Below are 72,089 nucleotides of genomic sequence, written 5' to 3' on the forward strand. Positions count from 1 at the left end.
TGTACTCAGATGTAGGTTGCCAAGATGTGTACCTCATAAGCAAAACATATATTTGCCTTAGTCAGTAGAAACAACCTGGTGAGCTACAGAGGAAGCCTCAGCTCTAGTTATAATCTTACCTAGAAAGAAGAGAAATTCTGTTGAGTGCATCTGTTGCGGTTGAGTCTCTGTTCATTTAGATGAGCTTCATGTTGCTTCACCAGCTTCTTGCTCATGCTTCACTTTTGTGATTGGTAAAGAAGTTTTCAGCTAACACTGAAGTGTTGTTGAGTGAAGTGTATTTGACACCTATTATTCCTGAAGTAAGCCTGTATGTTCCAAATCAGGCCTTTATTTTCTTCTCTTTTAAAATGCATTTTTACTTATAGGCCAATGGGGAATTTATTTTCTATTACTCTGAGTTTTGGCGAGCCATTAGCAAAAAAACTGAACCATTTGCGGGTCCATATTTCATTCCTGAAGTATGTCAACAAAAGTACTGACCCCACTACATGCTTTTTTATTTAAAAAAAGCTTTTATTAGAAAATATACGTACAAAAAGACCATAACTCTGTGCTTATTTTATTTTCTTCGTAAAGTTGTCATCCTGCCTATAAGATCAGTTTACAACTGGAAAAGGCAGAAGTTAATGACTAATTCTGTAACCAGAAAAACATATGGTCTCCATAATCATTACATTTTTAATGATGTGGCTTGGACAGAGTCATTCATGGCTTGTAGAGCCATTCGTCCTTGAAACGGCCTTACCTTGGGGAGGTATTGCTGACAATCTCCAACATACCATTAGCATTCTTTCATAAGAAAAAAGGCCAAGTGTGTCATATTTTCTCAGATTACTACTTTCCTTATGCTGTATGTATACTTCTTTTAAGTGCTTAGAACCTGCCTATGTAATAGGGTCTGAACTTTCTTCAGGGAGGGGAAAAAAAGTCCTTGGAGAAGGTTGGTTTAGGGAGAGATTCATTATCCAGTGCTAGATATTGGCAAGTGCAGGGTGATCAAAAAAGATATGTACTTGCATCCTATTTTCCATACTGTAAACATGCCACTGCAACAAGAGTTACCAATGTAAATTAGTTTTAGTATAAATAAGAGACTTTGCTATAGACGGACTGTTCAAACAACAAGGCATTGTTTTTCTGTCTTTATCATCTCTTCTCCAAAAATAACATGACCAGTATTTTCAGTTCAGTGCTAGGTCCAACACAGTTGGTTCAGTGAGCCTTTGGTCATAGGTTCTCTTTTTCACTTGAATTTATCTAAGAGTTTGCTATGCCTTTACCTATGTAATGATAAATAATTCTTTGTTGAGAGCTCTTTAGTTAATCAAGAGCAGTAAACTTTTAATAGCAGGCTTTACCCTTTGAATATGATAATATTTTTCTAATTTAATGTGACTTAACTGAGATTTATATTAAAATTCTGAGTAAGATGAGTCCATATGTTAAATATCTTGCAAAATATGTTTTGATGCCTTTTTAGAGAGTAATATCAAGTCTAGATTCTAACAGAGGCACAACAAAACACAAGCTATTCGTAACTGGGGCAGCACACAAGTCAGGATGCTATTAGGTTTGTCATTTTAAATAATACCTCCTCTAACTTTAGAAGACTAATCTTAGGAAAAAAGAACAAGAATGAATGAACAAGAGGTAAACGGAACTGAGGGGTTTCTTTTCCTGATATAACTGCAGAGGAATAAATTTGACTGTACATCAAGAATGAACTGAAGTCACACCATGCTCATTTACCCTAGAAGCTAATTTCCAACTGAGCCCAGTTTTTGTTTCTAATATTTATATTTCTGGAGCAATTAGGGTTTTCAAAAAGCCAGGCATCCTCCTATGTTATGCATATATTGATTTAGAGCTCCCATCCAAATCACCTTTCCACTGTGTCTAGTTCCACGACCATATACAGGCTGCATGGTATTATTTACTTATGTATTCTTAACTGATTTTGATATTAACTCCTCTACATCTCTAAGTTACATTTCAGTCTGTCCTGCCACACAGTCGCCTCAGACTTGTTCTAAGTTGATACTTGCATCTCCTCAGCTGAAGCTCACAGGACCAGGAAAACATAATTGTTGGTAGGTTTGACTCCTGGGAATATTTGGTCTAGTTCATAACCTTTTACTGTCATGTCAGGGGAACAAATTTATGGGATGAACATCAGAGTTTGCTTCCTAAGGATTTTCTGCTTATGCTCTTTGCATGTTATCATGTGGCTTTATATTTCCAATGCCCTTTACCTACTAATTACTGCCAATCTTAAATTTATTTGGCAGTAACTTTGTGCATAGACTAGTAGTCAGTGGAAACCTATGGCATAACCCCCCCAGTATCATACTTCCTCAAATGAATGATAGTGACAAAATAAAGCCCAAAGGGAATCAATGAACTGATCCTGCACTCCAGGATTCAGTAAGAGGATGTTGTGACAGTAAGAAGGCAGGTAAATGTACTATCAAATAAATGAGGTTCAGATTTTCAACACATAGCACTTCTGACATACCTCTTTTAAAACTCTTTTATAGATACTCAGCAAATACAAGCACTACAGTAATGATTCATATTTTGCTGAGTTATGTCAGCTTGAAGGCAGTTTGTTTATATTTCCACCTGGATAGGAGACTTTTCCACTTGCATATTATGTAAAAATCCTTATAAAAATAGAGTCCTGGTCTTGCAAACAGCTTGGAATGCTCCTGTTACTGAATGAGACTTAATGACCATTTCAATTCTCACACCTTCCTTTTTATGCTTATAATACTTCATAATGTTCCCCTTTGGGTTTGAAAAAAACTTCTCTGTTCTTGCCCTATGTGGGGCTTTTCTTCCTGAAGTCTAAACAGAATTTCTTCTGGTTCTTTTCTGGTTTTCATCCTGATGGGGATTTCTATGTATGCTTATGTACTTAGTTTACATTAATAACAGCTTTAATTCATTAAAAACCTCTAAATAAGCTACTTAGGCACAACTTGATTTATTTCTCCACACTTCAAACAAATTGATTCTATTGATTGTCCCTTAATTAGTAAAAATTAAACAAATTAATTAGTAAAAATAAAAAATGAAGCGTAATTAAAGCAATGGGATCAAGCCATTTGCAAACAGTATATATTTTGTAAACTGCATCTATTAAATGAATCCAATTATCTGCCAGATAGCCAGTCTAACAAACCTTGAAAATAATTTCGAGTTTTCAAGCTACTGGTTTCAAATAATGTATTTAAAGGGCTGGAAGAGGTGGGTGTGTGTATATACATTGGTACATTGGTTACTTCTTTAAAAAAAAATAAAATCCCCAGGAAGACAGCTATGACAACCAAGAATGTGTGTGGTGGAAAACTGTTTTGGGACCTAATATGAAAGCAAAGAATTCCTACCACTCTTTCCTTCAAGTAACACAACCAGCCCCATGCATTACAGCACTGCTTTGGCACGTGAGGATTGTTTTTTGTTGAAGATATTGAATGATAACTACCAAGGAAAATATTTAATTTCCTATAAGTGGCAGGCTCCGCCTTACCCCCCTTTTAGCTGCCAAAATGCTTAGACAGTCTCCAAACAGTCACTGAATATTTTCACTTCTGAATGTACTTGTTTCCATCCAGCTAGCCAGCTTTTCATTTTTGTGAATGCTTTGCTGTCTGTGAAAAGTGCTGGTTAGGCAACATTTATGTTGAACCTTTTATTGGTTACACCAAGGCAGTAAGATTTTTTTTCTGGATGCTTTGCAGACCACAATATGGCCCTTGAGTCTAGTGGAGCAGGTGCTTGCACAGCTGGGAAAAAACTTCCCATCAGGGTGAAAATAAAGGTTTTCCTTTTTAGTTCAGCTCTTCTCCTTTTGTGTGTGTGTTTGTCATGCCACCAACTTACACATTCTGAAGAAGGTGGGGATTCTTAAAACTTGAAGACCAACATGGGTTACTCCAGCCAAAATCTGGTAGATGCTACACCCCACCACTAGCCACATTTCTGTCTATTAGAACCTCTCTCCAACGTTCAAATAAATGCAGTATTAACATTTTAGAAGGTATTAGGCACTAAATAACAGGGGTATGTTGATGCTGGTTTTAAATTTGTCCCCAGGAAGCTCATCTGCCTGAAGCTTACTGCTCACAAGATTTGTTGGACAGTAAAGTCATCTTACAGAATCATAGAATCATTTCAGTTAGAAAAGAACTTTAAGATCAAGTCCAACTGTTAACCCAGCAGTGCCAAGCCCACCATGCAACCATGTCCTTCAGCACCACATCTATAAGTCTTTTAACTATCTTCAGGACTGGTGATTCCACCACCTTCCCGAGCAGCCTGTTCCAATGGCTGACAACCTTTCCAGTGAAGAAGTTCATCCTAATCTCCAATCTAAACCTCTCTTGGCACAACTTGAGAATGTTTTCTCTCATCCTGTCCCTTGTTACTTAGGAGACCAACCTCCACCTCACTACAGCCTCAGTTCCCTCAGTTGCTCCTTATTTGACTTGTTCTCCAGACCCTTCCCGTCTCTGGACACACTCCAGCATCTCAGTGTCCCTATTGTAGTGGGGGGCCCAGAACTGAGCACAGCACTCAGGGCATGGCCTCACCAGGGCATAGTGGGGTGAGATGATCACTGTCCTGGTCCTGCTGGACACATGATTTCTGATACAAATCTTTACAAAAAACTCAGTCAAGGGCCACTCCATTGAAAACTATACCACAACATAAGCTCAGTTTGGCCATAGTCTCACTAAAATGACATCTTTCATATTTGGTGATGTTTACTGTAGCCTACATCTGGCATGTAAAGACCCTAGTTTGGTTGGGGATTTTTGCTTTCTCTCCTTGCTTATGTGATAAGGACATGAGGCTGTCACAATTCAAGAGGACAGACAGGATGCTCTGTAGTACACTTCTGCCCAGATCCTCATTTGGTCCTGTGATCTGAAGAGGGTTCTTAGTCAGATCTCTCTCCTCACCAAAAACTGGGAGCCTGAAGGAAGCGTTCGTTACACAGAGGAGAGAAGCAGCCACGGGAAATTATGGCTTTTTTCCACCTCTTCATGTTCAAGGCCAAAGCCCTTTCTAAAATCCATCCCTCAGTCATTACAAGGTGAGTGTGCTTGTGTCAAGAAACTAACCGAGCCTGGTTCTCTCTGGTGCATTTCACAGAGGACTAAGTACTTTATGAAACATCTCCATCAGCCCGAAACAGATCCTGGAGCTCAGTTCCCCGCAAGACGCCAGCCGCGGGTGTGCTCCCGCGGTGCGGGCGGGTGCCGAGCCGAGCCGAGCCCCGCGACGGGCAGAGTGGGCGGTGGCGGGCGGGACGGGAGGCGGGAGCGCGGCCCCCTGCTCCCGAGGAACTGCCGGGGTGCAGGGCGGGCTCGGCAGCCCGTGACGGAGCTGCTCACGCAGCTGGCGCTGGCAGCGCCCGCGGCCGTGACATCCTTCCCCGGCCTCGCCCGTGAGCGTGGGCACGGCCGCGGGCGTGCGGGCCTCGCCGCCTCTCAGGTGTGCTGCTCCGAGGGGAGCGCGGCCCATGGCGTTTGCATCCCGTCTGCTCTGCGGCAGCTGCCGGCGTCAATCAGTCTCCTCCTTGTTTACTCCAGTTATGCTAATTTAGAAGATCGAAAGCTGGTGTGGGACTGCAGCCCGGCCCCCGGACAGGAATCCTTCCCACGGTATCTCTTCTGGGCTTTCATACACAGTTCTGTGTGGACGTGTTGTAACCGTTTAGAGATCTTTTTTTCCCCTCTTTTATGGTACACGTTTGTTGTTTTGTTTCAGTTGTAAACTGAGATAATAGCATCAGGCAAATGTTCTCCTGCAGAGACTTGTTTGTGCACAAGTATACAAGTATACACAAGTATAATTCAGGCAGTATGTGTGCTGTATTTAGTCTAGAGTTACTCTTTTTCTGAAGTTTGCTGTATTTTTTGGCTTGGGCAATACTTACAAGATAGAAATCCTCAGTTCAAGCTGAGGCAAGTTGAAGCTCTTCTTCCTGCAGTTGTCTAAGTTTTTGTGGATTCATGTTAAATTCTACTGCATCCTATGTGGAACTGGTTACCTTGGGCAGTTTCTGATGCAGCAATCTGGTTTTAAGGCATGCCTAAAACTTGGTTATGATACACTAACTATACTCTTAATTTCTCTGCAGCCTCTTAACCTTGTGTGAAGTGACCATACCTTATCCAAAGTATTTCAGCTGTCTTGAGGTACTGTTGACCAGAACTGACTTTTAAGCAGCTGTGTGGGTAAAGCTAACAAACATACTGCTCATATCAGCAAATGGCCGTCTGGATGATGGCTAGTGGATTGAAGAGACTGAAGGATCCTTGAAAAAGAGAATAGTGCATGTTATCTTTTACCTGGAGAGATGGGGATGACTGACAATGTAGCCTCTGGGTGATGGGGATCCCCTTAAATCATAATTACCTGTCAGACCCTCATCATGCTGCTGAGGATTGTGAGTGAATAATGACAACATCGACAGAAAATCCATGAGCCTGAGCCTGGAACAATGGGGGACAGTGTGACCCATAGGAGCTATTGACAGTATTTGTTTTAAGCTGTGTAAATCAGAGGCCTGATAACTGCAAGCAGTTATGTGTGCTGTCTTCCACGTTCATGCAGATAACTACTTCAGACATGAGAAATGAAGAGAGTTGTGATGCAGACAATTTGTTTTGCCTTATAAGTTGATCTTTGATTTGACCATGGTTATGAGCATGGTAACTTTAGGCAAACTAGTGAGTTCTGCTTGTAGTTTAGTCTAGAATGCAATTTCAAGCATAAAAACAGAACAGGAATAAGCTAGCCTGAAAATTTTGAGGGCATGAAAGGATAAAAAGTCCTGGAGCTCTTGCTGGTAATTTAGCTTCCATTAATTTGAGATTACCACCCTACTTTTATGTAACCAAGTTTGCACAGCAGCAAACCTTTAAACAACTGTCAATTGAAAAACTACACTGAACATAATAAGAAACCCCATGACGTGTGGTTGATTCCATTAAGCATTTTCAGTCACCTCCTAGAATGAGAGATTTGTTTTCTGCAGTGGCCTGACAGTATCAGCACCAGGTATTTGTATTTGTTTTTCTTTAGCAGCAGTTTAGCTGTCTTGGACTCCATTTCTTTTTTTTGGGGGGGAGGGGGAAACATAAAGTTACATTTCTCTAGCATTTAGTATTGTGTCTTAATGTAAATATTTTGGTAAAACAGCAGTATAACATGGTATAGTTGTGCATATGATCAGGAATGGTCATTTTGTCCAGTTACACCATTGATAGAGACTAGTAAAAGAGGAAGAATTCTTTCTTCATCAAGTGGAAAAGTAGTAGTCAGGTTCTGTGCAGTGCCTTTAAGCATGCAGGGTGTTCTGGAACAGTTTTGAGTTTTTCATTGTCACTTGCAAGATCATCCTAATTACTATATATGTTCAAGTAAAGAAAAAACAATTAGAAATCAGGAATCACAGTTTTCAGACAAATCCACCCAATCTGTGATGTTTCCTTTCCTTATTGCACGCTGGAAACCGATAGAGCCATCAGACAGAGTTCAGTTAAGGGCTTGCTAGTGCTACTGGAAGTATATTTTGTTCCAGCTCTATTTGTTCTGTCATCCATTGCTCCAGGAAAGAGGAATGTGAGCAGTGGACTGCCTTTGTTGTTCCAGCAGCAAATGGTGGTTACTCTTTTCCTCTGTGCTAGTTTGGAGTGCCAGAGGCTGGTGGTCCCTGGAGTGATTGAGTGCTGCCACTGTGACCTGAGGCTGGGCAGCCTGACCATGCAGGTCTTGCTTGGTGCAGACAGGAAAGAGGGGATTCCACGTGCCAGGCACTGGCCTGGTACACTGATCCCAGGTGGGAAGGCTGTGCACCACAGTAGAAGTGACAAATGCCTTGTTGGTGTGAAATGCCCTTTTGGAGTAGTCCAGTGAAGACATGACAGGTGGTGTCTGTGGAGAACTGGACCCAGAATACCACACTGCTGATGTAAATTGGAAAAAGTCCTGCAGAAGGAGGAAGCATCTGCGGTGATGCTGTGTGTATGGGACAAAAAGTAGATTTGCAGATCTATCTAATTTGTGTATCTAAGAAGAAAAACGTCTAGAGGGCATGCTGTAGCAGATATTTTTAAGCATTGTCATCTGAGGTTTCATTTTAATAATGACACTATGCTATGACTAACTCCAGGAAAACAAGTAAACAGCCTTTTTATTGTTTACTGTTTTACAGCCTTTTTATTATTACACAATTTCTCTCGGTAGGTGGCTAACCCGAACAATTGCTTTACAGCAGGGACATAAGCAGAAGTTTAATGCAAATGCTATGGTGTATTTAAGTAGTAAATGTGTAACTTCACGACAGGAGGAATCTTTTTTGCTATCATAATTTTCACAGCTTCCTCCTGCATAACCAGCAAACTGAATTAATACTGGAGCTGGAGGGTCCGATTCTCTCCCAATGAACAGTGGTATTATGGAGGTACAAGTTAATTGATTTCAATAAATAGACATAAATGAACGAGTGGAGTATGCCTACGGTCAGAGTAATGGTAGGCAAAGTAGATTTGCATATTTTAAAAGCCACAGGTAATGACTTTTTAATATTGCAAAATATCCAGTGGTACCACTTTGTATCCTAAATATATTGAAAGCTCCTGCTGCAGCCTCAGAAGGAGATCCTCCCCTCTGCAGGATGCAGAGGCTCTTTCAGATTCTGGCTATTAGGACTGGAAGTATTTCAAGAGAGTACTTTGTGGTTAACAACAGGTTTGACTGATGACACCAAAACCTGCAGTTCTGCGAAACAGGAATACCACTGCCAGCAGTGTAGGCCTTCTCTTTGTGGCAGTTTAGGCTGCTGCCATCCATGATTCTCCCAGCAGTGTAGTGTTTAGTAAATTGTACATATTAATGGTTGTCTGTAAACAAAACCATCAGTTAATTATAAAGGCACTCATAAAGCAGTCTTGCTGAAAGTAAACACCGATGGCATAATAGTCACACGGGAGCTCTCCACTGGGGTTCTTTTTCTAGTCAGTGGAGAGGAAGAAAAAGAGTTTGGCTCATCTCATCCTAAAGCAGGTTTCTGAGAAGGTCGGCTGAATTGTGATCCAAATGTGCCTGTTAATTGGGAGTGCTGGGGATGGTGTGTCTGATGTGCAGATGCAGGTCACTAAGGCACATGTCTGACGTTAGGTACATGTACAAGCTTCTTTCATCCAAGCAAAGGCAAAAATGCCCTGGCTTACAGCCTTCCCTGCTGTAACATAGATCACATGTATCTCCCCTCAGCAGCTACCAGAAGTTTTATTATTGTTACACAGAAATGATGTCCATCAGGATTAGTTGCATCTGGGTTTTTTAGGTTGACTTTTTATTTACAAAACTTCCTGTCATGGATTCAGAAGAGATTCTACATGACATGCATTTTGTGTCAATGAGTTATCCATTACCAGGTGACAAATACCTAAACTTACCTCAGTTTCTTGCCGTAAAAAACCCCACAAGCTCTGTTTTAGTTTTCTGTTACCAATGGTGCTATGAGGAGTCTCTAAGGAGCAAGGTGAGATTTATTAATTGAATGGGAAACACTTAGAAGCCTTTTCAATCTGGCAAGGTTCACATAGGACTTCAAACTTAGTGATATTTACAAACTGAGAGACATTTACAAAGTAAAGACTTCAGTATTTTTTCCCATCCCTTATTTTCCTGTTTTGAAGAAAAATAATTGATAGATTCATATACAACATCCCAGTAGTTGTAATCCCAATGCTAAACTGAAAAAAGAGCTTTTGCTTATGTTAAACACTAAGCATGTGAATAATGCTTAAATTATTCAGCAAGACTTAAGTCTTGAGATGAGAAAATTGATGAGAAAATTGTGTACACAAGCAGTACATGAACTACTGGACAGATGGATGTAATGAATAGATGAAATACATTATGGACAAATGTTGTAATTAATTACTTGGATGGGTGTATTATGTATATCCAGTTCTCAGAGTTTCCCCTGCTCCCCTGTAGTAAACCAAAGGAAGTTACTGGTGGCTTTAAACTTCAGAAGCAAATTCTGGTTCTCGTGGTGTAGCTTTAACCAGATACTTACAGGAATACCTACTTATATTTGGTATGTGGAGGAAAGCTTCCGCATCCCCAGAGGAACTGGGAAAAGTGCTCTCTGCTTGAATTCCTTATACACTGAAGGACAGGTGGAATAAATTGATCCAATCATTTATGTTGCTCACGTGCCTTCTAGCAGTGTTTTTAAATGCAGGTGGATGTGAGTTCCATGTTTTGTGCTGGACCTATTCAGACCGTTTGTGCAATGTGTATGGAACTGACTGCAGAAACAAAAGATGGCCAAGATGATGAATCAAATTGAAGCCCTGCTAAACTAAGGGAATTCTGAATAGATGGGTCTGAATACACCCTCTGTGCCTCAAAAAATGTAGGCAGCAGATAACGTTTCTAAAGGACTAAGTAGCAGGGAGGAGAGAATCATCTTTAAGAGTGTTTTTGCTCCACCAACCCCTTCAGTAATAAACTGCTTTTCACGATGTTTTAGGAACTCCATGAAGGCATTCTCCCTCTGACGATTTCATTAAAGAACCCAAAATGTGGAGGGTAGTGGCTACCGTCCTGCTGAGGGCCAAAGTCCCCGGGGGCTGGGCACGCTCCCTGCGGCCGCTGCTGCCGGGCGGGAGGCTGCCGCTGGCCGGGGCCGCTCCGCAGCGCTGCCGGGGTGCTGCGCCGGCTGCCGGCATGAGCCCGCGGCTGCGGAAGGTGGAAGCTCTGGACGCTGGTCACTTTGTCCGTGTGGAATGGGAGGACGGGAGCGAGAGCCGCTACCCCTGCGTCTGGCTGAGGGACAACTGCCAGTGCCCTGACTGCTTCCTGCGCTCGGCCAAGGCACGCAAGCTGCTCTTTGAGGACCTGGATGTGAACATCGTGGCGAAGGAAGTCGCTCTGGCAGATAGAGAAAAGGTATCTGAAGCTTGTCTAACAATGCTCCTTAATCTGACAATTAGAGGCTGTCCCAGGGTGGGCTGTATTCACAGTTTGTTTATCCACAAACCCTTTTTTGTTGCATCCAGTGACAGGACTAGGGGCAATGGACATAAACTGGAACACAAAGAGTTCCACTTAAACATAATGAAAAGCTTTTTTACTGTGATGGTGAGGGAGCCCTGGCACAGGCTGCCCAGGGAGGGTGTGGAGGCTCCTGCTCTGGAGTTTCCAAACCTGTCTGGACATGTTCCTGTGTGACTTGATTGAGGTGGTCTTGCTTTAGCGGGGGGATTGGACTGGATGATCTCTAAGGATCCCTTCCACCCTCTACCATACTATGATTCTATGAAACCCCACTGTGTATTTGTGAAGCTTTTAGGAAAAATTGTCTGGTGTTTTACCATCCTGTGAATGAACTGAGTTGGGTGGAATACCTGCTCAACAGCCTTGAGAACTCAGCTGACGGCATGTGTTGCACCAGGCTCTTTCAGTTCATGACAAGCAAAGCCACATGCTCTCTTTTCATGGTTTTATTTTTCAAGAATTAAAGACAACACCACCTTTTTAAACTTTGAGAGAGGGAAGACTTTTTAAAGCTAGGAGAGGGATTTCTGTCCCAGCTTTTTTTTTTTTCCCCCCCCCCCCGTCTTTATGGTCCTCTTTTAACAAGCTGTCAGTGGTTTGGAAGATAATTTTGCTCTCTTCTGAGTTGTGGTGAAGCTCTCTCCCCAGTGACATGTGCCAGCTGCTGCGATTCTCCTCTTTCTGCGAAACACAGCTCCCACAGTGAAAGCAGCCCACACAAAACAGCAAATTAGGTCATGGGTTCATGTGAAAATGACCATTCATAAAAGGTATCTGAATTTGGATGATGTTCAGATTGGGTTTTCCTTACTTGCTTGCCAGGGAAAGCCTAGCTGTGGTATTATTAATCTAAATATTACCATTTCTGCAGTTTCTAAGGGTTTTTTTTTTTTTTTTGCTTGTTCTAAGTGATATTTTTCAGTGGGTTTTGGTTTTTTTTTCCTAAAATTCTCTTTTGTTTCCTGTTGGAAGATCTCCATTACATGGCCCGATGAACACATGAGCGAATATGAAGCTGAGTGGTTGAAAAAACGATGCTTCTCTGAAAAAGCCAGAGCAGAAATGCGGGAGGATTTGTTTTTACCAGGTAAGAATGAAAGCCTCACTTTTCATGCTTTTTCAAATGCAAAGGGGTTAACACTGACAGTCCCAGCCAGAGGTCCCTATGTGAGGACCAGGTCTACCCAAGCTGGCATGGTGGCAGCCACTCTTGATGCTCAGTGCCAGGCTATCCATGCACAACAGGAACTTGTGGTTAGCCTTTACCCTCTTCTAACCTCTGGAGCTGAGAGGAGTTCAACTGGTTGGGCTGAGTTTACTTTCCTAAAAGGCTTTTATTTCCAGAAAGGGTTAGTAGGTCTCAGAAATGAGCCTTGTGTGCCAGCACTGGTCTGTGTGACAATGCAAGTGTGTGCATGCTGCTTAAAAGATTTACATTTTTATTTTTAGAAAGGTTATTGAGAATTGCAAGGGGCTTGTAACTGAAATAAAAGTTTCCCCTTTCTGTGGCCTTCTGTTAAAAAGTAACTGTGTACCATAGCAGTGTCTAGTGCTGAAGTTCAGGTTGTGTTTCTGCTGCATCAGCTACTTATTGCAGTGGTTGTCTATCTGTTGCTCATGAAGCACTTTGTGTAACTGACAGTGGAACATTTACCTAGTACAAATCAGTCACCCTTTTGAGTGAATCTATAAACCCACTGGGTTTCTCATGATGATTTGTCATTCCTTTGTCAGCCTTTCAGATTGGGAGCACAAAATGTGTGAAAACCTGCAAGGTTTCAGTTGTTGCACTTGACAGTGTTCCTGTGAGATCTGCTGTTGCAGAAAGTCGTGGATCTGTATTCAGAGTTAACACAATATCCATTAACAGGATATTAATTTAGGAAAAATATACTTGAGGCAGGCTGAGGCTGTGAAATTTAGATCATGTCGGTTTCCTCAAAGCTCAGCACAAGTCAAATCCACAATTGATTCCTATTTGGGGAGTGTTTTTTATTCTTACAAGGAAAAGAAGATTTGTTTGGTGTGGGTTGTTTGTTGGATGTTTTTCACCCTGAAAGATGAGAAATTGAAAAATATGTGGCCCGTGTTCTCCTCTGTCTGAGCTTTGTTTGGCACTGTAGGAACAATTGAAGGGGCCAGATACTTTCCCAGCTTTTGCAAATCAAATATTCCTTAGCTCCTAGTACCCATTCTCTTAAACAAAAGTCAGTTCTTAAGAGTCAGCCTTTTATATCTGGCTTAAAACTCAAGTGCTGAGTGGCATTTCCATTTATTTCAGTGGATCATATAACAGACTCTTCACAGCTCAGACTGGACCTTCTTTCTCCAAGTGATATCAAAGTTCATGTCTACTTTAGCTTTGGCAAGAGTAAACTACACTGTTTGCTATTTTGGAGGCTTGGACACGTTCCCAGAATGAATGTGGTGAAGATGCAACCCTCATTCAGGGAAACCAGATTTGATTTCTCAGGTAGTATGAATTTCTGTTTGGAAAAACGATGTGGAAGCTGGTAAGATGGTTTGTAGCCTTTGAGAGGATCAGTATAAATTGAATATTGCTTTTAATTAATGTCTAGACAAATCAGTCTAGATTGCTGGTTATGTTTCTTAGCAAAGGTAGCAATAGCTGAGATTTCAGTGTTTCACATGCTACTTTTCCCCCCCATTATGAAGTCTAACTGTGTTTTTGCTTCATATGCACATATTTACACAGCGCTTACTCTCAGCATCTAAACACAATGCTCACTTTGGAGGCTAGTTCTCCTCTCTGCTACTATTCTTCTCCAGTGGGGCCATCCAGGTCAAATATATACCAAAGGTATGTTTTATTCTTTGGGCAATGCTTTTGAAAATTCTGTTTTCCATGGTAGATCTGAAGAAATATCTGTAAAAAATTACTCTAAATGAAAGGCCTTTATTTCCTATGGCTTTTTAAGCAGTGTCATTCTGCTCTTTCTCCTGTCTCATTACAATGGACAGCTTTTCCCTGCTTTTCTCACTTTTGAGCTGCTAAAAAAGACTGCAATTATAAAGCCTGTGAGTTTGCTCGCTGGCCGTTTAAGATTTGTTTCTGCTTATGTATCAGGGTGAGTTTTAGAATTCACTTCCTTCTGGTCAGTGGAGTTACACACTGCACATGACATGACCTGAAGTAGCTAATTATATCCCAGCAGTGGAGCATTACAGATGATGGTATGGAATGCCAGCCCTGCATGCTGCTTCAACAAATAGAAGAGCAAGCTCACCAGACTGCTGTAGTTAGAGGTTAACCTTCACTGCTGACGTTATCACAGCTGTGGCTTTTTTTCCCTCGTTTCCTGGAAGTACTTATTTGCTCTTCATGTTGCTTTTATGATGATTTTAATCATAATTTCTGATTCAAAAAACCTAATTGTCAGGCTTTTGTCAAACCCAAAAAGAAGAGTAGGTCAGGATTTCACTGCATGATGGAAGTGACTATAAATAGCTCTCTGGCAATATGTCAAGGTTCCCTTTTTAAAACACTGCCAGATTCTGTCTGTGTAGTATGTAGATCCACTATTTCTGTATATCAAGGCTCATTTCAGCCTAGCTTACAAGATGCTTCCAAAGAAGCAGCAAAAGTACCATCTTCTGCTTCTCCAGCTCAAATGTCTTAAATATACTCTTTTTTTTTTTTTTTCCTCCTGTTTACTTGTGTTCTCCCCAGCAAGCTTCAAAGGAGTGACTTACCACCTCAAGCAACCTCTCTAACTCTGATTTTGTGTGTGGTGGAATAATCTGGTGGGAGACACTGAGAGTGCTGAGTGTTTTCCAGTATCCAGCCTCTCATTGCATTGCATTTTATTTACTGAGGCTCATTTTCCAAGACACTGAAATCCCAACAACAGGATGTGCAGGTGAAAAAAAAAGTAAACATCACAGTTATATTTTCCTGTTGAGTGGAGGAGAGGAAGATTAGGAGGAGAGGTAGTACCTGGTGCTGTCTTTTTAAGCTTAGGTTAAGGCTTTAACCTGAAGGTTTAAAGGTTTCAGGTGATGATTGTGCTTTAAAGTATGGTCATTTGAATTTGTTGTGTAGTAATCATTTCTAAGAGCTGCCTCCATGAGTTAGGCTGCCATATACATAATTCACAATACAGCAAAAATATTGTTTGATATTCACAAAACATTAAAAAACTAATTGTAGACAACATTTTAGTTGAAGTAAGTTAATCTATGACGTCTTGACTTTGTTTCCCACATGACTGCAATATAGAAGGTTTTGACCAGCACTGTCCCAACCTACATAGTAAATGTTGAACAATTCCAAGTGTATGTTGATGCATGCACACTGACTGCAGGGACTGGGCAAAGGCCATCTTCTCATTTTGGACACACTCCTATGTAGGTGGCTTTTTATGACTGATCTGGTATCATTAAGAAATGAGATTCTTTTTTCCTCTCCTCCCTGGCAAATGATTGTTCTTAAATTGAAAGAGGCAATGACTTAATCCTTTCCAAAGAATTTTATTCTCGTTTTGAAAAGCACATAGATCTGGGGGTTTATTAGTCATGGTGTAAACAGTCAATAAAGACACAAAATAATTCTACAAGACTTTTGTTTTTATCTCTTACAAATTGTTCAGCAACATTTGTAAGCATAAAGATTTCATTTGTCAACTGCAACTGTGCTGTGCAAGTGAGGCCTAAGGCTGCCCAGGTAGTAATGGCTCATTCCTATCTTTCTTACCACTTCAGCTTTCAGAGGATTTTTGTTAAATCTCTACTGTAGTACAATTGCAACTTTATTAACTGAGATTACACAGTGGGGAAAAAAAAAAAGTGCTATGCTGACATGATTAAATAATGAAGAATATGAGTGGGATCAATTACCACTAGGAAATACTGGCAAAAAGCAGGGTCCCTGTTCAGTGCTGTTCTTGGTAGATTTTCATGCTGAAAGGGTTTTGTAGATAAAAATGGGAATAAAGTTCTTGTTGTTCAGTATATGAGAAGATAACATGCCCTGAGAGGCACAGAGTTTTTAAAGACTTTTGTACAGACTTTTTATTTTAACTGTTGGTGGATGAAAGAACTTAAAGATCTTCATATCACAGCATCTTGGTTGTTTTGCTTTTATGATGTGTGCTTTCCTGTCTCTTTTCCAAAGAATTCTGGACTTGATAATTTGTTACATTGTAAATATTGGACAGCACATAAAATTTTTGTCTGGGACTGAGAAGAAGGAAATCTTTATAAATCCTATTTATTTTAGGGTAGGTGTTTTATTTGTCTTTCTCTTACAATTGTTGTACTTATCTGGTTGTGATGGTCTCTGGGACCAGTCAGGAGAACAAGTCCTTCACTGCCTTCCATGAGGTGTTTAAAAGTCATTCATGCATATGTCAGACATAAGTGTTAGAAATGAGACCTCAGATGTATCTAAAAGAATTACAACTGGCGTTTTGAAGTAAGCTCTAAGATGTCTCTGAAAACAAAACCCACACAATTTACTAATATGTGAAGCATAAAGATTAAAGATGCTGTAGGAAGCTCTGTGCTAAAATGATGAGGAAGTCACCATATTATCTACTCTCTATGGGTTTCTATATGCACCTGGAATAAGTAATGATCTGATAGTCAGCTGCAGAAAAACCATATGATTGTCAACTAATTTCCTCTTTGGTAATAGTAAAAACCTTTGTTATACATTCAGCCTTGCTCTGGTATGTAAATGCAGCAAGTTTCTCTCCATTTTGCATGGCTTTGTTGCTGCAGATGAATCAGTTTTAGTCATGGCTCTCATTTTTTTCTCTGCTTCTTTCTGTTCACGGAGATTATGCCTGTGTAATGTTTTGAAAGGTTTATGCACTGCAGTAAAGACAGTGCTTTGGCTTGTGCTTGGTGTATGCAAATGTGTTCTTACATTGTTTGTCCTCATTTTCTTTGGCATATTTATTATTAAAGGAAGAAATCACATTTGTGTGATCTTGGTATAAAGCATTTGACCCTGTTGCACATGAAATTTTCATGACTCTGCTGAGGAAATGTGTTGTCCTTAAAAAATAGTCAAAGAGTAGCTGAAATGGTTTCCCATGAAGATAACCTTTGTGAAGGTCTGTGCTCTATGCAGTGCTGTTCCTTATTTTCATCCGTCACTGATAGAAAGGAATAGTCACATCAAATTTGAAAATGACACCAAGCAAGGCTCAACTGGAAATGTGTTGAAGTACCAAGGTTACAATTCCAAAGGACCTTGACAAATAGGATTAAAAGTGCTTTAATGGGTCAGATGACTAGTTCATCTACTCTAATACTCAGTCTCCACCAGCAATGTAGTAAATGAATGTGAGCCAAGCCACTCTCTGCAGTCCATTTCCTTCATATTTCTTCAGCATCCACAGTCATTGCACCAGGGTTTCCTGTAAGATGTTGCAGCTCAGCAGCTGTTCAAGGGTAAGGTAGGCAAATAACTCCTAGGTTGGGACTGATCACAGGGTGAATGTGTGCCTATGCTGGCAGACTGGTCTGAGATAGAAGCAAACATTGCTTTCAACTGAGTCTAAAGAGAAGACTGTCCTGCAAGAAGAGATGAAGTAGTGGTTCTGCTCCATTTGATGGAGAAAGGGTTCCATAGGATGTATCAATTTTGGGCACCGTACATCAAGAAAGGCTACAAAGTGCCCACTAGGAAATATACACGATTAGTGATGTAGAAACATTGAATGAATCAAGTGCAGAGTGAGTGAATACTATACAAATACACATGTACATTGGTGACCAGATTTTCTTAATGCTGTTCAAAATAGGCAAAAATTCAAGCTCAGGCAAACTACAAGAAGTTTCAAATGAAAAGGAAGGGTTTAAGACAAAAATGAGGGTATGATTTTAGTAGCAAAGCAGTAACTTTAGAGGCTGTACTGGATTTTTTTTTCCCTCCTGGACACCAACTGCTGCTATGTTCCATACATTTCCCAACATTAGTAATACTTGGAGCTGTACACATTTCAACTTTTGGCTTATTTACCACAGTGTCATTACAGAGTAGACTGGCAAATGTCGAGGGGGAAAGATTACTCCTGCAGTAGCTCAAGGACTAAGCTCTTGGCTGCATCAGGATGCCACAGAAGGGCTGGGAACTTGGAGCCTTTCTTCTCTGAGGCATGAGGTAGGATTTATAAACATTTGTATACAAGCCTGCACGTTTTAAAAGAAAAACATACTCAAACCCCTAAGAATGCTGGCTGCACTTGTTGCTGGAAGTGAACCCATGTGAGACAGCTGGAACTTCAAGGACAAAGTTTATAGCTTTGCCAGGCAAGGTTTAACTCTATTTCCCACTTTCTGTCTTTGTTTAGATTGGATTGTTGGTTTATTGTTTGGGGTTTTTTTTAAATACAAAGTAGCAAAATATTGGGAAAAAAAACCCTCTAAGAATCTGCTTTGCTTGAATCTTCCTCTCCCAGTTTTGATAGATGCTTGGGGAGTATCAGTGAGCAGTTCCCTTCCCTTGGAATTTTGCAATTTCCACATCATAAGGGTACTGTAAAGATTAAACATCTCTTCAGTTAGTAGGCAGTGGTGACTCCTGAAAACAATGCAGAGTCTGGGAAAGAATAAACTCCCAGAACCTTAGCAGGATTCATATCACTGATACTTTTTACATAGAAGAAAAAGATCGCTCTTGCAGGTTACTTAAAGGAATATTTTGAATGTTGGCTGCAGAGGGAACATCCTTGGAGCTGTAGTTATATTCCAGGTGTATATATTTATTTCCCAGAATGGGGGAAACTGCTGGTCTGTTCCTTGAAATATTAATATTCCTCTACTTCTTGTTTTATATAGGAAAATGTTTATTAGCAAGGCAACAAAACAAACTAGAAAGAAGAAGTTGAAACTTAACACATTGCATTACTCTTCACATGGTTATTTACCTGCACCAGCACCGAAGCTTAAAGTTGTTTTTCAAAGGATATTCTTGTCAGATCACATAGAATGCCTTCATAACTTTGGAGAGAGTAAAATGGAAAACATTGATATTTTATTTTCTTCCCCATCTTTCAAGTGTGTGAAGGATTTATATTGAGCTAAACACACTGGGAGCAGTGAGTAGCAAGCCATGGAGTGGTCTCAAAAAGCAATTTAATGAGGTGAGATGATATCTCTCCTCAAGGATTGCTCTTTTTTCTATTTCTGAGCATGTTGTGAAATTCAACAGCTTGTCAGTCATACTACAGGTTCTTTGAAACACGGAGTATAAAAGGTGGTCTATGTGGATAGCTTATATTTGGGTATGTGCGTTGTGTTTCTTGGACAGTCTCTGAAGTAGCCTTAGCCAAAGGAGAGAGGAATCCTGATGGCTGGAAATTTGCAGACTTTGCAACTGTTGAAAAGTGTAACTGTACAGTGTCTGGATTGCCTTTTTTAATGAGCATGTTGCGTTTTGTACTTTCTCCCTATACTGGGGAAGGGGGAAACCTCAAACCTGGTCCTTTACATCTCTTTGAAGCATAACACGCCCCTCCATCACCAGGTGAAATCCCCCAGAGCTCCCATTCTGAAAGCTGCTTGGAGTATGTAATCATTTTTATTGGTCCTGTCTGTTGAAGGGATGTTGGAATAAAGAGAGGTGTGAGTATTTTATAAATGATGTTTTCATGTTTCGAGTGCTTGTGGTCTCATTTCTAGTGTGCAATCTCTATGATAGATGATTGGACAAGTTAACTGGATATTGACTAAAACAAGTAAGCTAAATGTGATTTAAACAAAATAATCATCCTATGAAATAGATAAAACCTTTTCACTCTTTATTGTGCCCTCCCTTAAGGATAAGCAGCTTCAGATTGAATGTATTAAAACAAGGGAAATGAGTTGTGTCTTTACTGCAAGAATAAGAGCTGTGATTCAACATTTGATAGAATACTTGGCTTCAAACATTACTGTTTTGAGCTTTGAAAAAAAAAACCCCTAGAATTAATGCAAATTTATGTAAAAGAAAGAAGTAGCATCTTTGTCCAGTTTCCTCATTACTGTGCAACCTCTTTGGTTTGAATATATGTGTATGTGTTTGTTTGTGCATATAAACCAACAAACTTCTGAGTGGAGAACTGTGGCAAGAGAGTGAGAAGGTAGGCAGTGTTGTATTTAGGGAGAGTAAATCTAAAATAGGTCTTTTGTAAAGGGGATAAAGTAATTACCCCACATCTATTTGTGTGCCCTACAGAAACTTCAAAGGACACATGTATCTGACCAAAGTGTCGATTGTATCTGCCACCAGCATTGTTTTTCAGATAGAGTGAGCAGACCACAACTCACTTCATCAATCTGCCAGTTAACATGTGCCATTATTAATACCCCACAAAAAGCTTGAACTATGTAAGACCCGAAGTTGCTACCGAAAAGCCTGGGAAACTGCAGTCCCCAGGGTTACTTTACTTCTGAAGTCAGTTGGCAGCTCTGAGATCAGCAGTCACACACTGCCCCTTTGTGGTGCTGCAGCCAGCGTGCTCAAAATCACTGGAAGGGACAGAGAGCTGTCCTGCTGGGGTTTATAAAAGCTTACGTGCACTCTCTTCAATGATAAAATGGGTTTTTCTTACCTGTGAAATAGAACTGAAGGTACTGTGTGAATGTTTTGGGCAGCAGCAGGCGAGGTGTGGGGCGGCAGCAGGGCAGAAGTACATCCAGCGCAGGTGCTGGGGGTATGGTAGTGCAGAGCTTGGCAGCTGGTGGCCCTCTGGGCCTGAGCCATCCCTCCCCTCAGCACATTCTGCTCTAATCACCCCCCAGGAAATAAATTACACTGCTCCTGTGATCACCCCAGAGGTGCCATGAAAGGGGTCACTGATCATGTCTCAATGCAAGGCACGTGCTGGAAGTTTCTGACTCTTTATTCAAAAGGGATAAAAAAGGATCTGCAGTCTGGTAATTCCATTGGGAGAGCCTCAGTGTTTTCTGGAGTGCTATCACTTTGCTTTCAGTTCCTAGCACCAGGCTGTTATCACTAAACTGTTAACTCATGTTGCCAAGTGGGAACTCCAGTTCCCTCTGCAGCCAGCAGCAGTTTTTAGTCATTCTACAGACTCATCTTCTTTCTACCACCCAGTCCCCATTGTGTTTTCCCTGAGTTTTTTCCCCAGGTAATGCATCTCTTTCTCCTCCCTAACAGCTGTTCCCACCCTTCAGTTCACATTCTTCCTCCTCTGAGGTCTGGGAAAGAGACTTTAACTTAGTTCAGGAGAACAGCTTAGCCCATCTTTCCTTCTCATCTCTCCCCAGATGGCTGTATCCTTGGGCAGCTAAACAGTGGAGACCCTTTCAGATGTAGGAAGGTCTGTTGTCAAATCTCCTCATGGATTTGTACCTCAGCAAGCTTAGGAGGGGAGAGGGATTCACCAAAACATACTTCTGACATTGTCTCAGTCATTAAAATTAGAGCATTTACAACCTTTGCTGGATTTTTTTCCTATGTGAGCAAAAACTACTCTTGTGCTCAGTTTTGTTTGAAGATATAGACAATTGTATTGATTGTTCTCCTCATGAATTCAATATAAGGGAAGCTTTGGCATTAAAAAACCAACCAAACAAGTTAGCCCAAAGGATTCAATTTTGCTGAAGTTACAAGCACTAAAAACAGAGTTTTATAGTAGAAAAACCAATTTCTGAGGAAGCCTTACTACCAGTTATTATTAACAACTCTCTAAATATTATAGTTCTTGGTATGTGTAGTGTATATATGTGTTATAAATACACACTGACTATGGTAGTGCAAATACAAGGGAGAAAACAATTACTAGTGATGTTTTCTAGCAAGGCAGCTTAATAAAAGTTGTGTCTTGACCTAAGATTCATTTACACCAGTAAACTTGTAGTTGCTTCAATTGTGATACACTAAGAATGCTTACAGATGTGATTGGTAACAGTAAAATCACTACTACATCCCTGTAGCAGCTTCCTTTCAGGTGCACAGGCAACCATTTCACTTGGCTTTCAACCCTGTACTCTTTGAAAATCCCCTTGAATAAACCAATAAACAAAAGCCCAGGATGGGTTCAGTGGTCCAGGGACACACATTTTAGGATGTTCTTTTCTGTAATTCTTTCAGCTGCAGAAGAAAATCACTGTTAGTTGTATATTACCAAAGGTGACTCACACCAGTGGCTCCCAGTGTCTTCTGCCAGTAGCATAAACAACTTGAATTCAAGTCCACTGCGTTAACTGGCAGGCTCCAGAAAGTATCCTGGGGAGAAGCTGTGCTTTGGGCTCCCTGATTCATTTCCTGCCTTTTCACTGCCTGTGTTACCAATCCCTTGAGTTCTTGGCTGAATGTAGTGGAGCCACTAAAACTTAGGTGATAGCTGTTTCTGTGTTGTCTAGCAAAATTGGTCCTGGCAGGGGGAAGAAAAAAAGGGGGAAAAAAACTAATCTTGATTATTTTAACTAAACGATCTTGGTTTGTGAATATTGAGGCCAAAATAGAGCATCACAGACCTTAGTTTTTATTATGTGGTTTATTATGTATTTCATTACAGCCCTGCTGAAGGGCTACAATGCTGCCTCTTATGGAAGGAAATGAATCTGATTTTGCAAATGCCTCTGAAAAAATATACCTGAGTGGAGTTAACAGATGGCTAACAAAGAGATTCTTCCTGCAGTATCCTGATTTCTCCTCGCTTCTCCACATGGACAAGTGGGGTTTTTTATAAATCTCTGGTATGCTACTGGTATGACATGGATGTGATTTGATGATGTGTGGAACAACACTTGAATCTTGAGCTGATGCTCAGCCTGGGAAGCCAATGATGTGTCCCATCACTTGAGGAAGGACCATTATACTATTAGTGTATCTCTTTTCAGACTTCAGGATGTTCTGAAATCGACAGGCAAGAGAAGCCCCCAGGTCCCAAGAAGTCCCCAGGTGTTTTGAGATTACAACGGCACAGGTTTTGAAGCATGCAGATGGTGCCATATTTGGCCTTGTTTCCCACGAGTGTGCTCATTTTACATGGCAGTTCTTTTCTTCATCTGTGCTTTGCAGTGATCCTGCTCTGTCTCTCACACAGGCTCTGGAGCATACTTAGTGTGAAGGGAATATTTGGATAATTTTCATTGCCAAACTGAAAAAGAAAAGTCTGTGGAGCATCTTCAGGATGGTATTTTTCCAAAGCTGAAAGCATTGGCCAAACTTGATGGTTTTCACAGGAATGGCAAACGTACAATCTTAACACGTGAACAGCTTATTTGCCAAAGTTGACATTTGAAGGAATGCAAGCACTAAAACTTCTCTGCTAAGCTAATGTACAAATGTTGACTTGGCTACACTACTCATTTGTTCCTGATCTAGGCTTTTGATCTGTTTTCTTTCTTGTTGAAGCTCTCCCAGAATTACTTTTGAGAGATACTGTGATGGAAAACCTCAGTCCAGATGGTTTTTAGTAAAGTCTCAAGCAAGTGAAAGAGTCCTAGAGAGAGGTGTGAAGCATTTTCAGAGGTAGAGAACTCGTCCAGCTGTGCTCTGGGCTGAAGAACGTTTCATGGAAACAGGCAAGGGAGACTGAACCCACCAGCCTCTGGTTAGAGAGCAAGCTTCTTCACAAGAACTCTACTAGTTGTTTTAATTGTACAATATTTTCCTCTAAGAAATTATCCCCTAAAATTGATACATTTTTCTTTTAACCCTTGAGGGTAAGAGACAGGATCTTGTTATAGAAAGATAGAAGAGGAAACAGCCATAGTTGTCTACCAGGGAAGACCTGGCAACTTCAAATGGATGACAATCCCAGAGACAATCATGTGTCAGAGAGCTACAGCCTGCAGATGTCTCTGGATACTGGGCCATCAATATAAAATGGCTTTGGTTTCAGATGGATCAGACTTTCGATAGGAGTTCAAAAATCACTTTGAGCAGGGAAAAAAATTGCACATGATTCACAGCTTTCATGGAAAATTATTGTGATTATTTAAAATAAATATAAATTCCAATTAATTATTATTCAAAGGCCTCTCTTTGGCTTCATATCTGTACAATTTTTAAGCTTTTCTAGCACTGTTCTACTCTTCACTAAGGAAATTACATAGGTTAACTGGCAGACCACAAGTAACCCCAGCATGGTACCCAACATGGAAAGTTGACCTCAACTAACCCCACAGGCTAAATGCTTGACCTCAAGTAACGCCAGCATGGTCCCCAGAGTGGAAAGTTGACCTCAAGTAACCCCACAGCCTCAATATTTGACCTCAAGTAACCCCATCATGGTCCCCAGAGTGGAAAGTTGACCTCAAGTAACCCCATAGGCTCAATATTTGACCTCAAATAACCCCAGCAAGGTCCCCAGAGTGGAAAGTTGACCTCAAATAACCCCACAGGATCAATATTTGACCTAAAGTAACCTCAGCACGGTTCCCAGAGCGGAGAGTTGACCTCAAGTAAGCCCACAGGCTGAATATTGGACCTTAAATAACCCCAGCATGGTTCCCAGAGTGGAAAGTTGACCTCAAGTAACTCCACAGGTTGAATATTTGACCTCAAATAACACCAGCATAGGCCCCAGAGTGAAAAGTTGACCTCAGATAACCCCACAGGCTCAATATTTGACCAAGTAACCCCACAGACCCAATATTTGACCTAAAGTAACCCCAGCATGGTTGTTAGAATTGAAGGGTACTTGAGGTCAACTTTCCACTCTGGGGACCATGCTGGGGTTACTTGTCATCGAATATTGAGCCTTTTGGATTACTTGAGGTCAAATTTCCACTTCTAGGACCATTCTGGGGTTACTTTAGGTCAAATATTGAGCCTGTGGGGTTACTTGAGGTCAACTTTCCACTCTGGGGACCATGCTGGGGTTACTTGAGGGCAAATATTGAGCCTGTGGGGTGACTTGATTCATAGCATTCATGGAAGCCAGATTGGATGAGACACTGTGCCTTCCTGCAGCATCCTGGTGGCTTCATGACCATCTGCCTGCTGTGATACATAGCAAGCCTTTCCTTTTCTAGGTGCAGCCTCCACCACTGTCATGCAGCCCAACATTTTCATTGTGTACACTTTTGTCGAATGCAGAATCCAGTAAGGCACAGTTTTAGATACTTACTGACATTGCAAGATGACATTTGTATTGTGTAGCCTTTCAGAACATGAAAAGTCTCCCCACATTTCATGATCATTTCAATTACTTTATTTTGTCACTGTATGTTTATACCTGCTCCTTCTGTAGAGGATCCTTACAAATGAATATGATGTTGTCTGACACCATGAGTACATTCTCATACATTCTCATTCTGACACCATGAGTACTTTCTTACTCAGAAAAGAACACACTGAAGAGAAAATAACAGAGTTTGTTTTCTAGTTATGATCCAGTAGTTTAGTTTTATTTCCTCTCTGTATTAGGTGGCATCTATTTGGTAACTCTCCAACTGAAGTAGAATGTGATTGCTTTAGGACAGGTTGTGAGATTTTTAAAGAGCATTCTTAAACTAAAGCCAATAACCATTAGAGAACTGTGATCCTGGAAAACAGGAATAAGAATTGGTCACACATTAAAAATACACATCTAGAGACAGAGGTGCAGATAAACTGTTACAGAAAGGTACAGATTGAGCAGTCTTTGAGCAGCTGTAAATACATAAAAGGATGAGGCTAAACAGCATTCCAATTTAAAGCTACACAGATTTTCAATACTTTTTAAGCTTTGGATGATCTGTGCAGCAGCTACTGGTTTGAGAGGAGAAAAAGGAAGGGGAGAGCAGCAAAAGTCCTGAGGGAAAGCCAGGTTCAAAAGCCTCCTGTCATGTGATCCTATAGTCAATCTTGCTGAGAACAGACATGACAAAACTTCTTGCTCATCACTCAATCTTTCCATCATTTTCTTCTGGCAGTGCTTGGATTTGTTGAACATCTTGAGCTCTCATATGCATCTTCCTGAAAGGCGATAAACACTCACCAAAAAATCTGCAGAGGAAAAGACAAGGAATGATTATACTGTCCTACAGAATTTAATGTAACAGGGATATGAGTTTATGAAGACAAATCTACAAAAGAAAATTGATTGGTCACATTAGCAATTGATGCAGTTACTCTGTTTCTAAGCTGTTATATTGATGTATGCCTTCTCCTTCATTATGATATATATGTAATACCTCTGAGAGAGATATCAGTGTGCTCCATGCTGTTTTACCCCAGATGAGGAACTTTCAAAGCAGTCTCAGTTGCAAAGTGTTCACTCTTGTGGTTCACCAGCACAGACAGAAAAAGGAATATGCACATTTCTCGAGTATTCTTAACTAAAAAGATCTCTTTCAAATTGTCCTTTATTCAGCTTCTGAGTTAAAGGGTTTTTAATTGCAGTGTTCTGTTGAAATTCATCAGAAAGACTGCTTGTTACCCATGTAAACTCAGGGACCCCATTCCAGATGGCTGACTGCAGGGGTTTGGGGTGTATTCACAAATCCATAGAAATTCCATCAACTTCATAGTACAACGATGTCCTTAGCTTTGAATGTAAAACAGCTCAGTGCTTATTTCTCTGTTTCTTCTCTTTTAGAATGCCAGCACTGGGGCTCAGACCTGCAGCTTCCCCAAATGCCTTTTGAAGAGATCATATACAATGATGAGAGTGCATACAAGTGGCTGTGCACCCTAAAGAAAGTAGGAATCGTGCTACTAACAGGAGCTGCTACTCAACAGGGGGAGTTGGTTAAGCTTGGCCACAGGATTGGGTTCTTGCGTCTCACTTTTTATGGGTAAGTTTGGTTTTTAATATCCATTCTTTGCTGGCTATGTTATCACCTCTAACACATTTCACTTCAGCTTACTGGACCTCCTTTGTGGATTAACTGATTAAAACAAGGTGAATTTTTTTCTTCTCTGCATGTTAGCAAATGTGGTGTCAATGAATGTTGTATGTGAGGGGACTGCTTTGCTATGGCAGGCACGGGATGGAACAAGCAGCAGCTATGTCACTGCTGAGAGAAGAACAAATGCTTGAAAGCACATGATGTCAAATAAATGATAATCACAAGACAGCCATACCTATCTGTAACTCAGAACAAAGCTAAAACTCCCTAATCTAGTCCCCTCTGAATAGAGGAAGTAATCTGTACCAAAACTTTTTCTTAGCCTAATTTTGAGTCATGGGAATAGGTGAGGCTTTGATGGCATTATTGTGTCTTGTATCGCTGAGAAGATGGGCAAAACACCCATTTCCCTGCCTTCAACTGAGGCTGCTCTGGAAAGGCACAACAGCCCCAGCAGGCATTTTGTAAGACTGCTTTTTTTGCAAAGGGAAGAGCTCAGCCTGCAGGAGTGCAAGCTGAAACTTGTAAATCATCCTTTTGATGCTGAGAGGTGGTAAACTGAACCTCCACCTCCTCAAGCACCTACTAGGCAAATAAAGAAATGATGGTGGTAGCTCATGTCTTGCTGAGATGAGTTAGTGACCTTCATCTAGCTAACTAAAGGATATTAGATAACATATTGCTTTGTCTATTACCCTCAGCTGAACTAGAACATTCAGGGTTTCCCATCTGAAAATGACCTTTCTCTCCCATAACAGATAATAACAATTATTCATGCATTCTCTTTCATTTAGATTTACCTCTAGGTCAGAGCATGAGCCAACAAACCATGTGGGCAAATAACCAGTGTCTTCTTCTTTGTCTAAAAAAACCAAAAAAAGCTAAAATAAATTGAAGTGAGGGAAAAAAAATTGGCCTTGGACAGAAAGGCCACATTCCCTCAAGACTGCAAGTCAGAGGAAAGGTTTTCTGCCCCTTCACACCCCTGTGAGCTCTGCTGGAATGTGCCATGCAGCTGAGGTTGGTAGAAGTGGCATTGGGATATCAGGAAAAATACATTAACTCAGAATGTTAACTGTGAGGTGAAGTGGAGGAAGGTGAACAAAAGGTCCCCTCTTCAGGCTATGATACTTACTAAGACTTATTATAACATCTTCCTTTTGCAAGTATCATTCCATCAACAGCTATGGAAAAAGATGTCATCGATGCTGCCGGTGTTTAGCTTTAGTCAACGATTTCTGAGAGGCTGAGAAACAGCTATTGTGATTTACTAGCAGTGTGTAAGTTGCTCCTGACCCAGCCTCCCTCCTTCCTTTTTGTTTCATTTATGTTGAAAGTCAGCCTATTTGTGCAGAATTTTCCCCCAAGCTTCAAATCAGAAAACTGTCTCAAGAAAACTTCTAGAAATTGGCAGCAGCTGAAGTGAACTCACGTAGAACAGTCTGTAAGAATGGCATTTTAAATCCTTTTTTCTATTGTCTTCCAAAAAAGAAGGGATGGAGAGGATAACTAACTGCTTTAAAATACCATGAATATTATGAAGCTTTGTTGTCAGTTCCAGCAGCCATGATAAATATTTGCAAAGCTTTAAATGGAATAATGTCTAAATTTAGTAGGGTAGCTAAGATAATGTATTTTCATTAAAGTGAAGTTTCCTCTTTCTGCTTACCATACCAGAAGGAAAAGTGGTTTTCAAAGTTAACTGGGATTCAGTCAGGTTAATCCTACTGAAATCAATAGGAACAGAACCCCCTGCTCAACTCAAACCTCATCCAATGCTATGAAACATTTTCTGCCATTAAAGGCATTCCTAATATCAAGGGCTTCTGTGTTTGGAAGTCTACTATGGGCTCGATTTAAAACTTGCATCATTATGAAAATCCTACAGCTGTTTCTGTTTTGCCACGATGCTAATAACAGATACAAGGACACTCTTAGAGGTATCCAAATCCTGAAAATATTTGGGGGTGTCTCACAGCTTTCCTCGGTGTCTAAAGGATGACACCTTTGTTCTGTTTGTATCCAGACAACTGCACGAGCATTTTGAGTTAGAAAGGAGTATTGTGAGCCCCAGATAACAACAAAAAATGTTGATTCTTTGCCAACTGAAAGAAAACACACAATATCTCCAAAATACCTTGGGAGAGAGGGAAAAACACCAACCTCAAAACCAAACAACAACAGGAAAAAACAAATCCATAAAACCTCAACATATACCACACATTTGTGCTTGGGTTACAACTGAACCTTGAGTTGCTTTCCTAAGCTTCAGGGATGAGGAACTGGATCTGGAAGCTCCTAGACGCTAAAACTGGAACTGATCTTTAAATCTTCTAGACTGATGTTCAGTTTCTGGGATGAGCCACTAGAAGTTTCTAGACACTAAAACTGGAAATGATCTTTAAGTCTTCTAGGCTGATGTTCTTGACATGGCAAGCCCGTTGTGTTTCACCTTTTGTCCATCAGCTGTGCCCAGCAACACGTTTTCACTAAGGCATTCCAAAGTTTTTATATTTAACTCAGCAGCCTTGTAAGATTAAAAAAATCTTACATTCTGCCTAGTACCCTGTCACAGCTCTCAGTCATCCTTGCTATTTAAAATTACTGCCAACTCTCATGTGATAGCTCTGCCAGCTATGTAAGAGAGATTGCAAAGTCCCTTACTTTAGAAACGTGCGTTAAGTGTTAGGATTTACTTCCTATGTCTTCAGTTCAGCTAACAAGAGAATCAGACTGTCCTAAGGAGAACTTGTCAGTTTATCAGTTGTGCCATCAGAATGGGGTTTTTTCCAATTAAAACTTAGCCTTGCCGCTAGCTGACTCTTCTCTGCTACTGTCATAAACAGTAATGATTATTAAATGCTTCACCTTATTGAAAGTCAGAGTGGATTGATGTTCACTCTCTCTAAAGATGGTTTCAACAACAGTAGTTTGTCAGGATGAGTTCTGAGTCTGAGATGGTTATTTTTAAAGTGTTTTCATACATCTTACAAAGAACCTCTCACCCATTATTCTTCCACATAAGATCAAGGTTGAAATGTGACCTTGGTCCACATCATTTGAGCAAGTAATTGTTAGAGCTTCTTTCACTATTTAAATCAGATTTACTATTGGTGTTGATTAGACCTTATTTTTATGTTTCCTTAATAGAGGAATGCTAAAGGCTGTAAGTCTCCTTGTTTTTCCAAAGCTTACTTGGTAATTAATGTATTTATGAGGCTGCAGAAAGAGGGTTACAGTGTTATGGAAACCTCCCAGTTGACTATAATTTCTGCATTTAAAAGAAGACATACTTAGAATATTTACTTTGGTTGAGTTTTGGTTTTTCTTTTGCTCTTTAAACACAGCTGTAGTATTTGAAAGCCTTGAAGTCTGGTTTATACCATCCCAATTGAGTCACCATGGGTAGATTTACTCTAGAGCATTTGACAGTTGCTACTTATGTTTCTGGGTATGATGTTGATTTGGGAATATTAAATTAAAATCTGAAGAGTGTAAAGTCAAAGAGAGCCTGACATCCCAAGGCCAGTTTTGCAGCCTAGTCTGGATTTCAAGTAACAAAACTCAACTCTGACACAGGGTGAGGTCAACAAGCCAATGGCCAGCTCTGAAAAAGAGCACATGCTGCAGTGCTAAAGGGATGTGGATGATACAGTGTGTATATCAGCAGAGCCAAGGCTTTTGTGAGGAGTACCAAAACTGTTGAATACATTTGCGCTTTGCAAGAAGGGACAGTAACAGTGCACAGAAAGGCAGCCTACTCTGGAGTTCAGAGCCAGTCTCAACAAGCTGATTTGGGACAAGTGTGCTATTCCTTACATCTTGGCTTTCATTTCTCTGGTTCAGAGATTAGACACTGATTAGTTGTCTCCAACATGCACTCTAAGGATACCTTTGTTAAGGCTAGACAGTAAACAGGTATACACCTATTCAAAGAGAACACTGACAGTAATACAAAGGTAAGCTGCCAGGACTCTCCAGCAAGATTATCCTGCCAAGATGAGTTTGTTACCTATACAGATGAACTCTGACCTAAAGCTTACTTGAGTCATTAGAAGGATACTGCCTGCTTAGGTCCTTGAGTTCTTTTGTCATTGAGTGAAATCTATGGGAAACACTTTAAAAGCAACTTTAAATCATCTCTTTGTGTGTGGTCTGCAAAGCTGACACAATGCTGCTGAGCATTGCCTTTTCAAGGCATTGTGAGGAGTTGTTGGCTTATTTATCTTCTATCTCTGTTTAAGAGGAGTTTCTTTAAATCACATGACTGTATATAGAAAACTGGGCTGCAAAATATTACACCTTTTCAAAAGAACTGTTCTCTATTTTGCTACACAGCTACGAACCAAGTCTCCATTCTCCTTCAGCACCTGCACACATGCAGAGGCACACGTGTGCAGGCTGACATCTCAGAAACATTTAGCTGCTCTCGTTGCCAGGCTGGTGATGTTAATGAAGGGAAGAAATTCTAAACTACTGGAAAATACAAGCAGGATAGTGCCTAAACTTTGTATTGTAACACATAGTGGTTTATGAAGTTCTCCATAAAGAGTTTGTAAAAAATTAAGTCAGAAAACTAGTTCTAAGTGGTTTAATACAGATGCACTTGAAGTGCTAACATGCTAAACTTTTCAGAACATGGTTAGAGAACTGTATTCCAACATCTTAATAAGAGTGTTTGTTCAACGTGTAATTCATCACTTGAAGCCTTGAAAAATACTTTAATGGTTCGGGCATATTTTTTGGATAATTGGGATAAGTGTTTTATAAGGAACAAAACTTCTTATTTTTCTACCACATAAAGCTGGAAAACAGCTTTAAAAGGCTACAGAGAAGAACCTACTTCTTTCCTTATAGTATCTTTTCTCCTAATTTAACCTGTTTCATTTCCCTCTATAGTTATTGTTATGCCTAGTCTTGTCGCTCTTACATATTTCTTGCCATAGCAGAAACTCCATTGAGTTTTCAGTCTTAATAACAGACTGAGAGCAGCATTTTACAGCCCATCTCTTCACCTCTAAAACAGAAGTTCATTTCTTACTGGCATCCAATTCTGAGGTGGCTTTTACAACTGTAATAAAATAATAACTTTGGGTAATTCCCTTGCTGTATCACTAGAAACCAAATACAAGGCCTACCAAATACAAATAAAAGGATAAATGTGGAATTGGTGAGCTTGCCAAATAAAACATTACCTCAACAGGGCCATGAATTCTCAACTGAAATGTAACAGCAATGAACGTAATCCTGACACATGGAAAAACAGAAGTCTTTTTCTTGTCAAGATGTCTGTTTGGTACATGCTTCCTAAAATTACCCTAGAAAGTGGAAACATTCTCTGTATCAGCCATATAACATCATCAAGGAGTTCCACATTTCAATGAATCTTCTTCTTTACATCACAAAGGCACAGCTCCATTACCAAGGTTTCCAGGCATACTGTAATTCATTTCTCCAGCTTCTCAGGCCCTAGACCCTGTGCTTCAGCCCTGGTTTGAAGCCTTGTCCTGGGCTTGGGGTGACATGAAGGGCTTCCTTCATGGCCCCAGCGCTCTCACTGAAAGAGCCAAACCATCTCCTTCAGCTTTAGCTGCAAGAGAAGGATGTGAGTCCCAAATCTCTTATGAATGAGACTTAGGTTTTTAATAAAGTGCAAGACCAGATGATTCAAGTGTGGCCTCGGTCCCCAGCACAGCAGCTTTGCAAGACTAAGGATGTAAGAGACAGGCCTGTTTTCTGCTCAAGGAAACCGAGCCCACGTTGCCACTTCATGCAAAAAATTGCTACACCTGCCTGGTGCCAATTTTCCTTCAGTCAAACAGCACAAGCAATTTATGTTGAAATCTGACCCTAATTACTAAACCATAAACTGTTCCACCCTTCTTTGCTCTCCCCAAGGGCCAAGAGCCCTCTGACATTAGCTACATTTTATTCCTTCCTCTGTGCTCTCAGGGGAGACTTTGACAAAGTTGATTTTTTTACATTCAGCACTGAATTCCCTATTAGCATCCATGACTTCAAATCAGCAAGTGGAGCTTTGACCAAAGGTCCTTGCATGGAAGGAAAGCTCCTGGAGACCAGCTCCCAGCGCTGGGGAGCAGCACTGATCCCTTCTGCAAAACCTTGCAGTGATTTTATAAAGTACTACCATTCCTACAATTATATATATTGCAAAGAAATGACACAATTACAATGTGTTAAACTGTTTTAGAACCATCAAGTGACACTAGAGCCTTTTAAATTAAAAACATAGTGAACTTAGCTACCTTCAACACTAATGGCAAGGGTGATACAATGGGGTGCATTTGGGCCATAAAGTTGGGAGCTGTGGAAGTGTGGTTGAAATTATCATACTTGAGTACTGAAGTCATGTACTGATGGATATGTGCTGTACCAAACAATAAAAACTATTTCTCCCAGGCAGTTAAAACTGGCAAATATTCAAGGGGGCTTTCCCTCTGGCAATTTCAGAAATGTACTGTTAGGATTTGGATTGCTTCTACACTAAATACCACTCCTAGAACAAAAGTGTTTGTATACAATGTGGAAATCATTTTGGTCTGCATGTTTGTTAGCCTATCTTCTTTTTAAACTATTATTAAGAAGCAGTGCTAGACACTATATGAAACATAAATCTATTTAGTCTCTAGTGTTTCATAAGGGCAAATGAGTTTCATATTTTCTTTTAAATCACTTATGCTGCTGTGATTACATGGACTTTGTTTAGCAACTTAAACTTTACCAAACGTTTGGATCTATAATATGGATCTGCTAAGGACTGTGAGGTTCTTGGTCTTAAATTCTCCTGCATTGTGTGACACTCAAAATAGATTTTGATTGTGCTGCAATGTGATGTTTTCATGTCTTTGTCCTATAACTAAGACTCTTTTTTTCCCCCATGCGGTTAGTTGTCAGTAAAATTTCTTGCTGAATTTGTCAAATTTCAAGACAGAGACTAAGTAACAAAATTAATGGGGGTTGTTCTCAGAAAGAGCTTCAGCTAAAGGGAAGAAGTTACAAAATCTTTCATCAAGACCTTTTCCTTTAACAGCAAATCTTCAAGTTAACAGAAAGATCCCTCTGCAAAGGACACTTTATCTTTTCCATTTGGGAGAAAGTTACACAGTCTTTAACAATCCATATTTTATTGATACTGTGCTCTACCTGTCAGGGAAAAATGAAAGGCTGATAAAAAGAAAAGGTCTAACTTCCCTTCTCTTCTTTGTGAAGCCTCAGTAATAAGATGACGACTTATCTGAGCAGATACCTCTGGATTAGTGCCTTCAGCTGATCTGTGAAGGAAAGCCATTCACCACGGGAAAGCAATCATTCTTTTAGATACCATCCTGGGGCCAGGTGGCTCTTGGGACACTTAAGTTTACAGTTTGAATTTAGGACTATTGAAATAAGCCCTCTTTGCTGAGGCAGGGGGACACTGCTAAATCCTTATTTCCTTCTACTTTGACACTATTTTCATGCTCCAAGATGGAATGACTTTTGTACTGCGATTTCTCAGTTTCAGTGTATGCTGTCTGACACACTGGCTGGCTGTTTTAACATGTTTTCTCTTTTCCCTCTCATTATAAAGACCAACTTGGCAAGTGCAAGACAAAGCAGGTGCCAACAATGTGGCTTACACAACCGGGAAGCTGTGTTTTCACACCGATTACCCTGTTCTGCAGCATCCACCTGGGGTAAGGTGAAGCTATTACTGACTTTGTCACAGCACAAAAGGGAAAAGGGTTCTTATAGCATGAAATCTGGTTAGCTTTCAGTGACTCTGAGTTTTGCCTTAAGAGCAAGGTAAAAATAACAATAATCTTCATATAACAGTCCATATACACATCAATATGCAATTTATGCATTATGATGTAAGCTCTGTGGGACAAGTCCATTATGTATCACATAATCGTAAAATGAGTATAGAGAATATTACCAATATGATCAAACATTAGGGTCCTGTATATTCTTTTGATCCAGCTTTCATTATATTCAAAAATTTAGGTGTCCAAATGCTATAGTCAAAGTTGTATCATTTCAAGACCTATCTGTTCACCTGGGGAGGGGAACGTGTTAGAAGAAAGATGTTTAAGATGTTATATTTTGTTTCTGTGAATTGACTGAAGTTAGACAGTTATTTGCCATTTCATAACAGACAAATAAAGGGGCATTCTGTAAAGGTGGACAACAAGAAACAGAAAATATATTCTGCCTGCTCCACATAATTCACCAGAGAAATGGAAAGTAGTAGGAATAGGAACAAAGATAACCCTGGGTTTGCATCCATAAAACTTCCTCTTCTGATGGGGAGAACTTTGTATCAGTTCTTTCTACAATTAAACAAAAAGCCAATGGGATTTATCCACGAGTAAGTACCAAATACTTTACACTAACACTACCCTTTGAAGTCATGGAGATACTGTTCATTAATGTGGAGTTAGAATGTAACAGGGTTTCATTAATAGAGAGCAGATGTGAATTAGCTCACTGTCTGGTCTGTGCCAAAGCTCACATTGTGCTATGAAACATTAGAAAAAGGCATAACCTTTTTAATTCAAACATGCTCGAAAGAAGTTAAAGTACATTGAATTGGATTTTTTGTCTTTATCCTGAATGTTCAGTTTTGTTTATTTACCTAGCAAGTACAGAGTCACAGAATTACACAGTGTCTGAAGTCTTAGGATGTATTTATTACAAATATTTGAAGAAATGTTTTTAATTGGATGGGGATTAGTTTCAGAACTGCCCCATAAAAAAGAGTTTACAATTTCCTAGCTTTTGATCTGGCAACCATTTTTTCCAGGACGTACCCTGGTTTAAAAACAAACCAACCAGCCAACCCACAATTGATTGTTAGATCTAGCAGAAACTGCAGTACTCTAGAATGCAAAACTAAATTCTAATTTGAACTAAATTCTCCTGTTCACCGTTTTCAGTTATTTACCATGAAATACATTACTGCAGCCTTCCTTAGCAATGCCAGGCTATGTCCACAAAAGAGAAGAGCCTTGTTCTGCCTTCAGTGGGAGCCCAGGATCCAACCCACAGTTTGTTGGCCAAAAGGAGCATGGCAGGAGGGTGAGAAGCTGCTTCATCAAGTGGAAAAAGTAGTTTAGATGCTTTCCAAACACATCCCACTTCTGCACTGTTGGTTAGTTCAGTTTCAACCTTCATCACCATCACAGAGGTCTGCAAGCGCAGCTGGTGAGGGAAATCTGGGACAAACCTTGTTCTCTGCTCCTCTTTCTCCTCCTGGGATTTTTTTGTTGTTTTTATTTCCTCCTACCAGTCTCAGAAATAATTCACCATCATGGAAGGGAGAGGTGGACGCTGTTACTATTGGTGTGACAGATGTATTATGTGTTGTTTGGCTGAGATGAAGGGTTACACTTTGTGTGATGTTGGACTCTCTAATGCCATGGGGAGTTTTACGGCCTGTCTCAGTAGTTCAGATTTATACTGGTGCAACAAGAGCCCAGTTCAGGCTTTTGCTCTGTTCTACGCCTTAGCAATTCCACTGTGAAATGAAACCATCTCAATCATACTTCATCATAGAGACACTGGACCTGCTGCCTTCAATGACAGCCACCTTTTCCCCTCCCTGAGCAGCAAAGTCATAGCGAATTTTGCTTCTGCAAGAGAAAGCTAATCCTCCTTGTTAAGTCTGCAACACGTTTAAAATTATATAACCTCCACAAAGAAAGACTGAAAGAAGCAAGAGCAAAGCTTTGCAGTTGCCTGACAGGTCACAGGCTGTAGAAGATATCCCAAATGAGATGGAATTATGAACATTCTACTTTCATTTTCTCCCTTTGTGATAGTGGTGGCAGAGTGCTGCAAAGCTGCAGTAATAGGAACTCAGCCTTTTGCTGGAAAAAAACCCACAACTACCAAAAAAACCCAGAACCACTGATAGAAGGGAACTGATACTAATGAACTGTTAAATATGCAAGCAATTCTTTTTGTAATGATATGTTAATTCGTTCCAGGTTCAGTTTCTCCACTGTATAAAGCAAACAGATGCAGGAGGAGAAAGTGAAGTTGTAGATGGGTTTCACGTATCCAACAAGCTGAAGAAACAAAATCCTGAGGCGTTCCAGATCCTGTCCTCTACTGCTGTAGACTATACAGATGTTGGGGTCGACTACTGTGATTTTGCTGTGCAGTGTAAACAAAGGATTATAGAGTGAGTAGTATCAAGGATATCGAAAATAACATCCCTGTTGTGGATGACAGGTCGGTAGGAGAAGGTCTGCTCCTGCCACCTTGTGGGAAAGCGATGCCTTAACTGGTCTGTAGTTATTTTTAGGGGTTGGGGTTTGGGTTTTGCCAGTGTATGATTTGTTCTGTGCTTTGTACCACCACGCCACAGTTTTCCTTACCCAATTTCGCCAGACAGTAGCCAGAAGTGGTGGTAATTAGAGCAGCTCCTGGGCAGAGACACAGGTTACCAGCAACTGGGTGTGCTGCTAAATTCCAGCTGATGTACATCTGTATTGTGCCAGAGAGGTCATAATTTGAAGCATTTAGATCAAGAGCTATATACTTTAAAGGTAATCAAATGTTATTGTTCACAGTTTCTTCTAAATTGAAAAAGCTTATGATTCTACATTTAAAGACTACAGAACAAAGATTTTTGAGCTAAGTAAGTGGCTACACTTTCTCCTGATTGTCTCTTTCCCTAGTTAGGCTTAATTATCAAAATCCAACCTAATAACAATCTGAATTTCACATTGAAATTCCAGCAGGAGAGTTCAGTTGCTGTTAAACTATCTTAAAGTGTTTCAGTAACAACCCATTCCTTTTCCTTTCCTTCTCTGTTGTACAGTGTAGATTCCAGAGGCCAAGCAGTTCGCATCAATTACAATAATGCCACAAGAGACACAGTGTTTGACATACCAGCTGAAAAAGTGAGGCCATTTTATGCAGCTCTAAAGGAATTCAATGATTTATTGAACAGCACAGAGCACAAGTTTACTTACAAGCTGAAACCAGGTCAGTAAGTCACTTCTCCTCACAATGATTTTTCACATGTTTTTCCTAACAGTCATCACACTTGAGTACTGCTAGCACTGGTGTAGAGAGGAAATTTCAGCCCTTCTCTCACCTATTTTATTTCATACTGCATCCTCACATTTTTACACTATAAAGAGAGAGAGAGAAAGCCCCAAAAGGAAGGGGGGAATAGAGTCTGTCTGTTGTTTAGTCCAGTGTATCTTTACACTACACTGAAAACCCATACCACATAGAAAATTGTAACTTATCAATAGCACCACAGATGGGAAATATCATGTGTAATATGATGTGCCTTCCCAGTTCAGCACCTATTCACTCAATGGTGCACTATCACATCCCTTTTCCTCTGCTTCATTTGATGCAGAGCGCAGACCTTAAACCAAACGATTTGCCCTTCTTTATGACACTTTTCGTTGTTACTGGAGAACTTTCCCATGGGCTGTGGGAGCTGCAGAATATCCAGAAGGTGATACAGCCACACACAATGTGCGTAACAGTGCAGGGAGATGAGCAGCTGTGGGGAATTCAGCTCTCCGCTGTGCCCAGACACCAACTGCCTGTGTAATGCTGGATGAATTACCCAAGGCCACTGCTGCTGTGCTGCTTCTTTTGAGTGGCCTATGCAAGACACCTAGAGGCAAACTTGCACAAGTGCCAAGTGCTCTGAACTTCAGCTACAGTTGCAAAGACCTGTATTTTCAGCATAAAACATGCTTTAAAAAATGCCTTTTACTCTCTCAAAGTCAGTCTGTCCATATTTAACTACTTTGGCCTTCAGCTCTGTTCTTTCATTCCCCAGCTATAAAAATAAAGATATGAATAGTCCCTCATCTCTCAAGACATGTTACAAAAGTAAATTAATTAGTGCATCTGCCTGCCTCATGCACTATCATGCTAGTGTTTCAAAATGTCTATGAGGAAATTAATCTCTCTCTGTTGGGAACATAAAATAATGTACAAGATCCCATCATAAATGGTAAAACACATTCCATTCCCTCACATTCCATTAGTACTGTTCATCCCATCAATTAATGCACCGAGATGGTGGCAGAGGGGAGAGGGAAAAGGAAAGAAAGACTATAAGGTTATTTAATTAGAGATAGATCATAATGGTGGCACACAAGGGAGAAAATTGAAAATGACATGCTAGCTTTAATTATGTGATTTCCTAACTTTCAATGGCTTGACTTAATTCTCATAAAATTCTCTTATCAGAGGTAGTAATGCAGGATGTGTATAGTACAAACAGTACTAGATTGACCAAATGAAAGTCATCCTGATAGTTTTCCCTCTTTTTACACCTTCCTGTGGATTTGCTGTACTCACCTTTCCCCTTAAGGCCTGCCTTTCTCAGCCTGGACTCCCCCACCACTCTGCTTTGTAACTCCTGCTTATACAAGAATAGCAGCAGAGGTGGAAAGGGACCTATACCCTCTCTAATTGAGAACGACACTGTGTTCGCTGCAGAACTACTAGAAATGATTGCCCCTAAGTGCTGATGTAAATATGCCCCCCATGTTACCCCTTGGAAGGGACCTGCTGCAACACACCACGTGTTAAACTTTGTGGCATCTCTTTGCAGGAGACATCGTGACGTTTGACAACTGGCGTGTCCTCCACGGCCGCCACAGTTACCCATCGGGCTCGACGGTCACCCGGCACCTGGAAGGGGCCTATGCAGACTGGGACGTGGTCATGTCCAGGCTCCGGCTCCTCAGGAAGAAGGTCCTGAACAGGGACTGAGCTTTCTCCTGACTACCACAAGCCAAACCTCGATTGTCTCACCTCAACAACAATCACATAACTGTGTTTTCTTTCCAGAAAATCACATCACGAATGTGTTTTCAAGATCCATAAGCTAAGAAACTTGCCCTTCAGAACAATTTACCCTGGTCTTTGAATCTACGAAACCTACTACTGCCTCTGTCCATTTATTAGCTTCTTTAAATCAGTGTGAAAAACGCTTTGAAAGATGATCACTTGACTGGGCTGACCAGTTATCTCAATGCCTTCCTTTGCCTCTATGAATATACCTGCCCTCCCTAGAAAGCTTAGAGGGCAGCATCAAAAGAGTGCTTAAATTATTACTTACTAGAGGTTTGTTACGAACAGCACCTTCCTCTGTTTTCAGAGAGGCATTCTTTATTGTACAAATTATAACTAGAATACCTTGCAGGGTAGAACTCCTCTTGAATTCAAGATCTTGTTCAACAGATGCTGTGTTGTATATCCTGTTGTACATGGGATAACTATCACAGCCACAGCCATTTTTCCCACTTTTCCAAGTCCATAAGCTCAGAAATGATAGAGCTGTCAGAGAACATGTATTAATCTATCTTTGCATTAGGAATACAAATAAGTCTTGATGTTGAGGTGGTAGATAGGGTCAGAAATCCCATCAGCTGCTGTGCACTGGTGTAATTAAGATCTGCAGGGCAGGCAGGCTTTTGAGCCAAGTCAGGAGCAGGAATGCTGATGCTGCTTGGCAACTAGAAACCACAAAGCACAAGAGGTGGTTACTGACCTCATACCTGACAAATAAGTGGCAACTGAGCTCTGATCCAGTTTTTGTTACCTCAAATAGAAGAGCACACCTCTGTCAGACTTGGTCTGGGGGATGTTTTCCTCCAGATTGTGTCCTGAATAAACCTTACAATGTGCAAAAGATTACTGCAGCCAAAATAGTGGGATTTTTTTCCCTAGATGCATGTGCCAAATTGAAAGAGAAAGATTTTTTAATACTGAGGTTTCTTCTCAACAATATGTCCAGTGAGTCTATAGTTCACTGTCCTTGTAGCTGCAGTTAAGAGGATGCCCTGTGCTGCAAGCCTGACAAAATCACCACACTTCCACCATCTGCTCTGCTCAACTGTTTTTTTTCAAACTATTCCTTGAAAGTCTAATAAAACCTGGTGTCTTCCTAACAGGCTGAGACAACAGAACTGTAACTGCAGAACTAAATGACTGCAAAGTTAAATTTGTTGCCACAAAAAACCTCAGTATAAGTGAGGCCCTAAACATTAGCTTGCAAACACTTCCTTAGCTTCTGTATCAGATACCACAGCTGAACAACCATATCAAACTAAATTAGGCTTTGGCTGTCACCTAGCACAGTGCAGTTCAGATCCATTCCTCTTTGGTAAATAGTGACACAGCTTTAGCATTAAGACATAACATTACAAAAAATGCCTTCTAGTGGTAATTTGATTTCTCAGTGCCTCCTTTAACAATTCATTTGGGAAACATGAGGAAAGTATTTTTTGCTTTTGCTATAAACAGGAGGGAAAGATGAGGAAAGGTTAATATCTCTCTTCTGTAAGACACCAGCAGCTCTGTGCTTTAGCTGTCATATTCTCCATGTAACAATTGACAATTGTAGTTTGTAACTTGAGAGCAGGACATCTTGGGATTTATACCAATGGTTAGTAGAGAAGAGAGATCTTCTGCTTTTATTCTATACTTTTCTAAGAACTGTTTTATTCAAATGTCTGTTTATTAAAAGCTGCTATAGAACTGATTATTGTTTGGGCTTCTTTCTAATCTCACACATGTCTTGCCAAAGATATTAAGTCATTACTCTAATTTACAAGTATGAGTAGACCTGCATCCATTCAAGTTTGTCCCATATGCTTAATGTATAGTTAAAATACAGCTAAACTCATGGCTTTGAAGAGCTGCATGTAAAACAAACATACGAACAAACAAAAACCCAAAGCTCTCAATGGATCTCATTTTGCACTGCTGGGATTTTTTGCCAGGGTCCAAAATATGTATTACAAAGTTCCCCCTGATGATAGTGGGATTAAAAAAAATGAGAAAACATTCTAGCCAACAGACTGTTCCACAGCAGCTGGAAATGCAGGTGCCAGCTGCTCCCTAATGCTCCTCAGGTATTTCGATGCAAAAAGACATTTAACAATTAGGGTACTCACAGGTCTATTTGTTGTATTCTTTTGTACTGTAAGTTGGAGTAATAGTTACACTCATTACACTAATCATCACTTTGTGACTGATTCTTCCTTACTCTAAAATACCTTCAGCTTCTAAGCAATTTGCAGAAGTTGACAGAGAGCACATGCTGCTGCTTAAAACTCACACTTTTGTAAATTCCCAGCCAATTAAATGCAGCCTCTCACCACATGTGCAATATATTACTCCTGGAAAATGTGTATTTATTCTGTACTGTGTTTTTCTCTGAGTCAAATTAGAAAAAAAAGTCCTAGCAATCTTGTCCCAAATGCTCCCTAAAGCAAATGAATTTTTTTTGTAATCTGTACATTGATAAAGCTACCTGCCAGTTTAGAGCAAGTCCAGAATTGAAAGTTCCATGCTGGAAATTTGAAATCACTTTTGATAGAGGCAAACATATACACACATTTTCAACTCACAGCAAAAGATGCCCCTCTCCTGCTCCTACTGAACCCAGTCTAGTAGTACAAAAAGAAATGGTAAAGACTGATGCAGAAAGAGCACAAAAATCCCCTACAAAAACCTCACCTAAACAAAAACATCCACCCCACGCCAAAACAAAAAGGAAAGTAAATTGCAACTGCTCCTAAGAAACCTATTTATCTACACAACGTCTCATTAAAGTCTAGGAAATTGCCAGAGCCAGGGAAATGGCTACATTCATAGTGTTTCTAACTAAAGCATGCACATGGCAGCTCTATGGGGATGTTTCTGGCTGAAATCAACCTCATTGTTAGGTACAGGATGAGATCTAAGTGAAGGGAAGGAGGGCATTTTGCAGCTGTGAAGAGCAAGGTATGGGCAGGAGGCTGCTACTACTCTTCCAGTAGGCATGAGGGAGAGAGAGGCATGTCTTCCAGTGTCCTGCAACATCCCCACAGGACGGTGCTGAGGAGCAAGATAAGCAGCTGGAGCAACACACAAGCTGCTGTTTGCCCTGGCTACTGAAAGGACCCTCAGCAGAGCCATGGCAATTCAGCAGCCCCAAGGCTGATCTGCATCGTGCCAAGGGCATCTGGTCAATCAAAGGATAGGAGATGCTTTTGGGGTGTTTTGTAGGACGTGAGCTGGTTGAGTTAGCAAAATATATTTAAAGTCCAAAGTTTTGTGTTTCTTAATTCTTTTTAATATGCAAAAGTACCCAATGACTTTAGGGCAGGCAGAGGATTTTCTTTGTTGCCAAGCCACGATGCATGGCTTTCCCCATTAGCTCAAGCAAAATAAGGCAGAAGGTCTAAACATGTGGATAGCAGAGCGTGGTTTCCCTATTGTCCTTCCTTTCCAAGCAGTCATTTAGATCGCTGACTACTCGTGTTGGTAATAATGGAGCTCTGCATCTCTTTCAAGTTATTTTTAGAAGCATTCAATGTAGCGAAGATCACAGAGAAGACACAGCAATCTTCAGAGCATGTCACAGTTTCTGAAAATCTTGGCCCACTTTGTTTTGTTTAATCAAAGAGGGATGTTGTTATGAGTATGTGCTGAGGGTCTTGTAATGTCCTTGAAAGGAGGTGGGTCAGTAGGAGCTTGGGATGAGCTGCTGATCTCCCCCAGCATGGCTGCAAAGCAGCAGCACACAACCCTCCTTTCTAACCACTCAATTCCATAGCTGCCTCCAACACCATTCACGATGAAGTCCCACACTGCTCCCTTCCAACTTTGTTTTCACTTTAACAAGTAAACACACTTGACCAGGGTAGGTAGGGGGAAAACCCTACCCATTCATTTCCCTGGCTCCTCTACAAGATTGCCAACAAAAACAAACACTACACAGCCAGACTGCAGGGATGTTTTTCCTTTTTTTGGCAACTGCAAAGACTTGGAAAGATCCCTTCCTCATGCTATAGCCTTTCCCCAACACCACGTTTCAGCAGTTCTCTTACAGGCACACCCTGCAAGAGTGGAGGCACTTTTGTGCACTGTATCTGCAGCTGCTCCTCGATTTTAATGCTCCTCTGCCCTCACAACACCATCCCCCTCTTTGCCCAGAGGTATGTAAGCTGTAGATTCTTTACCTCTGCATACTATTTACTTTTAGCCCTTGTCATTACTTCCATCATTATTGACTTTAAAAAGCATAATTTGTTTTTTTCACAAAGCTAAAAGAACCATCAAGTGTCAAGAAGGGCAAAACGTTGTTTCCTCTAAAGCACTTCACTCATCTCCAGACCTAAGGATTTGCTTCTGAAATTCTTGGGTTTTTTTCAGTCAGATTAATTAATTTTCAGTAAGAAGGTGCAGTAGAGGGTAACCTCACGTATTTCAGAGTCTGCTTCTGGTTACATCTGCTGCAGGAAGCTCTGTTTTTCTACCCTGTAAGATTGAACCAGCACAGAAGATTTCCACTTGGCTGGCTGAATTTCTTTCTCTGGACTCAGTATTTGCAACCTCATAACAGCAGTGGTATAAACATCAGCTGAAGCACAAAGCCATTTTGTCTGTATGGGAACTAAGTGAAGGCCAAAAGCTAACGTGCAGGACTCTGGGGTTAAACTGGGGCCTTGGGTATCAGGTGTTCAGTGGCTTTTATGGGAATTCAGATGAAATTTGTGGAAATATAATGAGATGAAGGTCTTCTGAGAAGTCCTCTAAGGTCCAGCAAGAACAAGCATGGCTGGTGAGATTACAGCCTTACCCTAGTCCAAGGAAGATGGTAAGTCCTGGTCTTTTTCTTTGGTTGCAACTTGCAACCCAATTCAAGTTGAACCAAGTGAAATTCCTGTAACTGAAATTTAATCTTCTTAAGGCTGGAAGCCTTGCACCAACTCTGCCTCCCCTCTCCCAGCTGGTGGCCAGAGCAACCCTCTGTCTGCTCATCAGCCCTGCCCTCATGTGCAGCATGAAGGGCACTCAGCTGGGAAACACAGCACCCAAGGGGGAGCCAGAGTTCAGAGGAATTTCATCTCCTTCTCACCAGTAAGGTAAACCAATATGATATGAAAAACAGAGCAGATTGTTGCTGCTGCCCAGACAGATGTTTGCCATCAGATGCATTGCACACTGCACAGCCACAGCTGCTGCAGAAGCACTTTGTGGCTGATTTGTCACATCACTGTGCCAGAGAGATGAAAAACCCCCAGAAAGTTTTCCACAGAATACTAGTGTTCCCTGACATTTTCTATGTTACTGTTCACAGCAGTTCACAGAGTGGGGGGAAAACCTTCCTGCCCTCACTCAGCAGTGGTACACTCAGATGAGTCAGGACATCTCGGGGAGCCACAACATCACGCAAGATTTAGGATAGATTTGTTGCTTTTCCTTCAAGTTTTTTCATTTATGGCTGTGTGGTTGGGGAAAGGAGAGTTTATCCTGGCTGGCAGAGTACTTATCCTCCACAAGGCCTTAAGAGCCCAACACCAGGTGCGACAAGTGCTCATCCCATGTGTGTCTGCACCCAGATGAGTTTCTGGTCTGGGATCCTCCTGATCATTTGTCTCCTTTCCATTCTCATTGCTGCACACTGGGACAGTGGAGGGAGCCCAGGAGTAGCAGAGGCTCAAGCTAGGAAGGGATATGCATTTGTTTAATTTTAACACTATAAATTTAAATCAAATTGGCACCAATGGCTCTTTGTAGGATCACTTGCTGCCCAGGATGACTGTCAGGAGGCTGCAGCTCCCAGCAGCTTCTCTCTGCAGTAGGAGCACTCCCTTACACCCCAGAGAAACCAGGGCTGCCCAGCCCAGGACAAGCCCCTAGTACCTACTGTAGAAATCATGAATAAGAAGTGCTATCCATGACTTCATGGAAAAATGCTTTATAATAGCTAAAGAGGAATGAAAAGCCTGTAGTCAGTTGAAAACATACATGCTTTTATCAGCTTTGATGATTTTTATTGAAAAATGGAAAATGGCCAGTGCAGTGGCCTATTTTGGCTGACTGGAAGGACTAACCACAGCACTGACAGTGTTTTGTTTCCCCAGAGCAGGCATTTAAAGACCTCCTGGGGCTGGTGCATTAGGGAGAAAAAGAAAAAAAAAACCAAAAGGAGTTGGCCATGCCTTTGGGTTTCCTCTATGTGAGGCCAAACCCAAAGCCACCAGTGCTAGTGTACAAGACTCTCATTATCTACTGCTCAGATCATGTGCTGAGGTCAGAGTCCCTGGTTGTTTCATTTCCCCTGTACTAAAGTGGCCTTCAGCTTCAGCTGACAACAGGATCTCCCACAAATGCCTCCAGGGAAAGCCCACAGCCCCAGCAACCCAGGTGTGTTTGAGTTGAGAAACTCCTTTGCTCCACGGGTATCCTCAGCTATCACTATTTTAAGAGACCTAGAGTTGGAAGGAGTCAACCAAATCCTGGTATGATGAAGGATACAGTTTCTGTGTGAAGCGAAGCTGTTCAGGTCTCTTTCAGTCTCACCTGCTGCACTAGCAGCAAAGCCATCCTAGTTCTGGTAGAGATTGCTCAGTGACTCTCTCATGAATATGGACAGCAATAGGGATTTCTCCTTGAGGTAATGCTTGAACACAAAATATGGGAAGGTTGGGTCTGTGGGTGGTTGCACCCAGATACTAACCTGATGTTTCATTTTGCAGTCCTTCATTTTCTGGAGCTCCTACACTCAAGAGCTCCCCCAGCAATTTATTCTTTGCTCTGGAGCAGGAGGTAGTGCCTGGGCACCCTGCTGCTTACTCCCAGGGAAACCAGGCACAGCACTAGTGACAGCAGAAAGCGTGGTCTTCCTTCACACCTGACACAGAGGGCATTCAGAAACAACATATTCAGTATGGATGAGACTTGTTTCCAGCTTGGGTGTGTATCTAGGAATATTGTGTTCCTATTGGGCTCTTTATCCTGGCTATGTCCTTGCTTCAACATCACTGCAAACGTTCAGTTAAAGTGTTTCCCTTCCCGCACATGGCACAGGTCACAGTAGCGGAGCTGTGGAGCTGTAAGCATATTACAATTCTGCCATGTCACCCTCTACCTGTACAGCAAGTGGCTGGTTTACAACTGTGGTTTTGTGAGCTAGATGGAGAGGAAATACTTCAGGTAAACTCATCTCTCTTTCCCTGAGGGTGGTTTCAGTGCCTGTACACTCACGCACAGAGCTTTGGGCTCACCCACCTCCTTGTGAGAGAGCAACAGCCAAACACACAACATCCACACATGATGCTGTGGTGGACAACCAGACCTCACCTGAGCATCAGCTATCTGAGGAAGCCTCAGTCCACACTTGTGTTCCAAACTGGAAAGTCATAAGAGCAGCAAAGACATCCCTTTCCTTTCTACACATGCAACTCATGCCATGAGCAAGCACAACTGAAATATTCCCTTTGAAAGCCAATGCTTGGAGCCCCAGGACTAATCTTCTACATGACAGACACAGTCTCCTTATCAAACTATTCATTTTTAACATTATTCATCCTGAGAAAGTGCTGTCATAAGGTCAAACAGCTCGAGTCCTAGCACAGAAGTGCTGGTTCAGTGGTTGGAAATCCACCTATGTGATGCCCAGAGGGCTGCAGCCCACACCCCAAGAGCTACAGCCTCACACATGGGGAGCCACAGGAGGTGTGTCAGGGAATGGACTGACAGCAGAGACCTTCAGCATCCCCAGACTCAAAATGTGCTCATCTCAGTTAGACTTCAAAGCTCCCCAGACACCTGCTCCCAAGTTCAACTCTCTTGTCACCCAGAGACCACCTTTGTCTGTGTGCAATCATCACCCCCACCCTGACACATCAGCATCCCAGAACTGAACAGAGCAATACCAGCATCATCCCAGGGGGCAAAACCAATGGACACTTCCTCAGCGGCTCCATGCACACTGACAGGCTCAGGGGTGCTGCTCCAGACACTCATGCAGATACTCAAAGTGCCAAGCACACCTCCTGCTGCCTTCCTAGCAAGGGGAAGAAACTCCTGTTGGTCACTGTCTGTCGTTAAAAGTGGAGAGAGCTTAAGCATCTCTCTCAGCATTGCTCTGCCCTTGCTGCTTTTGGGCCATGCAGAGCTCTAATCTCTGCCAAGACACACAGAGCCCAGAGCTACTGAAGATGCTGCTATGTACTAGCATTGGCTTACAAAGGTCAGCAATGACATTTCCAAGTCATGGACCCAACTTGAAAACAATCACCATAGTGCAGCTAAGGATTAGTAAGCATTGCCAGAGACTTCTCTGACCTTTTTTACCTTCTACCGGAGGCTTTGTTGGCGTTATGGACTGACTAATGGGTCTGATCTGCAGTACACATCTCCTGGAGATTAGGCAGCACCTAGGGAGAGTTTGGCTCTGCAACTGCCTCTCCCTGTCAGATCAAATGTCTTGAGTAAACACAGTTCTGTTCTCTTTCACTCATAGGTTTATTTGTCCAGAATAAGGTGAGGAATCAATAATCCCTGAAAGTCTCATTTTTCCTTCCAAGTACTTTTGTTTAGTCCATGCAACCTATAAATCTGACAGCATTTGGAACAGAGGCATAGCTCCAGTCAGCTTTTACGTGGCCAACGAGCCATTTTCTATGGTTTGCAGTGTTATTTTGGCAGTATATTTAGGCTTTTGTTTGGGAAAGGAGAGATGGGATGAGCTCAGATTTTCTGCTGCCATGCACAACCATCCTCGCTCATAAACACACCTCTCACTGCTCCTTCTGGAAGGGGGAAAAGTGCTCTCTCAAAAAAAGACTGTTGGACATAGAAGTGGCATGAGCTCAAGGATTCCTTTCCTTCACAGGGCATGTTTCAGAGTATTTTAAAAAAGAAGATATGAAGGATGAGAACAATCTGAAACAACGAGGCCTCCTCTCACCAGGTGAGATTCCCTGCATACCCTTGCCCACAGACACTGGCCCAAGCACTTTTGCATGGATCACAACACCGCTCGGTCAAGAGCAAGGGAAACAAAACCCATACAACTGTGTGAGAGATGGTTATCACAGTGTTAAGCACACACATTAAACCAGCAATGAAAAACCCTGTGTTCAAAACTCAGCATTGCTGCAGTGATCCTATTCATTGCAATACATCAATGAGCTGTTTTCAGAGGGCGTTGGATCTACTTCAGTTCCTTTCTGGGTCAACATAACCTTTGGCTCAGGTACCAGCACAACCCTGGAGCTGGCTAGATATGCAGGCATGTGCTCACTAAAACTTGCTTAGACTTTACTAATCCCAGTGATCACCACTGCAAGGGAGCACAAGTGTACAGTCTGTTTGAGGATGGCAGCAGCTTTGTGTTGCTGCCTGAGCAAGAGGTGTATCTATCTGCAAGAAGACAGCTCTCTCACTAGGTCAGGGCTGGAGGAGGAGCCTTTAGCTCCAGAGGCCAGGGAGTCCTCAGGGTTAAAGCCAAAGAAGGCCAGGCTGTTTGACTGGCTGAGACTCCCAGGAAAACGAAGTTGACCTCCATGGATCACAGAACAGTTGGAGTTGGAAGGGACCTTTAGAGATCATTCAGCTAAAGCAGTTTCACCTCGATCAGGGTGTACAGGAATGCATCCAGGAGGGTTTGGAAAAATCTGGATGCCACCACCTGACAGCTTTGCACCATGTCTCTGCTGAAGCCAGGCCCTGGACAGGATTCTTGGGAACAAACAAGGCAACAGTTCCTGGTTTTACTACCTCGGCCAGCCTAGACAGATCAGGGCTGGTGGTGCAATCAAGTCCTAACATGAGGCTGCAGATCTGCTGTTTGAACAAACTGACTGTGGTGCTTTATGTCAAATGAGTAATGGCATGGAACTCCACTTCTCTTGTTAAACATGACTCTCCCAGCAGATATGTACCTTTTCCTCCAAGTAAGACTGTGTCAACATGAGCTCACTTTTCTTTGACACCCTTTGTGTCAAAGAGCTCACTTTTTCCTCTTAGCCCGACATCCTGTCAATACACACTAAGACACACAAGACAATATTGACTGATGAAGTTTGAGAACAAGAGTTTTCAACAGTAAAGTCAACAGGAATTACTTCTTGGACACTTGTACTATTTGAGTTGTACAGAATGAATGTGCTGTTATAACTTGTGTTTATAAACTTAACATTCAGCTGCCACCTGTAAGCATGGAATCAGCTCTGTCGGAACATCCTGGGAAGAACATTTCTGCTTATGACTTCTAACGTAACAGCTCTCAACACCAGACAGATATCATTTGAATAAAAGGGTAAATTACCTTTGGAAACCAACCTGAAATACACAACTAACATAAATAATATGAACACTATTAGTCTCTTTCCTATAGATATTTTAACTGCAATCATCCTGAGTACCTGCCTGGATGTGTTCCTGTGTGACCTGATCTAGATGGACCTGCTTGAGTAGGGGAGTTGGAATAGATGATCTCTACAGGTCCCTTCCAACCCTACCATTCTGCATTTCTGTGTGAATGATGCAGGGTTAAATAATAAACCCCTACATAGCTGGTTGTACAGAGGCATCCAAGATGTGGAAAATGCTAAAAAACTTGCAAACTGTGGCTGGCTTTCTGTAGAAGCTTAGTACAACAGACTCGTGTCTTGCACTAAAGCTTGCATCAGTTTCTGATCTCACTATTTCCTGGGTCAACACCAAGTGATGATGAACCCAGAAAATTCTTTCTGGAGAAGTAATATTTCCAGAGACAACATCCAGGGCCATTTAGAGTACAAAATGCGTCTTATCTGTGCTGATATGCACATCATACACATAGTGCAGTTTAATTTCTTTTCCAAAGGGCAGTCTCTGTATCACCCAAAATCATTATTGCTCAGGGTATCATCTTTTCGTTTTGAGTGAAAACTTGCTGGAAGTGTTGCAAATAACAAGGTAAAGTTACCAAAGACAACTGGAAAAGCTGTGATCAAGACTACTATCTGCCCACCACAGAACAATCAAGCATGGTGACCAGGTATGGCAGAGGGCAACCAGAGACAAAAGTCACAAGAGCATCAGCCTGAATAATTCAAGACTGTTTGTAAGGGCTGTGCCTCACACGAGGGGAAAACCAAACCAAAACCAAACTGAAACCACTACTCCTTAATTTTGTTCTTAAAGATGCTCCTGGATATGTGATTTCCAGATGTTTAAACTCTATGGCAACTCAGAATGGAAATATGCTGGGCAGCACTTGCTCCTTGAGGCCAATTTTCCACTTCCAGTCTGTCAGCCTATGCTGGGAGCAGGGTGGCCCTAGATGCCTCGTTATCAAGATAAGCTAAAACATGGAACAACAAAAGGCCCCACTAACAGTGTGATCAGATGGATGCATTCCCATATGTGACCCTGGGACACTGGAACAATGCAGCCAACAGCCTACAGCTTCACTTTTTCTTATGAACACATTTGTCCTATGCCAGCACTGAAGTACTATAGACTTTTTGACACAAACAGGATCATTTGAGCCTGCTGTGTGTGTCCTGCAGGTCCCCAGTGCTGGGACAGCAAGAGTTATCTGCAGGCTGGAAAAGCTACTTCAGCAAAAAGAGATGCTGGGGTCAGCACCAGGGTGGCATTCAAGCCCTTCTTTGGGTTTTGTCTTATGGTTATAAAAGCTTTTTGTCTGTTTATAAACCTGTTGCAAATTTGAAAGCAGAGTAATGAAGCCCATTTCCATCCCACATCACCTCTCTTACAAGAAGATTGCTCCACAACAAGCATGGAAATAGGTTGCAACATCTTTGATGACCTCTGAAGGATCTTTTCACATTATAAACCAGCAGGAAACACCTTAATCTCTCTGAGCCAGAAATATGTCTGAACACACTGTAACAGTGTCAATATAAAAAGCAAAACCATTAAAATACTACAGAGAAACAACCACCACTTGCCTAAAACCTCACTACACAAGAGATTCATGAATCTAGACCCTACATTTCCCATTCTCCATCTCTACCTGGCCATCACAGCATGTTGGATGATACTTTTCTGCTACATGCTCCAGCCAACACAACTATATTAACAGGCAGTTCCCAAAGCTGAACAGTCTGACTACACTTCACCAACACGAGTTTGTTAGTAAGACAATCCTGAGGTCCACTGCCTTTTATAAAAGTAACTGTTGCTAAAGATTTTTACTGAGGTTCATCCCTTTTCTCTGTGCTGCTGTGAACTGCAAGACCAGAGATGATGATGCCTACCTATACTGCACAGCTTCACCAAGAACAGACACATCCACGAGCTCAAATCTAACAGTATACCCCAATTCCATAACAATTACAGAAAACAAACTGAACTGAACCATTTCCCGACTTTCTGCCACTGGAGGGCATTCACTGCCCTTGCAAAACTTCCCTACAGCAGTTTACCAGCAGCAGAGCTGCTGCAGAAAGGCACACGGTGGGTCTGCGTTGTTCTCTCTTACCGTGTACAGACACACATGGGCTCTCTGGCATTTTCCCCATGGGAGTTAACAATGAAATCAGGACTCTTCTGCATCGAGGAATATGAGCAAGTGCTTCATCTGTGTGCTCAGAACCACTCTGCTGAAGTCAGGAGGCTTATTCAACAGACTAAAACTAGGCCTACTGCTCAAATGTGTCATGCAAGTCACTATTGTGCTGTTGAATATCTCACATCATACATTAAGAAGCAGCAAAGAAGTGCATTTTTTAGACTGGGAAAGTTCAGATAAGCCACTGTACAGCTCACATCACTGAGGTGGCCAAGTGTCAGAGCTCCCACGTTTCAAGGAGCAGCAGAAACTGGATTTCTCTCTGATTTTCTGAGGCCATTATCACCTCTTTGAGGAGTCGTTTATCATAAGAAATATTTCTTCAGGCTCAAAACAGAGAAGCTGCTCCTTCAATAAAACAGGATTACATTTTGCATAATGGAAGCACTAGCAGCATTACCAAAAATCCCTGCTCCAAGAATCTCACCAGAACTGAAGTAGGCTTGCTAGTAACACTATGAGTTTTGGGTCAAAGTCTTTGCTTTCTTAAAGACAATTTTATCTGCAGCCAAGATTCATGAAAGCCTTGAAAAGGTGAAAGTTTGGTGAGGATAAAAAATGGAGCCAAAGAAGGGAACCAACTATAAATAAATGTATCTGGCTTCACTCAGTGTATATATAGAAGGAAAACACTTGCATATCAGGCAAAGATATAAAACTGGTGTGTTGGCACCTCAGGCAGGCCTGGAGCTTCTGCAGCTGCATGAGAGCCCGGACATGTGAAATGAGCGATACAGCTTCACAACCCCACACCGGGCTTCATGAATTCCTTAGCAGCCTGTCCCCCTTCTCCTCACCTCGTCCATGGTGTACCATCTGCCAGCACTCTGCCCACTCTAAGCACCCAGGAAACTCCAAGTAACTCACTCTCAGCCCTGTTCCATCTCTCCCACCACCACCGTGGCTACAGAAACATGCACATGCATAAATATCTTGTCATGTAATTGCCTTAAGTGTGTGTGAATAGTACAAACTTTTGCCTGGACAGGAAAGGAAAAAACATAGCCCATGACCATTTGTTAAGATAGTCTGCTCCCTGTTCCTTCACTCTTTGTATTCAAGATAACTGAAAAATCACATTGGCAGAGGGTTTTTTATTATCGTGCTTTCTTTAAATGGACTTTTCTGCTTGACATATTGCGTAACAGTGGGGTTTTTTAAAAGTCAAGGTTTAAACAGGTTGACAACCTATAATCATTATTTCAACTAATAATTTGTTAAAGCTGTTCTTGGACTCAAGTGCAAACTCTTCCCTGCATTGCACGGTAACACACAGAAGTATAGAAGAAAGCCTTCAATCAACAGGCAGACAGAGAGAGAACAAACAATTCTTGTTATCCTCAGATTTGGGGTGTAAATGAGAAGAGTTGGAAATGGAGAGCTCTAAATGTCACATCAGTTCAGTTCTAGTCTCCAGAAAAAGCTAAGGGCTACAGCTTGCAAAACACTGGGCTAACCTGGAAGGCAAGAAGCACAAGAGCCAGCAGAAACAGAGTGTGGGTCATACCTTCTCATGTCCTATTCGCCATTTCAGATCACTCAGTAAACTGACTGTGAACTGCATATGAGCTCATCACGATACTTATTTATGAAATATTTTCTTCAGCTCTTGTTATCTTGTTTGTAGGCACAAAGTATGAGGAAGAAGATAGTTACACTGTTTACTTGATACCCATCGCAGACTTGCAGCTAAATTGTCCATCCAGAAACCTAACTCAGACTGAAACATCATTTGGATCTCTACAACCACTTCTGATTTAAGGTAATTTTAACATCAGAAAAGGAGAAAGCAGTCAGTAGTATGGGCAAAGGTATGTGATACATATATGATAACTCATCATCATCATCAGAGGACAAAACTGTACACCTGGGAGGTTACTATAGCACTGAATGACCTGTTCAGTACCTGTCAGTAACATTTATTGTGTTATTCCCTGGGCAGTAATAATTAAATGTCTCAGTTTTCATGTGTTAATTACATATTAGATCATTTCCATAGATTTAAGTTATGTGTGCAGATATATCTGCATATCTATATATAAATATTAAACTATGGATATATATCTTATCTGCTGAAAAATTAAATCCACTAAGAAGAAACAAACATAAATGAGTTTACATTAAAACTTATGATGGTTCCAGCTTGGCTAAACATAGTTGCAAACACCTATTGCAACAAAGCAGAAATCCAATGAAATTAGTTATGATAGCCTTGTTCTTCACAATCCATCAAAACTTTACTGGAACTTAGTGTGTAAAATATAGAAAATAGGACCATATCTTTTCAGCAGTAAGGTAAGTAAGTAGGAATACTGAGACTATTTTAAAGTACTCTAAAGTAGTAACTATTAGCTCTCATTATTTTGGCGGCATTTGAGTGAAAGAAGTGCTTTAGCTCTAAAAAAAAAGTATTAAAAAAAATTAGTCTCTAGATTCAAGGGTATGGAGTTTTTTCTTCTTAGTTTTCAAAATATTAAGTATTCCAAAAGTCTCCTTCTCAACATTGAAATTAAGTTATTCAGTTTAAGTTGTATTTCCTAATGTCTTTCTCTTTTCTTTTTTTTGAAATGAAATGCATTTTCAGACAACTGAACTTACTTATTGACATCCTTGCCATGTTTCCCAGCACAGTACTAAGAGTTCAGCTCTACTCTGCTTTTTAACATCCTTTTTTAAGCAAGAAAAGCAGCAGAAAATCTTTGACACATTTGATTATGCCATGCTCAGGAGGAAGGTATCTCCTACAGGTATCATGGGGAAATTGTTTTTCAAATCATCCTTTAAAATCAAATCTATCTTGTTGCTTTCCCATCTGTCTTGTTTCATTCCAAAACATGACTATTTCCCACCTCACCCTGCAACAGCATTAATACTCCTTCATTAAAAGGGTTAGATGTGACAGTGGTTATGCTGCATATGTGTGAATATAATAATCAAGATCAGAAAAAATTTTGAAGGGAAATATTTAACAGAATGACTGCCTATAATGAATTTCCTGCTTTGGAGAGTGGCTTATATGTACATACAGAGGTGGCACATGCTGAAGAAAGCTTCTCTAGGAGCTGCCTACAACATTTTAACCCTAAATGCTTCAGTGCATCCATGGAAGAATGAAGGCTGCATTTTGTCTGTCCTTGATAAGAGCACATCAAGCTTACTTCCTCTTCTTGCCTTTTAAATGCACACCAGTTACTGCACATGCTACCATATAAAACCACTTAAAATGCTTTACGGCACTGAAAGATAATTGCTAGTGCTACAGTCCCCTCAACACACCTGAATGTTGTATGCCTCAAAACAGTTAGAAATACCTTTAAAGTTTTTCTTTTCAAACACTGCCCTAGAAGCTGGCATGCTGAATGGAATACAGCTCACTTAAATACAGGAACCTGAGTAAATAAAAGGATTTGGCTAAGCAATCCATCAGAAAATATTTGAAATCTTCATCTAAGCTGTACCTATTAGCAAACAAAGAGCCAGCAGTCATTAAACAATACGTTCCTTATGACATGAAAGACAAGGGACTATGCCAGAGGCGTAGATATGGTTATAGAATCATAGAATGGTAGGGGTTGGAAGGGACCTTTAGAGATCATCTAGTCCAACCCCCCTGCAGAAGTAGGGTCACCTAGATCAGGTTGCATAGGAACATGTCCAGGCGGGTCTTGAAGACCTCCAAGGAAGGAGCCTCCACAACCCCTCTGGGCAGCCTGTGCCAGGGCTCCCTCACCTGAACAGGGAAATAGTTTTTTCTTATGTTTAAGTGGAACTTTTTGTGTTCCAGCTTCATCCCATTACGCCTTGTCCTGTTGCTAGCTACAAAAGAAAAAAGGGATGTCCCAACCTCTTGACACCCACCCTTTAGATATTTATAAATGTTAATAGATCTCATCTCAGTCTCCTCTTCTCCAGACTAAACAGCCCCAGTTCCCGCAGCCTTTCCTTATATGAAAGATGCTCCATTCCCCTGATCATCTTGGTGGCCCTGTGCTGGCCTCTCTCCAGCACTTCACTGTCCCTCTTGAGCTGAGGAGCCCAGAACTGGACACAGGACTCCAGATGAGGCCTCACCAGGGCAGAGTAGAGAGGGAGAAGAACCTCCCTTGACCTGCTGGCCACACTCTTCTTGATGCATCCCAGGATGCCATTGGCCTTCTTGGCCACGAGGGCACATTGCTGGCTCATATTTAGCTTATTATCAATCAGGACTCTCAGGTCTCTCTCTGCAGAGCTGCTCTTCAGCAGTTCGACCCCCAGCCTGTATGGTTGCACTTGAAGAGGCAATGTTACACACTCACCTGCAAATCTAGGGAATTAAAATCAACAAATAATAATTCTGAAATTAATTCAGTGCTAAAGAAAGATCAAGGAAAGAGAAGTTCAACTTAGCCTCATGGAATCTTTATTACAGGTTTCTTGGGCAGGTTTGTCCAAGAGATAAAGCTTAATATTTCTTTTTATTCATGTTCATATAGTATGAAAAGAACTTATGATTAAGAAAGAAAAATTAAACTCATTTCAATACCTTGCATTTGTCTCTAAGTTCTCCTTCTGTTTCAGACCCCAAGTATGTGAAACTCTACCAGAAGCATCATATTTGCAGATATATCAACTGCCAAAGGTCAAGAGGCCATCTAAAACATGAGCCAGACTAGCAGGGACAAGCACATAAGATACGGGTCAAGGTAGCTGGGTTCTCATTCCTGCATGTGGAGGAGGTCAGACACACTGTAAAGACTACATGCCAGACATTGCTGACACAGGGCACGCACCATCCTGCAAACTCCAAGCTCCCAGGTACACTGGGACAGATGCAAAGATTCATGGGTCACCAGAAACTCTCCCCTTTAACTTCAATGAGTTTAACTGCAGCTTCTGTAATTTAAATCTCACTGCTTTGTGATTACTATAAAATATTTACAGAGCTCAACATTACTGCAAGAACATCTTCATCCAAAAAAAAAATCAAACTTGCTCTGTCAAACAGAACATAATTAAGAGAGTTTTAGCAGCACTGTGCATTAATTCCAGGATGAAATATAGCAACATTTAAAAAGACAGAAGAAAATTAGGTCAATGATATGTGAATCTGAACAGTGGGATAATTAGAAGCTTTGATGAAAGAGTCGTTATATGAAATAAGTTCTAAAGGCTTCTGCTTGACACATCCTCTCCAAAACATCCCCTACAGAGTATTGATGCTTTCTGGAAAATATTACTTCATATTACTGACTAAGGAATAATCCTGGAAAATAGCTTACACAGATCCATGCCCTCGCCTCACTCAAGTTGGAGGGGTGTCGATTATGAGACAAAGCTTATAAAAACCAGAAGGTTTTTATATCTGGTTTTACAACATTGTAAACATGTTGTAAACAAACGGTATACAACATTTGTAAAAATGGTTGGAAAAAATCAAACCATTCTTCTTAATTCATCTTTTTTCCTCCTCAGTGCAGAACAGAGGAACAGCTGCCTCTGTCCCCTGAGGATCCCCCCAGCCATGAGCTGAGCAGCTTCAAATCGCATGGCTTTGGGCTTCGTGCAGCAGAACTGATCCCAGCTGAGCTGGGAAAGGCTGTCCTCAAAGTAGCATCACCTCGAGCTGGCAGGTGATCAACTCTGATGCTCCTGCAGCCCAATTTTGGTTTTATTTCCCTCCTGGTTTTGGGGCAAAAGTTTGTGTTGCTGGATAATTCCTCAGTAGCTTTTCTTGACACATTTGCACGCTACACAGTCACTCCCAGGGTTGTTACTTTAAAAGACAATAGGAATGCATCATTTTCTGAGCATATGAATTCTTACCTCCCCCCCAAAAAAAGGTGAAAATCACTTGGAGACTTGTTTTTGCCACTAAATTAATGTCCTGCCCTGTGGAGATCATATGTATACCTTCCAGCTGAAAAAACAATAAAACAAACCCAAAGACAAGGTGACCAATATGGTGCATGACACAGTTTTCAGACCACATTTCTCAAACCACGTTACACTAAAAGTTCACTTGAGAGAGGGAAGAAATTTGACTTTGTGTCACAGACATGTAATTTGTTGGCTCAGATGGAGATAATCCACTTTCCCTTACACATCCTACAGTTTCCTTTCCACCAGTCATCCCATCTACATTCTCAGCAGTTACAAAATGTCATTGCCTGCAGTTCATTCAGACATGTGCATAAAAACAATCCAATCCTGCTATTTTGTTTCATTTTGGAAACTCAGCTTCCAAACAGTACTTCAAGCAATAAGAAACACCAAGTCTAGAAATAGCACAGGTACAACGTGTATGAGGTTAAGCTACAGACCCTCAGATTGTTACCACAGTCTCTCATAACTTCCACTAACCTGCATCAAAAAGAAATAAAAGTATTTGCTAATTTGAGCAGAAGTTCTCTATAACTCTTGAATCAGTTAACATCACTTTAACAAATCGTGGTTTAGGAATATAGTAGCAGCAGCCTAGAAAAACCTTGGAAAAAGCAGAAAGGTACAAAAGAATTTGGTTTTGTAGTAAAGGTCACTTAAGGGTTCGTTGTTGCTTCATATGTCACTAGATGCAGCATCACACTGGAAGACAGAGAATGGTTTTGTAGACTCACTGAAGATACCCTGTATGATCCCAGGTCAGCCAGATAACCTCTTCACTCCCAAACAACAAACTGCTATTTTGAGTCCTGTCTGCGACAACAAATAAACCACAGTCCACACATTGCTTGATCTCCTCCATCTCACAGCAGCCTATGTTAAAAGCCAACTCTGTTACATACTAACTAAAACCACTTCTGGAGGCTCTGGTATGTCCTTTAATACACTGACTTTCTGGATTTATTCAAGCCAACAATGCTGACTTCAAACAGGCAGGATCTTTCTCCATTAACCATAACAGGAATAGCCAAGCTCTCCAAGCATCTTGATTTGCAAACCAAAACACAAAAGCAGTCAACAAATTTTCATTCAGGTTCATGTTATGGCACAAACCAGATCAATTAGAAATATGTGAAGCAGCTACTATAAAATTCTCAGATTTACAGACACAGATAAGGAAAGCACACTTACTCCAGATGAAAGGAAGGCTGCAATGTCCCTGGCCACAGAGTGGAGAAGCAGCAATCAGCCACATTGCTCCTTGAACTGTGTTAGGGAGAGGCCTGCACACGAGGACTGTTAGCACCCAGGTGCCCCAGGGAACCAAGATTAGGAATTTCAGCCCTCAAAGAAAAATAGGTTTAATTGGAAGCAAATAGGCCTGGATCCACTGAAGAGATAATAAACTACAATTTTGTGTTTAACTTTATCTTACTTCCAGTTATAGCACCTTTGATTAGGAGACTTCCTTCTAAGTTAATCGAGCAGTGTGACTGAGCTGTGACTCCAGCTACCCACAATGTTGTGCTCTCATGGTGGATATAGACCAAAGCTACAATTCAGAAAACACTTCTTAATCTAATTCAACCTCACATAACCCTATTGGCAACCATGAGAGTCCAAGATCAAAGTTAAACTTGCCTGAATTGTCCAGCCCCAGTTGAGGCAGCAGAGGTCTACACCTCCAGCAGCCTTTCTGCCCTCTCTCTGCCTTTTCTTTTCTTTGTCCTAGTAGTCCGTCCTACACTTTAACCCAGACACTTCCCGTTAAATCCAATATGTCAACCTTGCCAAGTTTAATCATGGCAAAAATCATAAAGGCTGTATCAGTCTATGCAGCAATGAATGTTTTTTTAATGTGCCTTGAAAGCCTGGAACAGAACATGGGGATAGCTTCTGGGAGCAAATGCACCTTAGGAACACAAAAGGTTACCATGAAGGTTATTCCTTCATTAAAAGAGGATGATCTGGAAGGCAGAAAGAGGAAAGATCATAAATGTGATGTTCCAGAACTACTCAGAACATATTGCTTTCTAACTGAAATGGTAATTTTGCAGCATCTTCACTTTTGCATATGTATGGGAAGTTCTGTACAGAATTCAGAATAACTTTCTTGTTGTAGAAACAGACTGGAAACACATAGATCAATGTCTCTCCATAAGCCTTCCAAGTAAAACCACAGGCAGATTTTAGTTTGTGTGCATTTCTTTGAGTCATTCCAAGGGAAAAAATATTATGGGGTAAAGGAAAACTTTAAAACAGGAGTCCAGCTGTATAACTCCCAGAAATTATCAACTCAAATGAACTGACCATAGCATAGACTAACCCTCGAGAGGTGCTTAGTCACACTGCTGGAGGAGATGAAATGGAAAATACAGTAGGGTTGGAAGACATCCAAAGAAAAAGAAGGAAAAGAGCTATATTTTGAGAGCCTGTGAGTGAAGAAGACACATTGTGCTTCACAGACGCTTTTCTTGAATTGCTTTCAGCTTGATTTGAACAAACACCTACAAAAGTCAAGACACCAGATTCCACTCAGACTTAAAGTTTGACCTTGTCTAATTTGTGGGCCCAGCAGTACGGGGGGAGAAGTGTTCAAAAAGAAGGACACCTAACAGCAAGATTTAAGTGAGGAAAATCTTTCATTAATCCATTAGTTCTGAGAAATAATTTCACCACAGAAGTCAGAACATTCTGTCTTTAAGTCAGGACATTTCCTGTGAAATTAATGCTGTTTTGAAGTAACATCCATTTTTAAACGGAGATTCATTTAAAGATGCAAAGTAACACTGACATGATAATGAGATACCTAGTGTCAAGTTAAATAGACATTTCAATCATGAGAGCTGAGGCTAAGGCATGAGACTAGAGAATCCAGAACCTGTTTTTAAGTGTAGCAGTCCAGTATGGCCCCAGGACCAAACAGAGACCTTGGCTTCAAGGCTTGGAGATAGGGCTCCGGAGGCCACGTGGGTGTGAGCACTGGTGCTATGGTGGCTGCTTCTAGGGTCTGGCAGAGGCTCTGCTCTCACAGCAGAGTGGCAGGACTGGCTGTGCCACCACCATGCTCTGCCACTGTAATGGAAAACAGATCAGAGCCACTTCATTTGAAAAGACAGAAAAAACATCTTTCACGCCAACTTTAGCATAGGCCATGCTGTTGATGTCAAGAACAAGTGCTGTAAGGAAGAAGGCAATCACAGCTCCCAAGGGGCTTAGTCTCTGTATTGCTGGCAGAGGAAAAGCACACAGCAGAGTGTCTTCTGGCATGGTACAGTGCCAGGGAAGTTCATTTTTTACACGTATGTCTCTGCTGAACATTAGGAGAGTTTAATCATGCTGTCAGTAGTTGGGTGCCATCCATGTACAGAACCTGACTAAGCTACGATTAGACCAGGCTAGGGCTGGAGGAAATATAGGAGGTTGATGGAGGACAAAGAGTGCTGTCTGAAGCCAGGGATCCTGTGCTAAAGGCATAGGATAAGCTGGAGCAAGCATCAGGAAGCAGGACCCGAGCAGTCCTGCCTGGTGAGGGTTCAAGGTACCAGTGGGGTTCTGGTCAGTCATCAAGGGCCAGCAGACAGGCTCCCAGGCCAGCCTGTTAGGCACAGCGGTTGTGGCCAGGCAGCTGGTTACATCTGCTTGTCTCATCATCAAACAGGGCCTCACGCTTAGTCACAAGTACCAACAACACCAACAGACCTCTCCCAGAGCACAGAGGCTTAAGGCAAAACCAAGTGGGCCAAAAGCAAGCACGCATGGGCAAGGCTGACTGGTCTGAGGGAAGCAGTGGGTGAGGGAAGGAGGAACACTCGACCCAAGCACTGAAAAAGCAAGAGAGACATTGCCCCATGATCATGGCATGAGGAGGCTGAGGGAGATCAGATAAGCTCCAAGGCTACAGTGTTCAGGGTGCCTGAACACCACATGGGTGCTGATAAAGTGCGTTTCTGAGCTTCAGAGCAGGTGTTGCCAAAATACCCCACAGGGGAACATGCGGGCAACTGTTAACAGGAAAAAGGGGATTTAACAAACTAGAATAACTGATAAGGAAGAGGGAAGCCGTTGCAAGCAAGGAGCAGAGCATGTAAAAAAGGAAAGAGAGGAATTTCTAGCACAGGGAGATCTGCAAAGCACAGAATAAAAGCAAGCCTTATAGAATTGCAGTAAGTGTTGAAAGTAACAGTTTGGGTACAAATCCACACAGTGACTTCTGCAGGGTGCATCTTAGACAAGTACACCTACCTCCAGGTTTGCACCCCCAAATTTCCCTTATCCAGTAAAGCCAGTGATACCTGCAATTAAATTCTCTTGAAACAGGGCAAGAGAGGCACATGCAGGGCACTAAACTAGCAAGCAGGAAATGCAGAGGAGGGAAATGTCTCTGAGATAATCTTTCGAAGACTGGGAGACATAAGTCTTCTAGGTATGAGACCCAGATCATTGTGAGCTCAGAAGCTTTATGTACTAGTGTGCCTATGATCTGCAGTTGACTGATTTGGTGGGGTTTTTTTCTCTTGGAATGTGTTCATATGATGGACTGATGACTCTCATATTCTTTCAGGTTGTGGAAAACCAAAGTTACAGGTCCTCTGTGGTTCAACCGCCCTCTCTGGCAAATACTTCAATGGCTAAGCTGCAAGCACATACTATCCTGCCTTAACATCATTTCCTTGCAGGGTAACAGACTCATGATCATAGGTGTTTCTTCTCCTGCTCTAGGAGGAGGATGACCTCTCCAAAGTGAGCCTCAGTTTGACAAGAAGGGTAGAAGAGCAATTCTACTCCCTTTTTCTTTATATAGAAACTACACTTTTGAGTAACATGAATTTAAGTCTCTTAAACTAAGCGGCAGCCTGGGTTGATACTCTGCTCCCCTGGCTGTTATGCACGGGGACAGGCTTTTTGGTTCACACCACATTTGCTTGACTTCCTAACCCAAATACAACTTGCTGCTTCTTCTTGACATAAAACAAGAAGGAAGGTGGAAAAGACTCTTTGGAGAAATCAGTGGAGCAACAGGGTACAAGACAAATACCAATGGGACATAAAAGGGCACCAGATAAACAGCTGCAGCAGCAAAAAGAGAAGTCTGAAGGTGTAGACAACAGAGAGAAGGGATGAAGTAAAAAGGACAGACTCTATGCACAACTCATAAGAGTCAACAGAAATTCACAGTGTTGTTTACTTTATTAATTTAAAATATGTTCTGTTCCACTGTTAAGCTGGGTCAGTCAGTCTCTGCCAAACCTCTGCTTCCCATGAGGCTGTCTGCTGGGTCATTTTATTGCTCACCCAGATATTTGGGTTGCCCAGAGCCAATAAGGAGATCTGAGAATGGTCCTTTTTGCATGTGAAGAAGAAATTCAAAAGCTGCTGTTGATTAGTGCACATTCTGACTGCACATTTTTATACCCAGCTTCATATGTTGAATGCTCTCAGCATGACTCATGCAGAAAAATAGCAATTTAATGTACAAGGGCATGTTGGAGCAGGCAGAAACATTTCAGGGAAACACAGATTTAGCCAGAAGATTTAAATATCAACACAAAGAAAATGATCTGGTTTTGTCTGGATGAAGAATACTTTTACAGGCTAGACTTCTCAAAAGGATAAAAAGAGAGGTAGGCACCCAAATTGCACCAATTCTTTTAAAATCATTTTTAAAAATCCTATCCTGGAATGTGAGTCTCAGACTAGACCAATGGATCACATCCAAATATGCCTGAGTGTAGCCTCAGTGTGGAATCACGGAAAAAAGGAAAGAATATACCTCGTCTAGTCATAGAATTACAGAATGGTAGGGGTTGGAAAAGATCTTTAGAGATCATCTAGTCCAACCTGGATCATCTAGTCATCTGGTTTATCCCCCTGCTCTAGGCAGGATCATCTATACCTATATCATTTGTAACAGATGCTTGTCTAACATGTTTTTAGACTCTCAAAGACAGAAAAGTCAATATTTCATTAGACTCACTGACAGAAAGCTTTTCCCTATTATTTAACCTACATCTTTCTTTCTTCCTATCAAATAAAAAAAGTGTTTTTTTAGGAAAGACTATTTCTGGCCATTTTGCAGCTTGATCCTATCCCCTGCATACTCGAAAATTATCCCTCCACTGACCAAAGTCTTCTCTTGTAAAAGCTGAACCATGTATCTCAGTGAGCTCTTACCTCCTTGATCATACCTGAGACCTTTAGTTACGTTCAATGCTCTTCTGTGAGTTCTTTCCAACTGGTCCACATCCACTTGAAATGCAACACCAGAGAAGTCCTGCTGAGGTTTTTCCAGGGCTGAGAGTAGGAGAAAGATTACTGTATATATCAAACAGGCTACATTCCTCCTCATGCATTTTGGTATTTAGCAGTGAACTCCATCTTTTTCACAAGAGTATGACTTTGCTGACTCATTCAACTCCCAGAAGAAAGCCTTTCCCAGCTTACTGGGCTCCCTCCCTCCTTATTATGTCCCACTGATGCCAGCTGTCCCCCAAACAGCAATTTTTCTTTGATAGGTTCTCTTACTTCAGATCCTAATTAGCAACCTCCAATTGACTGACTGTTCAAGCAGATTTAGCTCCTGCAGAGCTTGCTCATCTGCCAGTGTGATGCTGCTGAACAGAGCAGTTAGCAATTACATAAATTAACCCCTGTGTTTCCTTCCAGCCTGTGCAATTTGTTTTAAAAACCAAAGGAAAAATCCCAATGTTAGAGCATTACAATGATCTTAAACAGGCTATCTAAAGCATCAGCCACTGACCATTGTTCCTTATAAGCAGAGACATCACATCAACTATTTGGGAAATGAGCATGTAGCTATTACTCTTTGTCAGCAAACCTTGTTTTCAGATGTAAACACAGAAACTGATTTTTACCTGGTAAAAACCTTGCTAAACAGTCTGTAAAGAGATATGTTTTCAGCATATGCTGTGTTTAAGACTGCCACTCACACCACCAAGAATTGTGTTTGCAGCGGATGGTGTGATGTATGCAAATCCTGTATTCTCACTGCTCTGTGAACAGCACAGTGCAGAGAGCAGCCCTTCTTAAGGCTGCAAACTCAGGATGTTACTATCACTATCCTGTTTGAATCAAAACTGGTTATGACTGCAATAGGTGCTGTTACACATTCAACACTTTCAGTTAGCAGTGCATAACATCTGAGTTTCTGTATACATTTCCTAGTGCACACAGCTATACAGACATGTATACATTTCCTGCTCTCTAAATGCAATGCATTGGCACTACATACTCTAAAAGAACATAAATGTTATAAAGTCAGGCACTCAGGAACTATAAACTCTGAGAAGTTTATCTGTGAAGGCTGGAAAGGGCATCCTTGTGCTCATGCATAACAAAGGCAATCACCCAATTCTTCTGTATTAAACATTCTCATAGATATTTCCATCATGCATTCACTCCAAGATCACAGACTGACATTTTTAAGGCATTCTAACACCTGCGTCACCAGGAAACTGAAAGAAGCTGGAGTTAAGCATTCCTGAGAAACAGGACAGACAGTAAAACCATCCATCAGGAACCAGAAGAGCCCAAATACACCAGACCCCAGAGATCCCACCTGCGCCCTGCCACTGGGCAGAGGTTGCCCTGAGTACACAAAGGACCAAGCAAAGCACCAGGGAGAACCCAAATCCTTGCTGCAGATCTTCCTATTTTGCATATGGAGTTTGCCAATCTAAAAGTCATGAACAGTGCTCACAGGGATGGAGTTGGACAACACAGCCTTCCTGCATTGGCATGTGTGTGACCCCAGGGACTGTGGCATTGCAGATCCTGGCCAAGGCAGCTGCACTAGGGCTGGGGAGGACCAGGCACAAAGGCTCTGATCAGGGCTTGCTAGTGATATCTCCCTCCTTCACACCCCTGAGAGGATTCTGCCACTTGGTACCCTGTGAGAGATTCAGAAATGACATAGAAAAGTAGGAACCTATGCTGCCAAATACTTGCTGGAAGTCATTCCAGCGAATGATCTCACACCTCTGCTGTTGTGACAGACTTCAGCAACACAGCAGAGGCTCATAAACCTTTTTTTTTTTTTCCTCTAAAGTGTGCATGCTCCCTCTCTATGAGAATATTCTCTGAGTGGCCAAGTTTCCGGCTGCAGAAGCTGTACTTAACTTCCACAAAGCAAGACTTGGTATCAAGCCTGAAACAAAAAAATATGACCCAGTCAGTTCTGAGCCACCAGGCACATTTAATCACCTATTGCTTCTCAGTAAATTCCAACTGACCTTGCACGATACTGGAATTTCAGCTCAGTTGTCCCTCCATCTCTCAAAAGCTAAAGCACTTATACACACTCCCAGGCCCCTGCTCAGCATTCTGTGTGGCACTGCTGAAGCCCTTAGAAACACTCTCCAGGCAGGATTAGATAACATGGCAAGATTTTGCCCACAAGTCAACCACCTCACTGTGTCTCTACTTGAAAGATATAGCTATCAAACAATACCTGGCTGGATGCCAGGTACCCACCAAGTTGTAATATCACTCCCTGTCCTAAACTGGACAGGGGAGAGAGAAATATAACGAGTGGTTTGTGAGTCAACATAAGGACAGGGAGATCCCTCAGCAATTAGTGTCATGGGCAAACAGACTCCACTTGGGGAGAAAAGAATTTAATTTATTAAAGAACTGTGAGAACAGGGAGATGAGAAATAAAAACAAATCTTTAAACGTCTCCCCCCACCCCTCCCCTCTTCCCAGGCCTCTCCTTCCCTCCCCCCAGGCTGTGCAGGACATACGGGTTGCAGTCAGTTCATTACAGATGGACTTTGCCGCTGCTTCATCTCACGGGGAGGCCTCCTCACACTTCCCACTGCTACACTGTGGGGTCCCTCCCACAGGAGACAGTCCCTCACGAACTTCCCCAGTGTGGCTCCTTCCCATGGGCTGCAGTTCCTCATGAACTGCTCCAGCCTGGGGCCTGCCATGGGGGTAGCTCCTCACACCCTGCCCCGGTGTGGGTCACTCACCAGAACAGTCCTTCAGGTACTGACTGCTCCAGCCTGAGTCCCTCACTGCATCCCAAGTCCTGACAGCAAACCTGCTCTGGTGTAGGCTCCTCTCTTCCCACAGGCTCCCAGGTCCTGCCAGGAACCTGCTCCAGGGTGGACTTTCCACAGAATCACAGCCTCCTTCATGCATCCACCTGCTTCAGCGTGGGCTCCTCCACAAGCTGCGAGTGGGTCTCTGCTCCCCGTTGGCCTCCATGGACTGCAGGGGCACAGCTGCCTCACCATGGGCTGCACCACAGGTCACAGGGGAGTCTTTCTTTTAGGGCCCAAGCACCCTCCTCCCCCTCCTTCTCCACTGACCTTGGTGTCTGCGCACATCTTTTCACATTCTCACTCCTTGTTGCTGCTGCAGTTTAGCAACTGTGCAACAACTCCTTCTCAAATATTTTACTTACAGAGATGTTACCTCCATCACTAATTGGCCAGGCCTGGGTCAGGAGCAGAGTCCAGCTTAGAATTGATTGGCATTAGCCCTGTCAGCTGCAGGGGAAACTTCTGGCAGATCTTTGTTTAAAGAAGCCACCCCTGTAGCCCCTCTGCTGCTAAAAACCTGGCCCAGGCAAAACCACAACTGTGAAATGGAGCTTAGACCAGTGACCGAAATAAAGTTGTAACAGGAAATCCTTTTTTTCTTACCAAGTCATCTTGTTTCTACAAGCACAGCTACAACATCCCAAGATTCATACCCCATTGCCAGTATAATTCAGCATATTTCAGTCTTAAGTCCATTGTGAGTCCAACTTGTGAAACCCAGAGACATCCACAAAATCATTTGTCATGTTTACATTCACAAAGGCTTACATTCCATAAGAGTTTCTTACCAAGCTTGCAAGGTCCCTACTGAGTTGACTGAGGGGTTATGATCCAACTGAAAAAGTAATCTCTGTTTCTTTCCGCTCTGCTCTAACATCACACATTTAGAATTGAATATTGAACATTTTCCAAGTCATGCTTCCCAATTACAGCTACCAGCCTCTTCTGACTTCTCAGACACTCACGAAAGTTTAGGAAGATTAAAATGGGGTGCAGGTAATTTTTTTCTTTTAACATATTCCAACAGACATCAGGTGGAGTTTCAAAAGTGCACCTATAACAATGACTGCAATGCCTGACAAAACTGAAAGTCCTGTACTTCATTTTTATCTGATTACTTCAAAACTAGAGAAGTCTTTCATCAGAGTATTTGGGCCACCCTCAGCAAGAGGAATATGGCTACTCTAGAGACACTGATATGCCACAGGTATTTATTACCTTATTTGGTACTTAACTACAGTGGTATCGTGCAGCTTCAAAAAGGGCCTGGTAACATTTTACAAGTGACAAACTGAGTCACAGGAACCAGAGACAGGTAGGAAGCCTGAAGTTGATCAGAGAGCTAACTACCATTCCTGGAGCCTGGATGTCAAGGCTGCTGGGCAATATTCCTTTCTAAGGCAACTAGCATTTTTCTGCTGGTTTGTCCTTGCAGGTTTATGCCTGAGCACAAGTGGAACAGAGAACAACATTTGATGCCCACTGCTTTGCACACCTATACAAGCATTTTCCTGGTTTTGTTTCACATCACTGTGTTCCTTTGCAATATATGTATTAAAAATGTGGTAATTCAGATGGTTTATTTGGAAATCTGGCTTTTAAAAGGAATATCCCACTTCTTGTGGCTCTGTTTTGGATTCAAAAGTGTTGTGCAGAGCTCTTAGTCTTGAATACGTTTCTTTTGGTGAATCTATTTTTCTTTCCACTAAGACATAGGTTTCAGGAATTTGCTGCTGTCTTATTACAGATTATTCTGATCAGACTCCTGATAGCACAGTAAATGTGTGAACATCTGATCTGGACATGTTTTTAATGCTTTTGTTTGTCTGCCACCAGGAGGTGCAAACGATTTTCTCCTCAGCACCACTTTGGTCTTCAGTATAACCATCAGCTCTATTCCAAGGCAGAAATGGCTTGCTTTATTTTTTTTTACTGGGTTGGGGTTTTTTTTGCCTTATTGCCGTTCCTTCATCTTTTCTACTTGCTGGATGTGAGAGCTTTCAAAGCCCTCACCAAATGTGCTTGCAGCTTGCCTTTGCATCAGCTTTCTCTGCATTGCTATGGGCAGAAATATTTGGTGGTGCTTATACATTGGAAAATGTCATGTACAACACCATGGCCTTACTACAGCTGATTCTTGTGGGTGCTTTATTATCAGCCTTTAAACTGCTTAGCTGAACTGTGCAGTCATTCTGGATAAGAGCTGACTGCCAGGGAACCAATCAGATGCCTGTGACCCACTTCTTAAAGGAGGAAGCAGCCAGAGAAATAAAAGCAGGAGGAAGGGAGAATAGAGCCCTGTCCTCACTCCATGCAGAGGTGAAAGGATTAAGAGTGGGTGAGGTTTCTGTCCCATTGCATGCATGTTCAAATCTAAATGTAAATTTAGCCCTCGTGAGAACTGGCATCTGAACTGAACCCAGATCTAAGAGGCATTTCTTCCATGTGGGAGCAGCCAAGTATGTAAGATATAATCACAGGGTGATGGCAGGCTCTCAAGATTAGGTGGTCTCACTGGACTTCTAGTGAAGATAGCAGATTCTTTAGCAGATTTAGCCAGCTTGCACAGCAGTAACTGCAGAATCGGAGAGCAGCAGCTCAGATGTAAATCTTGGAAGCTTCTTAACACTAACACCTTTCCAGTTTTCTCTACACACACACAAACAGGCTATCAATGGGCAGCATGATGATGCTATAGTATGACTGTAACACCAAGTGTGCAAGACACTCATCTCAACTGAAACAGCCATTTCCAGTACCCTCAGGAAATGCAGCATCTGCAGTGTGAACCTGTGCCCCATCATCTGAGTAGCTTCACCTCCACACAGCAGCCCTTTCTCCCCACATAATTGGGCAGGATGATCTTTGCTTCAAGAGTAAAGTATCAGAGATTTAAAAAGGCTACATTTCATCTTCTCTGCATGACCTAGAGAGCACCACACCTTGCTCTTCCTAGCAGGTCTGCTGTGCTTGTTCCCTAAGAAAGATGGGGCACCAGGAGGATGTCCAAGGTCTCAGGGTCCTGCAAATCACATGCCACAGCCCGCAGATCAAATCCCAGCCTCCCCATGTGACTGGATCAGCTGCAGAGCACTCTGTTAGAGAACCTCCTTCGCACCTACAGACTTCATAGCCCTGTTGAGCTGGTTTCAAGGGCTTATTAACATAATGGACACCTTGCTATATTGTGATACCCTATTTTGGAGATATTTAAAAGATGTGTAGCTGAGGGCCATGGTCTAATCATGGGCTTGGCAGCGTGAGGATAGTGGTTGGACCTGATGATCTTAAAGGTCTTTTCCAACCAAAATGATTCTATATCATTCTGAAAAGATCAGCACGATGAAAAGTAAAGTCATCAAAAGGACACACACTAACAATTTCAACACACAAGTGCAAAAACATGTAGGGGTTTCACTAAATTTAAGTGGATCTACCTTTTTACTTTAAGCTTTGACTCTTTTAAGAGCTGAGTGTGAGTGTTCTTACAATAAAATTACTGTGAGGCTTTTCTAAGTTTCAATGCTATTTGGAAACTTGGCGAACAGTGAATGTGTGGTGGAGAAAAAATAAAGATTTGAGAGGTCTGAAGTTTATATGTGTTTCTATAGAGAACATAGGCTTAGCTTGCATTGAAAAGACTGTAGGGTTTTATTTGTTTGGTGATTTTTAAACTTTTTTATTATTGTTATTATTATGATGAAAGTCAGGTGCATGATTTCTCTACAGTTTAGAAACTAGCCAAGCAAGACAACATTTAAGATTTCCTTCTTTGTGTCTCTCAAAAATACCAAACTGAAAATTCCAGGGAAGGTGCTATGTCTAGGTCTGAACATGTAGAAGACTTGGGTTAAATGACACTATTCAAGCTAAATTTCAGCAGTAATTCAGCAGTCTGCCAACAGCTGTACACCTACCAGCCAAGTGTCTTCAAACAGCAGCCTACATAGCCTCGAAGTCAGCAATCTGGTCTTTGTTTTTGAACATGGCATATGATCCATGTCAAAACATCAGAGTGTGCTCACATTCAGCAAGAAGGTATGGATTCAGAGCAAATGCATACAACACTAAGGAGAAAATGAGCTTAGTGTGTCTGAACAAGCATGTCCCTAATACTTTCAAATAGCTCTGTATTAAATGATCAACGGATCTAAAACATGTCAGGCCCTGATGACTTCCATTTAGTCTCATCTATGACATGTGCCTGCTCTCTCCTAACAGAACAGTAACCTGTTTTGCAGAGAGTACTGAGGTGGCAGAAGCAGGGAGGAGTGTGAACATTCACACAGGTGCCCTTTAGAGAAGGCAACAGCAAACCCTAACATGGGGAAAGGAAAAATAGACGGAGATATTGACAGAGGAGGAGAGATGAAGTCAAGGTGAGGTGTAAAAAGAAGGTTTGTAGTTTGGTATTTGGGAGGAGAAAGAAGGAAAGATAATGAAGAGAGAGGAGAAGAAAATAAAACAAACATCATCCATGTCCTCTGGACTGTGGCAGATGTGAACATTGCAGAGAGGTCAAGCAAGGAGAAAAGAAAGACGGATGAGCTCCAACACTGTATGGTGTGCACAGCCCAGAGGCACAGCAGTGCAGGGAATGCTGAGGGTTTATCTGCTTCATATCCACCAACTGCCAAAGCCAAGACGAAACAGAAAACTGCAATCTAGCAAAAAGCTTAATTCCTTCCTCATTAACAGGCAAAAGCATTGGCACAAAAGCATGCCTCATTATCTCCACAGTTATTTTAGCAGTAAATCTGGAGTTATCAAAAGGAGTATGACCGCACTGTCAAGTAAAAAGAAATCTAAAATCCCTTATTTGCACCCTCAGGCAGATTGCAAGTACAAAATTGCAGGGTTTGTGGCTTTTATTCCTCATGTGACCTCTAATTAAAAGGGGGGGAAAAAGGATTATTTTGTAGTGCTAAAATTATTTTCTAGTGCTG

The 72,089-nt window shown here is 41.6% G+C and overlaps 1 protein-coding gene across 1 annotated transcript; it reads left to right on the top strand.

The window, feature by feature from the left end:
* The first annotated feature begins 5,418 nt into the window (after nt 1-5,418).
* Nucleotides 5,419-41,374, top strand: BBOX1 (gamma-butyrobetaine hydroxylase 1). The gene is made up of 8 exons (XM_061999759.1): nt 5,419-5,675; nt 10,568-10,986; nt 12,067-12,181; nt 26,604-26,802; nt 34,445-34,550; nt 36,846-37,042; nt 37,685-37,851; nt 39,455-41,374. The coding sequence occupies exons 2-8, from the start codon at nt 10,618-10,620 to the stop codon at nt 39,613-39,615; spliced, it is 1,314 nt and encodes a 437-aa protein (XP_061855743.1). The 5' UTR covers nt 5,419-5,675; nt 10,568-10,617; the 3' UTR covers nt 39,616-41,374.
* Nucleotides 41,375-72,089: the final 30,715 nt, after the last annotated feature.

The sequence above is a fragment of the Colius striatus genome, chromosome 7 (genome assembly GCF_028858725.1).
Source record: "Colius striatus isolate bColStr4 chromosome 7, bColStr4.1.hap1, whole genome shotgun sequence".
NCBI classification, from domain to species: Eukaryota; Metazoa; Chordata; class Aves; order Coliiformes; family Coliidae; genus Colius; species Colius striatus.

Excerpts from the sequence above, each read along its gene's own strand:
- BBOX1 (XM_061999759.1), top strand. The coding sequence starts at position 10,618 with ATGTGGAGGGTAGTGGCTACCGTCCTGCTGAGGGCCAAAGTCCCCGGG. Across the intron at positions 10,987-12,066 it reads CTCTGGCAGATAGAGAAAAG|ATCTCCATTACATGGCCCGA; the intron begins GTATCTGAAGCT and ends TCCTGTTGGAAG. Across the intron at positions 26,803-34,444 it reads TTGCGTCTCACTTTTTATGG|ACCAACTTGGCAAGTGCAAG; the intron begins GTAAGTTTGGTT and ends CTCATTATAAAG.